This window comes from Cryptomeria japonica, chromosome 3 (assembly GCF_030272615.1).
Source record: "Cryptomeria japonica chromosome 3, Sugi_1.0, whole genome shotgun sequence".
In the NCBI taxonomy this organism is placed as follows: domain Eukaryota; kingdom Viridiplantae; phylum Streptophyta; class Pinopsida; order Cupressales; family Cupressaceae; genus Cryptomeria; species Cryptomeria japonica.
In genome coordinates this window covers 907,356,991-907,429,079 of record NC_081407.1, presented here as the reverse complement: position 1 = coordinate 907,429,079, position 72,089 = coordinate 907,356,991, and the positions used below count along the sequence as shown (strand labels likewise).

General features: G+C 37.2%; 1 protein-coding gene across 1 annotated transcript; it reads right to left on the bottom strand.

The window, feature by feature from the left end:
• Positions 1–13,316: 13,316 nt before the first annotated feature.
• Positions 13,317–59,333, bottom strand: LOC131067019 (uncharacterized). Its single transcript, XM_058001949.2, has 5 exons — positions 59,178–59,333; positions 33,207–33,320; positions 14,216–14,295; positions 13,895–14,022; positions 13,317–13,594 (listed from the first exon to the last, which is right to left on the bottom strand). Exons 1-5 carry the CDS (start codon positions 59,228–59,230, stop codon positions 13,523–13,525), a joined length of 447 nt encoding a protein of 148 aa, XP_057857932.1. The 5' UTR covers positions 59,231–59,333; the 3' UTR covers positions 13,317–13,522.
• Between the last annotated feature and the right edge of the window lie 12,756 nt (positions 59,334–72,089).

Sequence of the window (72,089 nt, the reverse complement as noted above, 5' to 3'; positions counted from 1 at the left end):
CTAAAAGATAATACAATAAATATGTTACTTAATCCCACAAACCAATGATAAACCAAGTCGGCGTAAGACCGAAATAACATATACCAAACAATAAATCCAATCAGTGATGCATCGGGAGCATCAACCAACACGTTACATAAATCGGTCCATAACCTAGCAGAATAACATTAGACCCAAAATAGGTCGCCATAAGCCAGATGAAACACCATGAATAACTAGAACACGAACATGATAACCATCAGCATCCTGATAACCTTATAGAAACCGCACCAATACCACTTATCAAATTCACCAAGAGATCCTCAACAAAGCGCTGCCGGTAAAAAACTTACCAGTAACCAAAAGGCTTACTAGAACATATGATAGCATCTAGATCATCAAATCCCAAACCAACTGAATGTGATACACATCAGGAACACATGAATAACCAATCCAAACAAATTCCAACAGCCGGAACATACCAAAAAGGATCTTCAGATCAACATCAAACACCAACCACTCTACCAGAAGCCGGTAGACAGCAAAACAACTAGTGTTGACATCAATGACAAACATCAATGCAACACATAACCAATTCCTCCAAATTGCCAACAATCTCCCCCTTTGGCATTGATGGCAACACTAGATATGAAAAACATCCAAGTGCCAAGAAATGCCAAACAAATCTCCCCCAAAGGAAGACATCGACACTAACAAATTTGGGTTCGTTTTCTGATGAACTATCATCGTAATTCCGACATATTATTTTCGTAGATCCGACAAAACTGTGAAAAGATTTTCGTCGCTCAAATTTTGTCCAGTTATTCGATGGACAGATGTTTGTCGGAATTCCAACGCCTTCTTTGTCGAAAGTTGACACATAATATGGCAGTCTAATTCGTTGGAATTCCGAGGAAGTCACAAATCTTCCGCCAAACCATACATTGGGTTTTTCGTCGGAATTTCGACAAAAAAGGGCATTATGCTCCAACGAGAATGGTGCACCTATAACGAAATTTTTTCGTCGTGGGTCCAACATTCTCATCGGAGTATAGTGTCGTTTTTTGTTAGAATTTCAACAACAAATGCAAGGAAGCTTCAATGGGAATGGTGCACCTGCAATGAAATGTTTCATCGCAGGTAAAACATTCCTATTGAAATATAGTGTCCTTTTTTGTCAGAATCTCGACAACAAATGCAAGGAAGCTCTAACAAGAGTGTTGTGTCTGCGATGAAATGTTTTGTCATAGATACAACACTCTCATCAGGGCTTGTGTTGGGCATGTTGATAAAGCATGGATATGAGAGTGATACACCTAACTTTAGTTTGATGGTGTAGTTTCCAACTCCTTTGATAGGGTGTGTAGAGTCATCTCCGATGGTTACCTCTTCACCATTATCCTCTTTCATGGAGTCTAGTACTTCTCTGAATCTTGTGATGTGTTTGGATGAGCCACTGTCGATCACCCAGGAGTTCACTTTGTTTGATGCTTGATTTGTGAGTGTTGAATAGAGTACATACTTCTCGGAGTCCTCTTCCCTTTTCAATTTTCCTGTTTTGGCAAATGTGGCTTGTTTAGCTCTTTCTGGACATTTGGCAACATGGTGCCCAAATTTGTCATATGTGTAACACTGAATTTGAGAGAGGTCCTTCTCGAAGGAGTTCTTGCTGTGACAACATTTTCTCTTCCTGAATTGCTTCTTCTTGCCCTTTCTATCTGAGTTCGTATTAAGAACTTGAAGATCTTCATCTATATTCTTTTGTTTGATCCCTTTCTTATTTTTCCTTGATTCCTCTTGGAGACAGTCAGCCTTTAGCCTATCGAATTTTGGAAAGTTATCCCTTGCACTGATGCCTTGGATGAACGTTTCCTAGATAGTAGGCAACCCATCTAAAGCAATGAGGGTTAATTCTTTGCTTTGGATCTCATATCCAAGGGTTTCTAGTTCATCCCTTAAGGTAGATATCCGCATGAAGTAGGCATTGACTGATTCTCCTTTTATCATGGTTATATGATTTATCTCTCTTTTTAGAGCCAAGGTTCTACTAGCATTGGATATCTAAAAAGTGTCTTCAAGTGCTTTGAACATGTTGAAGGTTGTTTCATGTTTCTTTATAATGGGCATAATATTGTTCCTTACCCCATCAACTATTATTTTGATAGCCTTATCATTTCCTTCTCTCCAAATTGCTTGGTCAGGTTTAGTCTCGAGTTCTTTAGTTTCAGTCTTTACAAATGATTCAACTTTGTTATCTTTTAGAATCATTTGAATTCTGAATTTCCATGCGGAGAAGTCATCACCCCCTGCGAGTCTGTCTTCAAATCTGATAGCACTAGCCATTGATAGGATTGTGATGTTGAATATATACTTGATTTGAATTTACGTAAAATTGAACAACCTCAGGTTCGATTTAACTATAGCTCTGATACCATGTAAATGATGTTCAATTTACATTCAATATGCAAGTTATATTCTACTTTATTATTTTGTTTTCTCTATTACTGAATTATTATATAAATCTGATTGTCTTCTTTTATGTGGCAGGAGAGGAGGAGCATTTATAAATTTCAATGTCCATTCTCACATATTTCATTTGACATATATAGTGGGTTGGGTACGGTCAAGCGATGCCTTGACTGACCATGTCTTTTGGACATGGCCAATCAAAACATCACTTGATCGTGCCCCCTCACTATAATGGCATTTTATTTTACCAACCGGTGCATATTCAAACACCCGATAATTATCGATGTATGCCAAACGGTACATGGTTATATTAACACTATCTTAACACCCGATATAATAGGTGTATGTCAAACGATGCATGGTTATATTATCACTATCCTTAACACCCGATATAATCGATGTGAGTTTAATATATCACCCGATATTTAATCGGTGCAAACATAGACTAATATCGATATCAGTCAATAGTCTAACTGATAATCATTAAGTCATATTTGCAAAGGTTAATTCGACTTGTCAATCAGTGAATATGAATAGATTATCAAATTTGGAATCTATGATAATGAACAGTTAATATAAAAGGAATGTTTATCAATTGAATGCTTGAGTTTATTCATTTTAATAATCGATATGATAAATGATTGAATGAGAGACTTTATTTATCTCTCATTCAATCATTTATCTTACCAAAGCTATCTATACATTAACATAGGAAACATGTGAATTGGATTGCAAGTGGATAAAAGAGATTACATCAACATTGCATCTTCATCCTAGGAGAATAGTTTGCATTTTCCTACTATTTAGACTGTAACTTATGTGCTATGCAATTGTTAAACCTTGAAATTTCAGATTCAAACCTTTATTGCCTTTTCATTATCATTATTAGAAAACAAGTGACATAAAATCACATCATAGGTAATTGTTTCTTATTAAGAAGAATTAAAATCTATTTTCAAAAACCAAGAGATGAGATTTAAAGGCGAACAAAAACGTTGTCTAAAGTAATAGTTTTTTAAAATATTTTCAAGTGTTCCTATTGTAACCTATCCATTACCAAACCAATGGGATGTCACCATAACAGAGAGAAATTTCCTAATTTCACAAATAAATTAAAATCAATCCTTTTAGCTTTCCAAACTTAATTGCAAAATCTTCTAAGTTTCATGATACATCGTAGCTATAAAGGACAATAAGCATAAAATACTCTTTTGGTACCAAAATTATTCTACAAGATCCCTAAAACATAATTATAATACTTCCAAACAGATATTTAGTGTGTACATAAAAATTGGAGCATACAAGGACAACATAAAACAATATTAACCAATCCTACTCACAACATATGCAACATTCATATTATGTATAAAGGTTTAGCAAAACACAATATAAATAAATACAAATTATCACCAATACCAACTCTTGTTGCAACAAGACATGGTGGTTGTGCTCAAAGATGGTTGATTTTATGATATGTGAGCGTTCCTACCTACACCAGAACATTGCATTGCATGGGTCTTTAAAATGACTTGGGTTGATGCCAATTTATAGATTTTTGGCTCAAAAATTGGATGGGCATGGTGGGTCCAATATCAAACAAATCAATGGTTGGGGATTCATTTGAAGAAAGTAGATGGATCGTATAGAAAGGGATACTTTGAAAACCTTGGGAGTATGGGAAGTGCTCGACTCATGTGGCATGCACCAAGGCCCATGTCACATATACGTCACATACTTCATATATAAAGGTCCATGCCTATGTGCACATTTGGAGAATGTGCGTGATTTGAACAAGATAATGAGGGTTACAAATGTGCACGTGGAGGATTAAAAAGCAAATTGGTTTCAGCCCACCTAATGAAAAGTGGATGGAAAAGGGGATTAAATAGATAGAGATATTTACTTAATTTTTGGGATGAGGATGGGCAAAAAAAATTTATCGATATGGAGGGATTATTCAGATTGGCCCCACACCAATGGAGGTCACAAGGGGGACCTCCTCCCCTTCAAAATATTCAACCTAGAATAGCTTATTCCACTTTATTCAACAAAGAAGCCGCAATGGAAGTCTGAGAGCCACCACTTGGAATTCCAACTTAAAATGTCACTATAGAAGAAAGTTGATTAATGATTTAACACTAAGAATAGGATGCAGGTGAATAGAGATGAATAGTGGATGAATGGTGAGTTTAACAATTAAATAATAATATATTATTTAGTTAACAGGGTGATGAAATCTTAGATAATCAATTGTATATATAGGGATTTATTCAATCAATTATAGAGGAAATCGTCCAATTACTAGCTAAAATGATGATGTTTCAATTTTAAGAGTTTGCATTGAGAAATATGATGATCTCAATCTTCCTTTAAGAATAATTGAAACAAGAAATAATATAAGTAAATATTGCAATGACAAGTATATCAAAACATAACAAAAAATACCCATGGCCAAATTGATGCAAGGGCATTCCACATTAACTAGCCACTAGAAATGGGGTCGATCCTTTTTTTTATTTTCATGGTTCTAGCGTTAGGGAGGAGCACACAAAAGATGTGTTTGTTAAGTCTTGACATGGAAAACGGAACATGCGCATTAGATGTGATGAAGCAAAAAGGTGGCCATGCACAAGCAAGCATCACATACATAGAAAAAGCCAAGCATGGATGAAGATCTTGTGTGTCCCAAGTTTTGTGTGGCTCAATGCTTGGGAGTTGCTTGTACGATGGTGCAAACTATTAGTGGGTTGCAAAATAGTGTGCTTGCACATATTTATACTAACTTTTAAAATTGAATTTTGGTCATTGGAGTGGATGGAATTAAATCTCATAACAAATATAAATCAAATATTGGTGATAAAGGGGTTTGGGCAAAACAAAGGAACAAAAAGCAAGATTTTTGAAATCCCTAGTAATTATAGGTAAAGAGGTATTGTGTGTGCTAGGACACATGGCACAAAGATTTTTGGGAGGGTTAAGTATCCTTGTAGATACACACAGAGAAAAATCCAAGTCTATGAACTAAACAATGTAAAATAGTCAAAATGCTCCATTGTAAAGTAAGGCAACATCTTAAGAAAATTATAATGCATCCTTTATTTTAAGAAAAAAGTGTTTTCTCATATTGGTGTGCCTTGTGTGTTTTGGCTACATTGACTAAGCATCCCTTCACTAGAACTCTAACCACAACATTGCATAAGATGGAATCAAGGCCTGCGTATAGCTTTGGGAGAAGAAAACTTAAAGAAGGTGAGCTACATAGGATTGCGAGTAAAGATGTTGTAATAATGGCTTTACAATGATTGTGCCTATGTGGGATTGTGGCAGATGGGTCGTTGCAATGGATGGTTGTGGAGGAGGTGTTGGTCATGGAAGGACCTATGTAGTGGCCAATTTGGAAGGAGAAAGCAAGAAACATTTTGAAGGATGTGGAAGCAAACCAAGTCAAGGAGTTACAAAGGAAGCATTAATAGAATTGCTAGTCAAATGCAATTTAGGCACATGGATGTAAATAATAACCAAAGGTGGTGTGACAGATCAAAGATAGTTTGAGTGTATGTGTGAGGGATAGGAAAAGAAAGGCATCAACAAAACCACCAATAAGAGATAATTTAGCATGTGGGTGAGAAATTTGAAGAGGGGCACTAACAAAATCATTGGTCAAAGACAATCAAATGCATTGGTGAAGAGTTACCAATAAAGTGTCAATAGAACCGTATAAAAAAGGCAATCTAAGAATGGATTATGCATCTTCCAATTGAAAAGCACTTGGAAGAAGAACACAAAGAAAGGCTTATTCTCCACCACAAGAAGATGGATAGAGAACAATGCAAGAAAGACATGGCTCAACAAAAAGCTAAGTGAAAGCAAGACAAAAGGCTCTAGATTGTGGCACAAATACAAAAGATCACACCAAGAACAAAAGCACTACAAAAAGACTAGCATGGGAGGAGGTGGGTGAACCCTACAAAGATCATTGTGTGGATGCACCTATGCTCTCAAGAAGAGAGGATTCTAAGGAACTCATGGAGAAGGTGCTTGATATGGAGCATTATTTTACACAAAGAGAGACCAAAGACCTCGAGAGGGTGGAGTTTGTGTTAGGGAGGCTATGTAATGGCACAACAAATGGTTGGAGAGGTCTCCAAGGGGGAGGTGATCCAAGGGCTAAGCATGGGTGCATACGTGGGACTAAATGATCTCCAAAATGTTAAGCCAAGTGGTGCACTAAACAAGGCAACCTAGTTTGTTGAAGATTAGAAATCAATAGGCACACAAGCACAAAAAAGATTGCCCTAAAGGGCAATGCATTGAGCAATACAAAAAAGTTTGTTTCTAGTTCCCAAAAGTTGAGGACCTCACTAAGGATGAGGATGACATTGAGACCAAGAAGTGTAAAGGAAAGGGCCCAAGAGACTTTTAACCTTGAAGCACTCCCATGGAGGTGTACAAAGGAGAGTCCATGATAACACTAATGTGAAGTTCCTTGACAAGAATAGATCAAAAGTCATCATGATGAATTCCTCAAAATAAGCCTATGGTCTAGAAGTGAACAAGAGATCATGGTGAAAGGAAGGAGAATCAAGATAGATCCCCAAGAATTTAGTTAATGAATTTTCTCATAAGACAACGTATGGAGAGAACAAAAATTCAAAGAAGAATTGAGATTAATAAGCTTAGGATGAGCTAGGGAAAGAGAGAAAAGGAGCACCAAAGAATGATAGCCATTAAATATTGCATCATAGTCAAGGCCTATTGTAGCAAGTTAGTGGTCAAGTTGGATGGGTTCAATTACACCTTGTTCTTTGTGAACTAAGCTTACACACTAAAACCATGACAAACAATCATTTTAAAACCCTTGACATAAATCTTAGCAAATTTTCAAGAAAAGAAAGGATGATCCACACCCATTGGGTCAACAAAGTTAGAATCATTACTAGTTGTGGGTTGGCAAGGTGATGATTAAGGAGAAGAATTTTAAGGACAACCAAACATATAGGGATCAACATGTATATTTTAAATGTTGAAGTCTCACAAATTGACCTTATATTCACCTTAAAAAGGGCAGAAATCTAAAGATCCCAAAGCATCTCTTAGCAAAGAGTGACAAGGAGGAGATGAAGATTGAGAACTAGAAGGTGGTTCAACATTTCTAGAAGAAAGTGATAAACCATTGATAAAAGGTGGCCTTATATTCACCTAAAAAAGAAGGGGTGAAATCTAATGACCCCCAAACATCTCCTAGCAAAAAGTGAGGAAGAGATGAAGATTAAAAAGTAGAAGAAGGTTTGATAGCTTTAGAAGAGAACAAATCATCTATAAAAGATGGAATAGAAGAGGAGGGAAGCCCATTATTAGAAGAGGGGAGAGATCATGAATGCCATGTCAATGGAAGGTGAAGTATATGTAGATATGACGTGTAGAAGGTGGAAGAGAAAGCAAGGGAGTCTTAGTAGAAGATAGATTAAGGAGGGGAGCCTTTTGTAAAAAAGTGTGAAAGGGAGGAGTTGGATTGATTTGGAGGTGGACGGACTAAGATTTATAGCCTAGCAATATTCAATGGGAGCTTCGTCAATATTAATTGTATAAAATTGTTAACTATAAATGAACGTTTAAACACCAATGAAGAGTGGATGGTATAGCCTAAATCTCATGTATCCAAAGTTGACAAAAGAGGGATTTTATAAGCTAAATTCTTTGACATCACATGAATTAACATGGGAAGTATAATATGGCCCATAATAATAGGAAGAGTAATTATACCTTGAGGATTCCAACCATCACTATCAAAGCCCTAAATGGCCTAGTTAGACTTTTGTGGGCAAGAAAGGTCAATATTTGAAAGGCCTAAGAAATTGCTACTACAAATATTGAGGTCAAAACCCTTATCTATATGAGCCCTATTGATCAAAACCCTTATCTATACGAGCCCTATTGATAACATATTTCTTAGAGTTTGCCACAATAATGATAGGAAGAGTTTCTTGAACAATATAAGGGTAAGGGTGTGGGGGGGGGGCCTTCAAAAGAAGCCAACAAAATATCTTGATTGGATTCTAGCATAGAAACTACTTAAGCAATCTTGTTAATAGATCATACTAGAATTTCTTGTGAGGCCTACTAAAGCACTTCCCTATAGGTAAATGAAAATTGGAGGAGATCCTGAAGAGAGATTTTGTCCTGCATGGCTTGTAGTTATTCCATGAGATCAAATTCATTGGGTTTAGTTAGTAGATGAAGTGAAGGAGGGAGATTAACGGTGATGCATGAGAGAAAAGTAGGAACAACTAATTTTTCCCTAATATGCTATCGTAGGTATGACATACAATGTGATGCATTATTAGAAAGACATACCTAAGAATATGAAGGGTGAAAGGGGTAGTAAAAGTAAGGCCTTATAACACAATTTTAAGAGAATTTGCATTGGAGGGCATAGTTTGGGGAGCTTTTGAATAACTCTGAGGAAAGGATGAATAGAATAAAAACTACCTAAATTTTGCGAAGTTGTAGGAACAAGGATCAATTTTGATAAATCAAGATCATTATCATCTATATGATTAATAAGACATTTGGGGCAAGGAAAAGAAGTACAACATAGAGTGTTACATAAGGAAGACAAAACACATAAATCTAAAAATCTTGCAACAAGCCTATTAAAAACATATGATGAACACCATTCATGTGAAACCATTTTCTATATATATATATATATATATATATATATATATATATATATATATATATATATATATATATATATATATATATATATATATATATATATATATATATATATATATATATATATATATATATATATAATGAATAGAATAAAAACTACCTAAATTTTGGGAAGTTGTAGGAACAAGGATCAATTTTGATAAATCAAGATCATTATCATCTATGTGATTAATAAGACATTTGGGGCAAGGGAAAGAAGTGCAACATAGAGTACTACATAAGGAAGAGAAAACACATAAACCTAAAAATCTTGCAACAAGCCTATTAAAAACATATGATGAACACCATTCATATGAAACCATTTCCTACAACCAGAGAGAGAGAGAGAGAGAGAGAGAGCATCTTCGTGATTACAAATACCATTCATATAACACATAAATTGTGCTATATGAGTTTTAGAATTCTATATACCATCATATCTATTCAACAAGGCATAACAATGAATTTCATTGATAAATAAATGAACAATTCAATGGTGACATTCCAAATAGCATGTTGTAGCAAATGTTGGGATATTCACAAGGCGTAGAACAAGAGGATGAATGAATGGAGATAAACATAGAGGAGAGATAGGAATAGAGGAGAGGAGGGAATGAATGGGATTGTTGAACTACTACTGATGGACTTGAACCTAGGACCTTCTGTAAGTTGTCAGAGTTGGTATAGCTAATGGCCCCTTTGCGACCAATCCACCATTGGTCCAAGTGTGGCTTATTTCTAACACCCCCCATAAGCCACACTATAGATGCTTGGGGTTACTAGCCTTCTCTGGCTCTAATACCATGCTAAATTGTTGCTCATGGACCATCTAGGAAACAAACCTAGGTCCTTCCATTTGTTGTTGGAGTTCTCTACCACTAAGCTAGTGGCTCCTTTGTGGCTAGTCTATCGTTTGTCCCAAGTGTAGCTTCTTTCCAATACCTCCACGCCACGTAAGCCACATTGTAGTGATTGGTGCTCCTTAGCCTTGCTTGGCTTTGATGTTGAAATATTGTCATTGATGTCAAGAAGATAAGAAGACAATGCTGTGGATAAATTTATCCTTGATGTCAAGAGTGGAAATATTATTACTAATGTCAATATGCAGTGATAAATTTATAAGACAAAACAGTTATGTTGATACTTCATAAAAGCTCCTTGTATTATCTTTATAAATGTAGTTGATGCAATTGGAACCAAATGGTTTGATGACAATGTTTTAAGAATGATCACGATTATTAAATGATGAGTAAGAAGCAGTTGATATAAAGAGTGCAGCAATAACTATGCAACAAGTACATATAAAAAGGATAGCGACTAAAGTGTATAAGTACAACGACTTATGTAAATAAGCAAAAACAGTATGAAGGCAGTGAATGTAATTGAATATAGCGACTAAGAAAAATGATATGAATTGATGTCAGCAATTTGATTAATAAAGAAAGCAGCGATTATGAAGAATAGTAAGGGCAATGTTGAAGATATTTGTCGATTCCCATCAAGGCAGCGATCATCGGTATGGGCAGAAAATGATTAGAAGTGGAGCGACCAAACAAGAAAAAGGTTATATGAAAAAGATATTTCTTAATTTCTTAATACAATCGACTTTGAAGGCAATGCATATACTATGATAATGTCAACTGTATGAAAAAGCTTTGACCGATTTATGAGAGAATAATATAATATGTTTAGAGATTGAATTATGACTGTTTAAAAATGCAACTGCAAACAAACATTAATACTAATCGACCAAGTAAGGATGAAGTAAATTAAGATTATAGAAGAGAGATTAAACTGATAACTGACTGAGGATTTCATTTAAGAATAAAGATGATCAAAAGTGTGAATTAATATTTATATCATTTGGGCCGAACCCCATGTTTGATGCGCAAGACAGAGACATATTAAAAAAGGCTTTTGATGATATAACAAGCGTTAATTATAATTGAGAGAAGCAGCAAATGCGAGACTAAAGAACAGCAATTCATGCATAAAGGTGCGATTTGACTTTGCAGCGGTATGATTAAAGAAGTGCGATTTATGAAAGAGAGATAAAGTTTCCAGTTCTCGTGAAAGGGTGCAGTCTATCTTCAAGTAGGTGCGATTTCTTCTAACATACCGATCTGAAGCATACTCTTGGTCAAAGCCAATTCAAAGGATACAAGTCAATGTGATTTGTTTATCAGAAAGAGAGTTTTAGACAGCAATTATGATTAAAACACCAAGTGGTTTATCTGAATGGTGTGTTTTACATCAAAACAATAAGACAAACATTTGATTCATCAAAGAGAAATATTTGTTAATGAAAAGGAGCGATTAACAAAAGCTATGTTTGTTTGTTAAATGAAGATTTAAATTCAAGAGATGCAATTAATAATTGAAAAGACATATCTCTTTTAAAAGAGATATCTATTATAAAAGCTACGTCTCTTAAAAGATAAGAAGATATATAAAGGGAATTTATTTGATAGATAAGTAGTGAATGAAGTGAGAATAGTGTGTAAGAAATAAAAAGATATATTTGATTCAGATATTACTACTGCAGAGAAGAAATAAAAATGAAAACACATTTGCGAAGGGTTGCCTCTCTTGGTGAAGAGGTATGTTAGAGTAGAGTAGAGAATGCTAAACAGATTAGTGAAGCATTTATAGCAGATTTGGTAGCAAGAATGCATGAAGATTTGTAAAGAAATATAATCAGATTTAATGAGGAAAATATGATTTCATAGCAGATTTTGAAGTGAAGATTGTGACCATTTTGTGGCAGATTAATGACCAGTTTATAGCAGATTTGAGGAGGAGATTATGACAGTTTGAAGAAGTGAGCCATAGTGAAAAGGTGAAGAATAGGATCATCCATCATCCATTAAAAGGTGGAAATTTGAATGAGGGGTTGGTGCCTCTAGTGGGTTAAGGACTCACGAATTGAATGAGGGAATGGTGCCTCTAATGAGAAAGTGTCTCAGAAACAGAATGAGGGGTTGGTGCCTCTAGTGGGTTGATATCTACAAATTTGTACAAAAAGATTTCTATATATAAGGAAGCTATTTTACCGTGGTTTTCTCCCATAAGGGTTTCCACAATATACATCCTGTGTTCTACTTGTGTTACATGGTAGTTAAATTCACATTCCACAATATACAACCTGTGTTCTACTTGTGTTACATGGTAGTTAAATTCCATGTGAATGTTTATATGAAATGAATATGCTCTGGGTTTAAGTTGTGTGCTTTTGTTTTTAAGTTGAAAAAGTAAAAGTTTGACGTTATACTGATTCACCCTCTCCACTGCCCTGCCCCCCACTCCCCCTCTCAGTATAACCATGTTCTCAACATTTGATACGACTGGCCCCTTTGTAGCTAGTCCATCATTGGTCTAGGCATGGCTTATTTCCAATGCTCCCTTGCAAAACACTAAAGTGCTTGGAGCTCCTAACCTACCCTGGATTTGAAGTCATGCTGTGTTGTTGCCCATAGACTATTGTGGATTCAAACTTAGGACCTTCTATTTGCTTTTGGAGTGCTCTTCCACTGAGCTATTGGCTCCTTTGTGGCTTATTTATCGTTGGTTTGAGTGTGACTTATTTCCAACTAGAATGAGGAGTGTTGAGAGAGAGAGAGAGAGAGAGAGAGAGAAAAAGTAGAAAAAGAAGACGTATAAGAACAAGTAGAACAAGGTGGGGAAATAGGACATAAGGAAGGATTAGTTGGAACTTATAAAACCCAACAATTTGAATCAATTAGAGGTGAATGGGGACTCCAGCATCCAAGTGTGTTTTTTTATCCTAAATATCACTCGGATGACTTTTGTGGCACTTCTGAATTTTGGCCCAAATTTGTAAGAATGTGCAAAAAAAGGTATTTATGGGGCACTACAACTCAGCCCATAGACTCCGTATAAGGGCTTATATTCAAGGAAAATGGCTCTAAGTTGTAACTACAAAGCTGGTCACTAAAGTAAGTGCAAGAGCATAAGGTGAAGATCGCAAAGTATACGATTTTGACCTCATAATAAGAAAAGGTGGGTTCCCTATTCTCTAACAGTGTAAGAACTGCTGCTAGATTAGTTCTCGATTAAATTTATAATTTTAACTGTTCAAACCTTCAGGCTTAGAAACTCTATATTATAGTACACAATATAAAGGCATAGAATGCAAAGAATACCTTTTAGATCAACACCATTTTCAAAAAACAATTTGTATGCAACTAACAGCACATTTTAGGGTAATAAAAATATGAGAAAACTACTGCCCAGTATATTCTCATCAGAACACAGTGCAGAAGTGTTCAAGAAACAAACTATAAATGCAATGAATATCACATATAACTCTGTGGTGAATATTTTCTGTGTATAATCACCCTTCAGCTAGGGGCTTCAACCTTGTGAGCCTTCTCACACGATCCTTATCCGTATTCTCGAGCATTCCCTGAAAATTCAATAGTTAGTTTTTAGTTTCAAAAACAACATAGTGATATGAGTTGTAAAGCTTTTGGGGAAAACAGTGACAAACTTTTGCATCAACATTTTGGATCACACTCATCCTGATGATGAATCATAGAGTGTGATTCTCATCCTGATGATGAATCTCAGAGTGATGAAAAAATATAGCAGTTTGTTTTTTTCAGAATCTTACGAGTCAAACTCATGGACTGTTAAAAACTTATGTTTGATACAGTGTTTTTTCAACCAACATTGAGCCACAAATGATTGGAAAAAAGCAGCTTACCATCCAAACAATTTCGTCCAGGCAGAGACAAATCTTTCCATATTTGTCAAGGAAGATACGTTCTGTAGGGGTCTTTGTGGAGCATGCATCTTTCACTGATGTTGTTATTGCAAAGATAACTTCTGCCACTGTAAAAGTGAGAAGAAACTATTCAGAATATCAACCAGTTATTAGAGAACCCAGGTTCATCCACTAATACAAATTTACATGGGAGGAAGGACTGAGGAGACTATCAAAAGCAACAGCCTTGTGAAAAGACAATAGATGACAATTTGGAGCACAAGGTTATGAATGCCTCTGAAAATGCATCAGTAAACATACAAGCTAGCTCATCGTATTCATCTTTTCCAACAACATAAATGCAGATGTTGCCAAGAACAGTGTAGACAATATAGACGGACCTGCAAAACACATCCAAGAAAAGGAAAATGAGGAAACTTACATCTGAAAAGCATGATATTTCTGTTCATTTTTCCTTGTTTCCTGCAGAACTTTACCAAGGTTTTTAGCTCTTTACAATAAAGTTACATTTAGTTTTTGAAATATGGAATCTATTTGAAAATACCCATGATCCTAGATCTATTAGGTTGGAGTTTCAGAACAAATCGATTTAAATAGTTGATTGCCCCAAGCATAAGACAAACATTGATATAGTTTACTACACAACTAAATGACCAATGCAGCAATATCAAAAGGTCGACCAAAGCATTAAGATATGAAATCAAGTGTATATTTAATATTGGCATACCCTTTGCCCAAACATGCATTCGTCAATTCTTAATGATACAAACAAGAAGCTACTACAGTTGGCTAATTTGGTGAAGGAAAAGCTTCCTGCATCCTCCTAAGCTCTATATACACTACAGCAGATGAATTAAAAGATTCTATAAAAAATCATTGAAATGAATGAATGCAGTGTTTATATACCTTAAAGTGCCTCATTCTCTGGTGAATTTAAAACTGGCAAGAAGTGATTTGCACTTTCTGTAAGACAGTTTAAAACCCTACAGATAAAAATAATGCTCATTTGCAACCACAGAAATGTTGGCAATATACACCTCGCAATAGATTTAAACTGGAAAACTATTTTCACTCGATGTAAATTTAAGTTTCAAGCACTTGTGGCAAAAAAATAGAAAAAGCCCAGTAAAACTAAAACAAAAATACAATTTCATATGTACAAATAAAGAATGGGTCCAAGGACTACTATGATTCGTCCCTCAAATGTTTTACCAAAACCTATCCCAGGACATCATCTACCTCAAACTTCTTTATTCAGTCAAAAATAAAATAAAAATTAACTTGACACTTTGTAGCATACCAAACCAATAACAAAAAAATTTAGTTGTTAACATTCTGAGTATATGCAATAGGATATATAGAAAAGTCACCCTTTTTATATTTGGGATTCCCACAGTAGCAACTAAAGATTATGTCAAAATAAATTATGTATCTAAATTGGATTCTGACAGTGCTAGAAATGACACAAGCAAGCCAAAGAACTTAAAGTGAATGGGATGCTAAGGTCACTGGACTAAGAATAATGGATGAGGATTCAGCTGAAGAATACCAGAGGCATATTCAACCTAATTTAGAGATTTATTCCAACAATACTATTAACCTTCAATTTAATATCCTACCTTATGTTGCCAATTCAGGTTCAGGTTCGGCAGTTCACTGAATTTTTTTCCCTCAGTTTGGTACACCTAGGTTTGACCATACAATATATATAAAAAATCAAAATCCAATACAACCTAGCCATATTTCTGTATTGCATTAACAACTGAAGATTACATCAAAAACATTATGTATCCAGCTCTCAGTTACCAGGTTCGGCACTCAGGTAGCCCATGCCCAGACCGGGTTCGGGTTCGAACCTCTGGGTCTGGATCGGATTCGCTGTTTGCCACTGGGATTTTTCATTCGATAATATAATGAACAAAAACTTATATATAGATTGGTTAAAGTTTTTTAATTAATTTATTGATTATTATATATTATAATCATATAATATAATATAATAGATATTATATTATAAATATATTATATAATAATACTGTATATTAATAAAATATTATTAATTCATAATATAATATAATACATTATATTATATTAAATAATGATATTGTATATTATTATATAATATTATTATAATATAATATAATAGATATTATATTAAATAATGATATTGTATATTAATATATAATATTATTATATAAAATATAATATCTATTTTATTATATAATGATATTGTATATTAAAATATATTATTATTATATTTTAATATAAAATCTATTATATTATATAATGATATTGTATATCAATATAATATATTATTAATTTATTATATAATATAAAATAGTAGATATTATATTTGATTATATATTAATATTGTATATTAATATATAATATTATTATATAATTATATAATATAATATTATATATATATCAAGGTTGCATGGGTATACATACCCAACCCCTGGGTACTCATACCGGAGACTCGGATGCGTATCCCGCACCGGAAATTTGGTTGGAAACGTCTCCATAGAGAGGAGACTTCCCGCTAACATATCCGCCCGTCTCCCACCGTCTCCAAGCCAAACAAAAAGAAAGTAAACCTTAAAATGTTAAAAAAAAAAAAAACACAAGTAACAAAATAATCAAAATTGTGCAAACGAAAAAAAAACAATGCTCAAAACAAATGCAGGTCACAAGGATTTCTTATAACGTTGCAACAGCCATTACTAAATTATTATATTATATTTAATGTTCAATGTCATTATATTTTTTGAATTTCTATAAATTATTAAATTATATTTAAAAGAAATTGGCGTCTCCAAGTACCCACGTCTCCTATTTTGAAAAAATAGTCGTACTAGTACCAGCACCAGTCTCCAAAGTCTCCAAGTACCCCCATACCCGTGCAACCTTGATATATATATATATATATATATATATATATATATATATATGTATGTGTGTGTGTGTGAAAACTATATATATGTACGGACGAACCCAACCCACAAACCCAAAAGGCAAAGAGAATTTTGCCCAAACCCACAAACTGGGTTGGCATCCCTGAACCCAAACCAGTAAGTTAGAGATTGTAACTTGGATTAGAAAGAGAAAGTGCTCTTAAAAATGGTTTTTGACGGTGGCTATAATCAGGGTATTGTGCTAGCAATGAAACAAGCAAACCAGAGATCTTTGAAAGAGAATGGGGTTGCTAAGGCCACTGGAATAAGAATAATGACAAGGCTATAGCTGAACAGAAGAAGGCAGACACAAATTCAACTTAAGCTAGAGAGTGTTATTCCAGCATTAACAAGAACAAGAATAACAGTAATTATTCTGGAATTTATGTTGTAAGATGTGAATAACCCTGCTGGTGCTCCCCTGCAAACCCTGACCAACTGCTTGATCTACAGCTCAAGCAAACCAGATCTGCCATGCCTTCCACAGCAATAGGTGACAAAATTCTTGTTGCAGGTTCAGCCATGAGTAAGGCTGCTCACATTGCTTCTCTGGATGTTTGGGATAGATCAGAACTCGCCTCTTTTGGCAGAGCAGGAGGAGCTGTTGCTGGCATTTCAACCAGAAAATTCATTTCCATCATTGTGAGTGAAGATGTGGAGGCTATGGAGTTTGAAGATGCTGCCTTGAAAAATCAGGATCTGCAAGCAAAAGCCAGTGTAGAGTTAAAGCTCTCAACTGCTCCAAGATGCCCCCAGTTTTAGATTTTGGGGAAGAGGTTTTGGAGGGTGAACAGTATGTCTAGAATGTGGTCTTCCATTTTAATTAGCTGTGGCCAAGTGTTTCCAAGGTTCAGAAATGGAATTCTAGTTGCAACCTCACATGGAAAGTCGCCTTGAAATCTACCCCTATGCAGAAGGGTTTTTCATTGTAGTATTTGAATCTCTCAAATATTGAGATTTTTTCTTCATGATCAGATTTGGGCATGGAGGAATTCTAATCTACAACAATAGTGGGATGGATATGAAAGGAAGCATAAATCACCTCAAATATCACCTTGCGTGAATTGCTTGCCAAGATGTGCCATGTATACAAGTGTCTCAAGAAAACTCTTCTCATACCTAAAGAAAGCAAAGAAAAAGAAGATGGCAAAGGCATTGGCAAGTTGAATTGTATTAGGTCAAAGAAAGATATTGGGCCATGCATATGGAGATTAGGTAGTATAGACAGCTGTAGTTCCAATTTCTTTGTTCCTCATAGCACTCTTGGTTCAAAACATTCGTAGGAAGGTACTATGTGGAACTAAAAATTGCAACACAAGACCGAGTTGCCATGTAATAAGCACCCTGCATTGTTTTTGAAATTTTTAATGAAATAAACTGCAATGCACTATCCTTATCACTTTTTGATCACCCAGTTCCCAAATGGGCAAGGTGAGAGCACACAACGTACAATCAATATACATTTCTAGGGGCTTCCAACATGTGATTGAGCTAGATAAAGGAGCAAAAACTATCATCACTACTCCTTATCAGCACCCTAGGAGATACAAGGAGATTGAGAAGGCAATTAAAGAGTTATTGGACATGGGGCACACATGACCTAGTTCCAGCCCCTTTGCTTCAATTGTGGTATTGGCTAACAAAAAATATGGGACTATGAGGATGTGCATTGATTATAGAACCCTCAACAAAAAGACAATCAGAATCACTACCCCATACCCAAGATTGATGAGTTGATAGATGAGCTTAATGCAGTGTACTCGAAGATAGACTTATGATCAAGGTATCATCAAATAAGGGTTAGAGATGAGGATGTGCACAAAACAGCCCTCAAATGTCACTATGGGCATTATGAATTCTTGGTCATACCATTTGGGTTGACCAATGCACCCACCACCTTCCAGCCATGCATGAATCAAGTATTTATTTTACAATTGATGAAATTTGTGATAGTTTTCTTTGATGACATCTTAATTTTCAGTAAGCCATGGGAGGATCACTTGAGGCACATAGATGAGGTGCTTGGCATACTTGAGTAACATTCATTCTTCACCAAGGCATCTATATGTTAGTTTAGTTTGACCGAAATATTATATTTGGGATTGCAGATTAGTGCCCAAGGGGTTAGTGTGGATAAAGAAAATATCAAGGCAATTCAAGATTGGCCTAGACCAAGGAATTTGTCACATTTGAAGGGATTTCAGATTACTGCCCAAGGGGTTAGTGTGGATAAAGAAAATATCAAGGCGATTCAAGATTGGCCTAGACCAAGGAATTTGTCACATTTGAAGGGATTTGTAGGACTTTGTAGCTACGATCAAAGGTTTGTGAAGAAGTTCTCATAGCTTATAGCCCGAATTACGGATTTGACGACGAAAGAGGCCTTCTCTTGGAGACCTTCAACATAGAGAGCTTTTGACAAGCTCGAGGAGGTAATGAGTTCTTGTTCTATTTTGGCTATTCCAAATTTCACGCTTCCTTTTGCTTTGGAATATGATGTTTTAGGAGAGGGGATTGGAGCAGTTTTGATGCAAAATAGACACCCCATAGCATTTGAGAGTAGGAAGCTCAAGGAGACTGAGAGGAGCTTCTCTATTTATGACAAGGAGATGTTGGCCATCATACATGCATTAGCTAAAATTCAAGCAATACTTGGATTGTGGGAAGTTTGTGGTGGGAACAGATCATAAAAACTTGAAATTATTTCTCAATTAGAAGAACTTGAATGATAGACAGCAAAAATAATTTGGTAAGTACGCTACAAGCCAATGGAAAGAATAATTTGGTAGTTGATGCAATCTCTAGAAAGCCTTATCTCTGCTTTATGATTGATATATTTTCTGATTGGAAGGTTTCAATAATAGTTGAATATGCTAAGAACACATTTGCTATTGATATTTTGGATGTGAAGTTACAAGATGACAAGTACAAAGTGGTTGATGAGCTCATCCTTTACAACTATCAGGTGTATCTTGTACCGGAATCAAAGATGAAGGAGGGGATTTTGAGGGCATGTCATGACACACCACTTACTAGTCACCCAAGGTACTATAATACATATAAGAAAGGGAGCGTTTTTCATGGAAAGGGCTCAAAGGTGATGTGTTGAGGCATGTTAGAGAATATTTGGCTTCTCAACAAAATAAAACAAACCACGACCACACATTTCCAGCTGACTTGTTGCAGCCCCTACCCATTCCACATCAAAAATGGGAGAACATCTCCATGGACTTCATCAAGGGCTCCCAAAGGTGCAAGGTAAGAAGAGTATCAATGTGGTTGTTGATAGGCTCACTAAATATGCTCATTTTCATGTCATACCTTCAGAGTACAAGGGTCCACAAGTGGCTGATCTATTCTTTGGAGAGATTAAATGGGCTACCAAGGAATATATTTAGTGACAAGGACATCAGATTTATCATCTTGTTTTGGTAAGAGGTCTTTCAATTAACAAGCACGAAATTCACACCAAGCACTACCTATCATCCTCAAACCAATGGGCAAACGGAAAGTGTGAACAAATGAATAAAAGGTTACTTAAAAAACTATATTATAGGACAGCAAACAGCTTGGGTCAAGTAGCTGCACCTTGAGGAGTGTTGCTACAATTCTACTCACCACAAAGTATGACTCCTTTCAAAGTATTTTATGGTTATGATGCTATTTCATTCAAGGATTTGATTCTTTCGGATAGTAGAGTGTAATATTCCCCTTTTTTTATTCCAATTATTTTCAGATTGCAAGCAATACAAACACCCGTTAGGGTTAGAAATAAAATCCCAAATCTTGCACAAAGTAACCCTTCCACCTTTTGATCACTGAGAGCCCAATCTGGGAGGGTGAGAGCATACAGTGTATAGGAGATCGTTAGATGCAAACTGAAAACTGATTTCAATATTTGGGCGGCAAGCAAGCCCCTTCCACTTTTCAGCAGGATATGGAGAATATTGAAGATCACTTGGCGGTAAACCAGCCAAGGACGATACAAGAAACTAAAGAACAATCACTCTACCGCTTATCCAGCGGGAGGACTAAAATGAAACTACAAATCAACTCTACCACTTATGTAGCGGGAGGACAATATTACAATATTCAAAGTAGGCAGCAAAGCTAGCCTCTTCCACTTATGCAGTGGGACTAAGAGCAATAATCCAATTAGATAACTATTAGTACTACTAACCAGCTTTACAGTGCACAATATGGATTACAAATTAAGAGAAAACATATCCCAAAGATAAGCAGCATAGCCAGCCTCTTCCACTTATGCAGTGGGAATAAGAAAGAACAACACCTTGTTGTTATTACTACTAACCAGCATTACAAAACATATAGAATGAAGAATCAAGTGTTGATAACAAGTCCAACAACTGTAGCAATAATAGGAAATCACTCCCCAACCAACATAAGCTACTCACACCCAAAACTCTCCTTATACACAACTATGCAATTTTGAAAATCACTAACACGCACAGAAAACACACAGACCAGCAAGCTACGGACACCCCAAATTGCTCATAACTTCTCCAAATCAACTCCGAATTACACAAAATCAAAATCAAATGAGATATATAACATAGACAACACAATTAGAACCTCAAACCTGCACCACAAACACCACAAACAATCTGCATGCAACCCGAGGCAGCCAAGGAAAGGTACGGCCCAGCTGGAAAGTTCGACTTGCTACCAAAAATCCAAATCGGCGTGGAGCCAATACCCAGAACCTCACGTGAAGCACACAGGGAGCTACGAGCAAAAAACACCTCCAACACACACGAACCAACAACATGAAAAAACTCAAAAAACACTCCACACTTCTGAAAATGAAACACAAATCTGCATCTTTGTCCTTCAATCTGCTCTCCTGAATGAAGAGAAGTCTCAAGCTCGATTAGTTGCTATCTCTCAAGCAAGAAATCCAGCAAATGCTAGGAGCTATGCTTTCCCCGAAGCTCAATGTAAATTTCGGCAACACTTTGTTATATTTTCTTCATGGATGCCAAATGAGAAGCCAAGCTCTTATATTTATAGACTCAAAAATTTAAATTCATCTTCAAATGGAGCCCAAATTCTCAAACTCTCATTTGAATTTCATTTCAAATCACCACATGAGGCACAAGTTCGCACTTTTCCCAAGGTGAACACTTTGCACATAAAAAAACATTAAAACATGAAATATTCTTCTCTTTTTTTAACGCCAACTGACTTAGGAAAATAATAAGTTTTTAAGTGAAGGTATTTTTCCTTAAGTTGACCACACCAACAATTAAATATTTAACTTTAATATAAAGTATTAATATTTAATAATTCACTTGTAAATCAATTACTGATAAAGCCAAATTGAACCATGAATTGTGGTGTTAAAAACCATCAAACTAAACTGTGCTAGGGCTCAATACTGAACTGCAAAAAATGGAACTGCCAAATATGACACTTACTAAAAATAGTAAGTCCAAAATTCTCTTCAGAACAGAAAGCATGTCATACCCCTGTGAAGCCTTCAAAAAACCCGGAAGGAATCCACGGTTAGAATCGTAAAATTCTTACTAGTCAAGCATCAAATAGGCCTCACAAACCCCCTCAAAAGTAGGAAACCCTAATTTATGCTTCCAGTTAGCCTACGGGTCTCTGGAATAGGCTAATGGCCCACTGAAATTCTCCTCACTGAGAAGGAGACATTACATAGAGTACCAAGGGCTAGAAATTTGGTTCAACAAAGCCTAGAGCACTCGTTGAAAACTTACAATAGTCCCAAAACTAGAAAAAGTTGTATGCTGATCACCGTCGAATTGAAAGGGCTTTTGAGGTGGAAGACATGGTACTCTTGAGGTTAGCCCTATAGACAATCCTACCTCAAGGAACGTATGAAGTTAAAGCTGCACCTTTTTGGACCTTATAAGGTCATAAGGAGGATTGGTGAGGTTGCATACGAACTAGAACTTCCAGAAAACAGTAGAATTCATAATATTTTCCACATATCACGCTTGAAGAAGGCCCTTGGACAGCAAGTAACACCATCACTTGAGCTGCCACCACTTGAAAACGAAGGGAAATTGCTTTTGGAACTAGAAGCTATTGCTAATATAAGAGAAAAGAAGCTGAGAAACAAAGTCATTCCAAAGTAGTTGATGAAATGAGGAATCTTCCACTTGAGCCGAAGGACTGTTATATCCCTTCTGCCAGGACATCATAGGAATAGTATTTTAAATTCCTAAAAGTGTCCTTAAAAACTAGTTAATGAATTTAATTATAATAATTAATATTAATTAATTAATAATAAAAACAAGATTAAAACCCTTTTGCTGAGGAAGGATGTCGCTCCCCTCTGCTTCGATTGCTAGGGTTTCGGCGAACGGGCATCTCCATGCTGCATTCCACCCTGGTCGTGCTGAAACTAGCTGGGCTTCTGTGGTTAGAGGTGAAGGTAACCATCAATGGAGTAGGGATGCGCCATTTAAGGGCAGGCATGGCAATGGAGGATTACAAAGCCGGCAAGGCACGGTTAGTGCTCGTGAATGTATGCCCAATTGGGGTCGAATGGGGGTTCAATCCCATTTTCGACACTCAACAATGTTTGCTCGATCGAAGGGTGGGGGAATGCGGGATGGTATGGATCGAAAATGTAGGGTTTTGACGGATTATGATGAGCGGCAGCCTCAAGGTTTGGGTATTCTGGCTTCCCCTGTCAGGGCTATGGTGTTTGCGGCTAAGCCCATGACTGTTACTTTGACTGCAGAAATGGAGAAGGAAGTCAAGCAATTGGTTTTTGCTGCTTTAGGACTTATCGGGCATTTTAGAGGGCTTTGGCCAAGCCTTGATGACCTCCATAAATGGATTTTAGATCATTCAGAACCCATTGTGGAAGGTTGTATACAGATTTACCCTCATGCTCAAGGTTTTTCCGTTGTGGTTTTTGAGGAGGCAAATAGGAATAGTGTCCTTGGGGGGGGGGGGGGTCACTGGTACTAGGAGGATAGTCATCCCTTGATGCTGAAACCTTGGCATCCGACTTTCAACCCGATGTCGGAATCTTTTGATTGTACCCCTATTTGGATCAGGCTTCCAAACCTTCCAATGCAGTTTTGGTTTGATACATGTTTCGAAGCTGTGGGGAACTCTCTAGGTAAGTTTTTAATGACTGGTGAAGGCTCTCTCAATTTGTTGCATACTATGTTTGCTCGTGTTTTGGTTGAGATGGGTATTTCCAAGGATCTTCCTTCGGAGAAATTCATTTCATCGTCTAAGGGATGTTGGCTTCAGGCAATGGACTATGAAGGATTCCTTTTAGGTGTCAACATTGTTTCATGACTGGTCACAATGCTGATTCATGTGCCAAAAATAGGGTGAAGCGACCATCATCATGGTGGAAAGAGGTCACCCCTCTTTATATGGTGGATAAGGAGGAAAATCCAACTCCCCCATAGGTGTTTGGGGATATGCCCAATGATATCATTGTATCTACACCAAAATCAGCAAGGACAGATCAAGGTTTGGTGTGTGGATCGTCTAATGTGGCAGATGGAGGTTCTCTTCTGGGTGGTAGATCCAATTTGGCCGTTAGTGGGGCTGCACAGAAGATGAAGGGTGTTTCTAGCTATATTTCTAAAGTTGTCGCTGGGTTGGGTGATAGGTTTAAGTCTGAGCAACAGTCTAAGGTTTGTCAGGGAGTGGATGTTGAGGGAGATCAATAATTTGAATTTATTGGAGAATGCTCGAGCAGAGGGTTGGGTAGAGGTGAAACGGAAGAAAGAGAAAAGGGGACAGGGGGGAAGTATTTGTAATGTCCCTATTACGGAAGGGGGAAATGTATCTAGGGAGGTGGATCCCTAATTGTAGCCCCACCTAGTTCGGGCCAGTTCAAATCCCGGTTTATAAATTAAATTATCACTATTACTGACCAAAAAAATAATAATAAAAACAAGATTTTTGCTAGGCATTGACCCCATATTCCAACATTGGGAACGACCTGCTATGCCTTTGATTTTCGAACAAGTATATATGTGAATTTCTTGCTTTAATTTTGGTATGATATGAAGAACAATTCACTACCTGTTGGTTGAAAATTTTGTACAAATGGGAGGCGTGCAAAATTGTGGTTTCAACCACAGTGTGTGAGTTAAAAACTATCATAATTTTAAGGGAAGGCTCCCCCTTTCCTACTATTACAAATTAACTATGATATATAAACACTAATCTAACTTGAGTGGGACAACATCCTTTTCTCTTTCTTCGAAAAAGATGATTTTCTTTTCTCTTTTCAGAAAAGAAACTACAATTAAGAAACAAATACAAAAACTTAAGAAACTTTAACAATTACAAAGACGCTTATACAAAAAGGAAGTGAAGTTTTCATGAAAGCCCAAAATTTTTCGTCACTTCCCTGGGACGGGAATATAGAAGCAAAGTTCAAAGTCTTTACTTATCTACTACCCTATCTACCTTTTAGAATGATTAGTATGACAGCAATGTACAACTTACAACAGCTCAAAGTCTGTCAATATAATGCACTTCTACTGATATGAATAAGAACAATCACAAGCACAAAGTCTTGTAGCTTCTTCCTATCATGAACACAACTATGCTAATTTAATCCTCAATATTTGTAGCACAAAGACTGCAAGAAATTAGATTAAAGTTCTTTTTAACAATTTCACTAGCATCTCAAGTACATGCAAACAAGTATATCGTTGTGACATAAGAACACAATGGATATATGAACAAGGTCTCAACACAAAGTCTGAAACTCAAATGCCTTCTTGATATTGCTTGATAAACCAATTTACAAGTATAAAACACAAAGTCTTTATGACTGTAAACTTCTACAAAGTTTTCTCGCTTACTAAAAAAATAAAAATTACATAGAGCACCTTCCAATATAAATAGGAGAGGGGCTAAGAGCAAAAAGTGGGAAAGTCAAACTAACTAAGACTTATTACACAACTATAAATAGGAGAGGGGCTAAGAGCAAAAAGTGGGAGAAGTCAAACTAACTAAGACTTATTACACAACTAACTATGACTTATTCCAAATTACAGTCCTATTGTCTTTCAACTTGTAATTTGTTTACATGTAATTACAAGTTGCAAGAATGCAAGTAATGTGACTACTTGCAATTACAATTTTTGGCATTACATGTAATTTGTCAAAGGGAAATTACAAATGCATAATTGAAATTAATCAAGTGTCCAAGACACGACTTTATTTGCATCATCCTCTATCTAGGAGGTCTTCATACTGCTACAAGATGTTGGCACTTGAAGTATTCAAGATTGGTGAGGATATTTGTCCAAGAACATCAACTTGCATCATTGATAGTTCTTATGTCCTTTGTCAATGAACTCTAATCTCATCTTCTTGCTTGGGGTGATACTGATTCTTCAGGAGAAGTTCTCTCTATGCTTATGACATTGTACTCTTTTCAATTTACATCACTACTGTCATCAACATATGACAGCACTAGCTTTTGTTTACTGTCCTTACATGCATTGAAACCCCTTGCAATCGGGTCTCTAGGACCCGATTACAAGTGCAAAAGTATTTAACATTCCTGCAATATTAGCTTATAGTGCCAATAGAAAGACTTGCAATTGGGTTTCTAAGACCCTACTGCAAGTAACTTGTAATCGGGTTTCTAAGACCCTACTACAAGTAGGGTTAACTTGTAATCGAGTTTCTAAGACCCTACTGCAAGTAACTTGTAATCGGGTTTCTAAGACCCTACTGCAAGTAAAGTTAACTTGCAACCAGGTTTCTAAGACCCTACTACAAGTAAAGTTAACTTGCAATTGGGTTTCTAAGACCCTACTGCAAGTAAAGTTAACTTGCAGTTTGAGCAAAAAGTTCCTACTTGCAATGACATCAAAAAGTTCCTACTTGCAGTGACAGCAAAAAGTTCCTACTTGCAGTGTCATCAAAAAGTTCCTACTTGCAATGACATCAAAAAGTTCCTCCTTGCAATGAGGATGAGGAACTCCAAACCCGAAATTGCACAAAAAGCTAGGAAAATGAAAGCAAAAACCAACCAAAAGTTGGACAATGATGACAAACACACCCATTGATGATTTGACATTGACAAATACGAGTTTCAAACCTCGTAAAAAGTGCCTTAGAGAAGAAAACTACGAATTGTGAGTAAAAATTTGTAGGGGTTGTCAATTTTTTGAAAGTTCAAAAATTGAGACAACACTGCCTAGTGCAAATTCCTGCTTCTTTGAGACGAAACCCTCAAGGAGTATTGGTCAAGTAGGATGCCACCCCTATTTGCCATTTTGAGCTGTCCATACTAAGCATTTGCAGCAATTAACAAGTCCCATCTGCCTTTCAAGTTGACATCACTTGAAGAAAAGAAAACTTTTGAGAATTGTAATCATTCAAAGAGGATTGCCAACAACCTTTGCCAAGCCATCATCTGCAGGAAATCTAACCTAGCAAATAAATTTGAAAACTAATCAACTCCTATGCCTAACATATAGTGGTCATCTACATTCCAAGAGATATATAAGCACACCACATCCAACTTGCGCCTATGCAAACCAAATTGCTATCCAAGTATCCTTAATTTCAAGTGGCAACCAACATGAGGGGAACAGATCTGCCAGATCCAAAGATGTTTGTAGCTGAAAAGGCAGGTCATGTCCTAGTGCATAAGGTCTCATAAGGTGGAAAGGTTTCATTTAAAAGTGGAACAAAAATTGCCACAGATAGAAGAGTGCACCCTAACAAGGGGTAGTAACATAATCAACAACTTAAACTCTCCACCAACATTGTGACAGCAGCTAGTTTTGGATAACCAGAACCTCATTGTTCAATTAGGCATTCAAGAGGTAGTAACATAATCAACAACTTAAACTCTCCACCAACATTGTGACAGCAGCTAGTTTTGGATAACCAGAACCTCATTGTTCAATTAGGCATTCAATGTTGACATCTATTTAGTTTTTACAAAACGATGTATTGTATATATTGAATTAAATTGCTAAATTGTCTGGGCAATCAACTCTTACAGATCAGTTTAACTCTGAAATCAAAATTATTCCAATTTGGTTCTATTTTAATTTGTCATTAAATGAATTTGAATGGAGATTTAAATTACTTCCCACTAAGGGATGTTTGGCAAATTTAACATCTGCACAGAGTTTAGAAGAATGGTTGTTGAATAGTAGAGTGAAGGAATCGATCAATTTCACTAAGGACATAGATACAGCCAACCTCCATGAATGGGTAGATATTGGGCAATTTGGAAGCAAATTTCATACAAAACAATTTGCAAAATGGATTACAAAATCTTGGTTGACATGTTCCCGTCCTTGCTTCCTACCAAGAGGTTTTTTCATTGTCAAATTTGAGAGCGAGAGGGTCCAAGATTTTGTCCTTCAACATAATCCTTGGACAATGAACAAATTGACATTATACTTGTGGATCTGTAAAATCGATCCAACAAAATGCTACTCTCCAACAAAACCTACATGGATCAGGGTATACAATTTTCCATATGAATACTATACTCCAAATAGATTGACAACGATCGGCAATAGCTTCAAAGTCACAATGGAAATTGACTAGGAAACCCTAGAAAGTAATTATTTAGTCCTCGCAACAATTCATGTAGCTATCATCAAGGCAATTCTGATTGAGATCTACATTGACACACCGGTAGGCGAATGGAGACAACCAAATGATATAGAAGAGAAAAAATTATTTTGCCTTGCATGCGGAAGTTGAAAACATTGGGAAGCAAATTGCACAAACAAATTCAAAGGCAAAGAAGAAATGTGGTGAATGGAAAACTGAAAGAACGTAACTTTTGAGTCATACATCAAAGCAGCGCTCATGCCAAAGTCTAATTTGGAAAATGTGATAACAAAAAATAATACCTTCATCCCATATTCTAACTACACTGATCCTCCAGAAAACAATATGACAATAGGAATGATGAATGGAGATCGATGGTTAGAGGAAGAAGATACAAACGCAAATGAAATTGGCAATCGATCCTAGGTGTATAAGCCAATCAGCTTCAAAGATCCTAAATTGCAACCAAGGAGTGGAAAAGAAGGGGAGGAAATCAAACAAGCAAAACAGGGAGGAATTGGTAAATGTTAAAGTACTAACAAACAGCAAAGAATATATGATGGGATATAAGAGAAGAAATCCCTCCCCTAGAGAGCCATGAAGATTGCAACATAGAATATAAGGGGCCTCAACCCCCCTAACAAAAGTTGTTTGACCAACTGTCATTTTGATACCATGTTGGTCGATATAATACTTTTATTGGAAACCAAACTGAAGGCTATTGAAACCTCCGTATTCATTTCAAATTGCAAAGGATGGATGGGTTTCTTTTCAAAAGCAATAGGTGTAGCTAGCAATTATGGAATCTTATGGAATCCCAAAAGAGTGGCAATGGACATTTGTTGTTCGGAGCCTTACCAATTAAAACCAAATGCCTTTCATTTGATCTTAACTTTTTTCTTTTTAATGTTTATGGGACAATTAAAACCAAGGAGAAATCAAGATTACAGGAAACTCTATCCACACACATTGAGGATCATAGTGAAGACAAATATATTAGGTGGGGATTTCAACACAATCCTGAGCCTAATGGAAAAAGTGGAGGACTTTCACTTGAATCACCCACCCCAAAAGACTTTAAAAACTACATGGATTCAACTACTTTAATTGATGTGGCCACTAAGAATGGAGTCTACACCTGGACAAATAGATAGTTGGGCTTTACCAACATTTCAAAGAGACTTGATGGATTTCTCCAATATGCCAAATGGTTAAATGAGTTTGTCTTACTGGAAGCTTCTATTCTCCCCTACACTAGCTCTTACCATTACCCTATCGAACTGAACTTAAGAACAAATACACCTCCAACCAAATGTTAATTTAAGTTTGAAAAAATGTAGTTTCACAAAGAGGATCTAATAGATCAGATCATGAACAGTGGAAAATGGCATCAATAAAGAATGGGACCAACAGTTTCAAGTTTATGGACAAATTGAGCTATATCAAAGGGAAATTGAAGGAATGGATACCCATTGGGCAAGAACTGAAACAAAATGTAACCTAAGACAGAAACAGGAAAAAGTGCATAGTTGGATAGATAAAACTCCTCAATACCTTTCCAACGCCACAAGAATAGTGAAAATCAGAGATTGTGGCAAAAAGTTATGAGCTCGAGAGAAAAATAATAAGATCTGACTTCAGCCAACAATTACTGTCACCAAACAACAAAATTTTGAAAAATAACCTACACTGCTAGAAAATTCACAAAAGTAGCTTTCCGCCAATATTTTGTTTTCAAAAAATTGACTCCTTCGTGAAAAGTTATGCAAGTTTGAAGAAAAGGCCCCTTTTTAGACACTAGGGGGTCAAATAGTTAGCTCCTGGGTGCTAAAATTTGATCATCAATATGACCGTAGGTGGGCACTATGCAAATTTAAAAACACTGCCCCTGCGAGTGGCGAGCAATGACGATGGTGACAGGTTCAATAGTGACTGAGCACGCACAACTAAAACCTTAAGCTCCCTCTATGAAGTGGTTTGTCAACAATATGACCTCAACCACAACACAAAACACTAGGCACCTTCTGACCAAGCTCGTACACCAGCATACCAAATGCACAGGATTCATACGTTGTGATGCAGAGACCATAGACTCGTACAAAATATGCCAAAAATAGGAAAATATTCCATCAAGAGGGGGAGGTGCATTTTTTTTCTGCCGAAGGGATTCATACAATATGGTCAAGTAACTATTCGTACAACCATACAGATTTCGCATATATACAAGAAAGAAACCTCTAATGCCCCTGGACCACAATCTCCAAATTCGACGATTTGAAAGTGATCCTTAGTTTTTTAGGCCTTTTGAACATGATGGCAGGGTTAAAATTGGACCAAAGTGCTTCAAAAATTCAGCTAGCTCCTGGATTTGGCAACTTTAGCTCTACTTGAAACCCTTGTAAATCTAACAAAATATAACAAAATTTGACAAAATGGAAGGCAGACCTGACTTTCTCTTATGCCCAGGATTCAATCCTGAGATCATTGAAACTCCAAAATGCACCCAACAGATTCTTCAAGCCTAATGATGTACCTAAAATCCAAGGAAGAGTCAGTAGCAATGGAGTTCTAATACCATGCAGGAGTTAAAGGGGAACCCTCAACACCCCAGGATCAGCTACTAGACCAAAATATCTTCTACAAGAGAGAAAATGGCAAGAATAGCTTGCTTCAACAATGCAAGATTGATTGATTGAATATAAAATATACAATGAGAGGCCTTGCTTATAAAGACATGATTGGGACGTAGAATTAGACAAGATTATGATGAGTCATAATCCTTTGTTATGAGACAACTCCCTTAGATAAATATTAAATGACCTAGATAACTAGAATTAAATAAAAGTCAAAAAGATAAGATATGATAAGATTTTATCTAGACAACTAAGACTTCTAGAAAGACACCTAGGACCTAAGCAAACTTAACATGTGAATAAGTCTCCTAGGAATTTACTAGCTACAAGACCTCTATTCACACCAACAACGAATATCAAACACATTGGATTTAATGCTCAATCTGTTTATGTTTGGAAAGTTGAATTTGTGTATAAGCCAAAGGTTATCAATGTTATCTCAATTTCTTGAATTCGTGTGTGTGAAATTGAAGCATCAAAAGATATTCCTTGAAATTGTGGCACTTGTTCTTATCAAGGTAGGTCATTTTTTATACTCAACATACTCATGGATATTAAAAACATCAGTTCTCGATAATCTTCATTGTTCGATTTATTCTTAGACATGTGACCTGCTAAGAATATGAATCAAGATAACTAAAATGCTCAACAGCTGCACCTACCACTTTGATTCTTCTAGCTGTATGCCTTGTTGCAGATTGACTTTTGACAAAGCTCAACTATGTATCATTAGTCTATAATAAAAGGTCTTCTTGGCTTAATATTACTGCTTAAAGATTAACAACTAAATGACTCAGTTGGATCAACTAGAAATGGCTAAAATAACACCAAAAATGATATATACTTTCTCACAAGATTTGTTTACACTTTTTTAAACTATTTTTAACCTTTAAAAACTTATTAAATGATTTATAATGTTTCTTTCTTGTCTTCCTCACACAACTAAATAAACAAACTGCAGCTCCTTCAAAGACAAAGCTCTTCCAAAAACCATAAAGAATAAATATATTAAACCCCCAAGAAAATATAAAGAAACTATTTCCTTCTCACTTCAGTTAGAACCTTGATTGGAAATGGAATATGCTCGAAGAAACTGATTTCTTTAATTTCTAAAGTTGTTTCTAAGGATTCATATACAACACCTACATGATGGTCGAATCTTAGCTTTAATGAAGAAAGTGTTCTTTAGTTTGAATTCCTAAATTTAAAATGTGTTAATCTAGTTGGCTTATGAAGCTGATGGAAATTGTTACAAACTGCATGACGGTTAAACTTGTTGGGTATGGATAAAGGTGTTAGAGAAGAGAATTGTTGGAGACTATTGTGAAGGTATCTCAATCTGATTCGAGATTCTCATGCTAGTAGGACTTGCCGCGTGATCTAGTGGAAGAGTCCGACAGTTAAAAAAATATTCAATAGCCACACCTCCACCCTGTAGAGGGAGTTTTTATCTTCAACCACAAGCTTCAATAATTTCAGCGAATTGCTCTAAACAGCACAAAAATAGATAACAGGGAGAAACAAGTTTTATTAGATAATAAGCAAACCCTGTGTAAGCAATTCAATGTTCTTTGATGTCAAGATGCAAAACCAATTATTTACAAAAGGAGAGGCCTCAAATAGCACTATAATTGTGAGAAAGGTATCAAATGGAATAAGGATTCTTTGTGGACTGTGCAGTTGCAAACAAGGGTAGGATTCTCTGATGTGAGGCTCAAGCCCACTGAAAAGTACAGAGATGCAAGAGATTGAATGAGGCTCTGGTAACATTGATATAGAATCAAATGGAGCAAGATTGTAACTCCTAAAAAGAAATCCATAAAATGCAAGTGGCAAACAGAGACTTGTTCAGAGGAAAGGGCTGAGTTTGGCATTCATGAAGACTGAAGATGATGCTCAAACTGAGACAACCCACTGGTCCCATCCCGTAAGCAAATGCTAGTCTTCCAGAATTTGCCGGGGGTTGAAGGACTTTGCAGATCATTACCAACCAAACAAGAGAAGTTATTATTGAAGATTAATTGTTTCTTCCTCCAGACTATTTTAAATCTTTTTCTATATCTTCTTCCAAGAAATGTAAAATTTCAACTGAATACTCAATAATGCATAAAATGGGTTGTAATGAAAACATACTTATGAGATGCTACAAGCAGCTCGTCATTCTTTGCACCTTTAAGGTTATCTGCTCCAAGTTTAACAAGGAAGGATCTCCAATGCAAGCGCTCCTCTGCTGGAACACCATGAAATCTGCATCCACAAATTAACAAAAAGGATGGTTGCAACTACGATCTGGGATATTTGACTATGCCCTATGCAGACAATATCAGTAAAGGGCCATAACAAGATTATTAACATGCATTGAAAACAACTCATAATCAATTCTAATAGAATAAAACTTCAAAATATATGCAGAATGTATCTCATCATCCCATTTCTCTTGCAAACTTCATCTATCAGCAAAAGCACAAATCTTCAAATATTAAGGGTAGTCCCAAACCATCCTTTCAATATTTTTAACTACTGAAATCTCAATTGCTTTATGAATTGCAGAAATACTAAACACAAAAAAAATGTTGTTTGCGTAATCTGAAGTTGGTGGTGTGCTAATGAAATTTATTTATTTCTTCAATCTAAGCAAATAAGACTCCAATGATAGATTTGCTAAGATCAATGTTAATTAAATTAAATGCGACCCTCACCCACAAGCCACTTGAGCTAAAATGGATAGTGACAGAACATCATGTGGAAACTCAGGTAGCTTAGGAGCAAGTGGAATTTGCCCAAATCACGATGCAAACATTATTTTCTGGTTTATTTTCAGGCTTGGGGTGAGGACAAATAACCAAGTTGAAGCAAAAGCTATTTGGCATGGATTAATATTTGCTGAGGTTGTTCTGTATGAAAATCTAATATCAAACGGAAAAACGCTGACAAAGTTAAGAGAATTGATGAAGTCAAACTGTTGTTGATCAAGATATTACAATTGTTGTTGAAGATATTTCAATTGTTGTTAATCTCCTAGAATTAAATAATGAATGCATTGAAGTTGGATTGATTTATGTTTCTGACTTTCAATATGTAGTCATGTAAGATGGTGTGAAGATTTGGAAATGGAAACCTAATATCTTTGGCCAGGTCAAAGGTTTGCCCTCCTTATTGATCGTTTAGCTCATATTTTAGCATCCCAAAGGTTTCTATAGATAGAAATTCAGATTCCTTTGGATGGGTCTAGAAAGGTTCTAGGATTTACACTATGCAAGCTAGTTATACAACTCTTCTAGAAGATGACTTGGAAGTTGAAAATTCTAAACTATGGAAAAGGAAGCATCCTAAAAGATGGCCTAAGATTAATACTTTCATGTGGCTTGCAACTTTAGATAAATTTATTCAAAAGGACAACATTCAAAAACAAGGGTTTGTCCGAACGTCTTTTACCTTGCCCCTTTGCCACTTTTCTTCATCATATATGGTATGATTTGTTAGGAATTTCATGGAATTATATTGAGTCTATTCAAGACTCTCTTGTGAGTCAGCCGTGACCTTCTTTGAAGCTAAAAGCCATTAAATCTTTTGCATGATATTGGCCTTGGTTAGATCTGCTAGAATATTTGGCGGGAGAAAAACCAAAGGATTTTTAATCGTACAATGTGGCATATAGATCAAGTTTGAGATAGAATAATGGCCAATCTAGAAGAACCCTGTCAAGTTTGTATTCAAGATTATCAACCAAGTTCTTGGTGAGAATTCAATGTTCTAATGAAACTTGGTATTCCTATAGCTTCTCCCTCTTTCACCTCTTCCAATGACAACCCTCGGGATTATCAACTTACTCGATGGGAATGCCGTCCTCCGGGTTTGGTGAAAATTAATGTTGATTGTGCTCCAAAAGGCAATCCTAGAAATGCTAGCATGGGAGGTGTTTGTCATGATGACAATGCCAGATTTAAATTCTGGTTTGCAAGTAGTCTCGATGTTGGTTTTAATGATTTTACAGAGGCTATGGCCATTTGCTAAGCTCTTTTACAAGCTAAGAAAGGTATTTTACTGATATTATTCTAGAATTTGACTCTAAAATCTTGGTTGATCATTTCAAAAGCAAGTGCAAGTCCTCCACTCACTTCAAATAATGGCAACTGAATGAATGTAAGAAAGACATCAACATCTTTATTCATGGTTTCAATGTTGTTAAGTGACACCATACTAGAAGGGAAGGAAATTGAGTTGCTCATTTTTTGGCTAAAGAAGCTTCTAATTGAAATAATGTTAAGGTTGATACTAAAAATGACCAGGATTGCCCTATCTAAGATATGAGTAGATACTTTAGTGATTTTGTGAATGTTGATTACAATGCCAATCTAGATTCATGATTCCTACTATTGTTTTTCTGGCTACTGGGTAGATTTTTCTAGTGTTCTTTCTATTTATTCCACCATGATTACCTTTAGCAATACTATTTTTTAATAGTTTTCTTATTGGTCCAATTTTTTTAACATATAGCCAAACATTATTTCTAATACTCAAAGTATGCATAATCTTCAGGGGAATGAATGCTTCTGCCCTGTCTATGAGGTTTGGAGGTTTCCTTCCCTCTTGTTGATTATCTATTTTCAATCCATCTGGATTTTCTTGATTCTCTGGAATTGATGACATGAGTCTTTTTAAGACAATAAGACCTACTTTGTAATCAGTTGTTTTTTTAATATATTTTTTGCCATTATGTTAAAAAAAAACAAAAAAAGATAAACAGTTGTCGCTGAAGATAACAAATAGCTGCTAAAAAAGATTATAGACAGTTGCTGGCAAAAGTGACATATAATTGCCACCAAAGACATTTTAGTACATACTAAAGTTTCACTAAAATTTAGGGCACAGCTGATAATAGGAAACTGTATTTTAGGCGTTACTTTTCCAGAAATCTGAGATTATTTCAAAAAAAACTTAATTTAAGGATTTATTTATTGATTAGATTTTCTTGACAATTTTTTAGCATATTTAGAAACTATTTTAGAGGCCGTGATCTGCTGATTTATTTACCCAAATTTTGGTTTTATTTTAGTTTTAAACACCCAGTTGGAGAAACTACATGTAAGGCATCTTATTTTAGGATTGTTCTGATTGCCTTTGTCAATTATTTGTCAGGAGATCAAATTCCATATGAAATGCATTGTTTCAGTCCATCTGTAAGAAGTTCTCAAAGAAGTTTTAACAGAGATTCACGCAAAAATTCAGATTGCAATTCAGACTATAGGAAGTTGATGTAACCAAATAAATAAGTGTTTTTTTAGTGTGTTAACTTCTGAGGAAAACCTGTCTCATACGAAATTTACTAATAGAGCTATCAAAGAAAGTTTTATCAGCAAAATTGTTTTACCGTGTAAGTAAGAATTTCATTGGACAAGTTCAAATTTGCAGCTCCTTCACCAGAGTTCAAAATTCTGACACCTTGAGAGAAAATCTCAACTTTTTTGATAGTTATTATGGGAGCAAATAATGGTGCAGTGTGTCATGTCCCCATCTTTTTGATGCAATTCTCACATTGCATTTGATGAATAAAGACACTTAAAAATTTCTAAGTGTCAAAAATTAATAACGAAAAAGTAACTTTTATAAAGTTACTTTATAAGCCTAAGTTTCTTTTTTTTAATAAAGGCTTATGTTTGAATAAAGTGCTATGCGTACCTTTTAATAAAGTGGCTCAAATCACTTAAATGATATGGCATGGTGGGACCCTTGTCATTCCTTAAAAACCTTTAAGCCTTTAAGCTACGTGGACCTAAAAGATGCCAAGGAAGATGCTTTTTTAGTTGGATATTCCATTTAGGGTTACACCACTCTTTGGAAAAGGTTATTAGACATTTTGGAGGAGGGAATTGGCATTATGTTATTATTTTATTTTCTGATTTTCTCAGCTCTGCATTAGTAGCAGAAATTGCAGGTGTTTGGAGGACGTAAACCCTCAGATCTGCATTGGTAGTGGAGGTGTACCCACTAATTTGCCCACGTGGGACAAGGATGTGCCTTGTCTAGACCCAATGGGGGTCAATTTAGCAACAAAACCAGCCCAGCAATCACCATTAGGTATGATACATCAGTTCTGAGCAGTTTAGCTTGAAATTGCTGCAAGTGTGGGTTCCATAATTGCAGTCGTACCATTCCAGGCAGTGCCGTACCATTCTAGAAGGTTGTGCATCAATTTTAAATTAAATGGAGGGTTCTAACTCCATTTCTTGTGCTTGATCTCATTGTTGGGATTAGAAAGGGTAGTGCGGAAGAAATCACAGTCAACTGACTAGATTTGTGATTAGGGTGAGCAAAACAGTGGGAAAAGAAGGTCAAAATTGTATAATTTTGCCTGGCAAAGGTTGGATTTCCAGCTGGTAATTGGGTTCTTGCCCAATTTGTTATTGGTAATTCATCTTATGGCAGAATAAGCAGATTGGATCCACTGATCTGCTTCTACATCATCCTTCTCAACTTGTATCCATTTTCTGGATAGCAAACCAGCCTCAAACCCTAGCACTGGATCCTTGGTATGTTTTCTGCTTGTACATGTGAATGTTATTTCACTTCTAGATGATTGTAATCTGCTGTCATATAAAAAATCAGAAGCGGATCTCTTGATTACATTTCATTTTTATGTTGTTTCTTGTCATATGTTGCAAACCCCATCACCAAAAAACAACACCAAAGAAACAAACTCTTCTACATCTTCTGTCTAGTCTCTAAGAACACCAAAAAGGCTCCAAAATATAGTTTATTAAATTAAAATTTAAACAGGGCAACAAAAGACCTATTTAGGGATCTTTTAGTGGTATCAGAGCTGATGATCCTGCCAGCCTGGGGGTCATCAAAGTAATTCTATGCAGCAGGGCAGATTTGGCACCTATAGATATTACACATGCAGGAGACCTAGAGTGGATTTAAATTGTGTCACAGAACCACCCTTTGAGACTAATATGGGTGATATACCTGAAGGACAGAGGAGCCCACCCAGACAGGAGAGACAGATTCCACTCAATCCTGATGAGATTATGAGGAGCTTGGCTGAAGCACAGCCAAGAATTGTTGAAGCAATCAACAGGTTACAGGGCACACTTGACAGAATGGATTTGGGAAATAATAGGGGAAGCCACAGGAGCCGTAGCAAGACAGTATCAGTTGCAGGAAGTAGGGGCAGCAGTAGAATTCCATCTTCCCTGAGTAATGCATCCATCTCACCACGGAGGGACAGGACCCATACCAGGACAGCGGATAGGCCTATGCTCCCACGGTTCACCCCTAGAGATGTACCACTGTTGGCTGAGCCTCATAATGGAATCACCTTCCAAGACATTGTCATGGCAGCCAGTGATGAGTGGGCACTTTTACCGCAGCATGTTAGGGAAGCCACAGGAGCCGTAGCAGGACAATATCAGCTGCAGGAAGTAGGGGCAGCAATAGAATTCCATCTTCCCTGAGTAATGCATCCATCTCACCACGGAGGGATAGGACCCATACCAGGACAGCGTGTTGTGTGTCTAGTTGATACTGGTGCTACACACAACTTCATCAATGAGGAGTTGATTGACACGTATGGTATTACCCCAGAGGAGTTTTCTAGTTTTGGAGTGAAGGTAGCGGATGGAGCTATCTTAGGTTGCACTAAGAGAGTGACACAGTTGCGGATACAGATGAAGGACTACACCTTGATTGATGACTTCCATGTCTTACGGTTGGAGGACTATGATGTAGTTTTGGGTGCACAGTGGCTGCAGGGTATTGGCAGGTACATTATTGATCATTGTAAGATGCAGCTTGAGTTCATGAAGGGTGGTAAGAACACCATTTTGAGGGCATGTTCGAATGGAGATCCTAAGGTGGTTTCTTCTCACAGAATGGAAACTATTTTTAGACACCAGGATATTATTTGGGCTACTCAATGCTTTGTATCATCTAGGAAGTCACCAGTGAAGGATGAGAGGACTTTTCACATTGATATTCAAACTATCTTAGATGAGCATGGAGTGGTGTTTGGAGACATTCCATCTGGTGTACCCCCTGATAGAGGTTTTGAGCATGTCATCGAGCTTGAGGATGCTAAACCAGTTATGACCACACCTTATAGGCATCCCAAGGCTTATAAGGATGAGATTGAGAAGACCATCAGGGAACTTCTGGATATGGGGTTTATTAGACCCAGTTCTAGTCCATTTGCTTCTTCAGTCGTTCTTGTGGAAGAAAGTTGGCACTTTGAGAATGTGGATTGACTACCGTGCATTGAACAAGAAAACCATTAAAAACAGATACCCCATTCCCTGTATTACAGAGTTGTTAGAGAGTTACATGGGGCAGTGTACTTCTCGAAGATAGATCTTTGTTCAGGGTACCATCAAATTAAGGTGAGAGAGTCAGACATTCAGAAGACTGCTTTCAGATGCCACTATGGTCATTACGAGTTCTTGGTGATGCGATTCGGCCTCACTAATGCTCCTACCACTTTTCAGTCTTGTATGAACCATTTGTTCAACGGGCAACTACGTAAGTTTGTTTTGGTGTTCTTTGATGACATCTTGATTTACAGCAGATCTTGGGAAGAACACTTGTTACATCTTGAGGAGGTCTTGAGTATCATGGAATCACAGTCATTGTATGCCAAATTGTCAAAGTGTGATTTTGGGTTATCTGAAATCTTATATCTGGGTCATGTGATTGGTGTAGATGGGGTTAAGGTGCATCAAGAGAAGATACAGGTCATTGTTGATTGGCCACCACCCAAGAACATATCTGAGTTACGTGGTTTCCTTGGTCTGTGTGCATACTACAGGAGATTTGTCAAAGGTTATTCACAGCTTGCAGCACCATTGACAGATCTTACAAGGAAAGGGGCTTTTGGTTGGTCTCCGGAAGCACAGGTGGTATTTGACAGGCTTAAGCAGGTGATGAGCTCGTCCCGTTTTAGCATTACCTGATTTCACTCAGCCCTTTGTAGTGGAATGTGATGCTTCGGGTGAAGGTGTGGGAGCTATATTGATGCAAAATCATCACCCCATTGTTTATGAGAGTAGGAAATTGAAACTCAATGAGAAACTTTATTCTACTTATGACAAGGAAATGCTTGCAATTATGCATGCATTGACTAAATTAAGACAATATCTAGTTGGCTGCAAATTTGTGGTGAGAGCTAATCACAATAGTCTAAAATATTTCTTGGAGCAAAAGGATCTCAGTGAAAGGCAGCAAAAATGGGTTTCTAAGATCCAAGCGTATGATTTTGACATATAATATGTCAAAGGGAAGAATAATGCTGCTGCTGATGCATTATCTAGGAGACCTTCATCTGCTGTCCTATGTTCCTTATGTGAAGTCTCAGCTGATTGGAAATCTCAGCTGTTGGTAGAGTATTCAAAGAATCAGTTTGCATGTGAGGTCATGAATGGGATTATTCAGGATGAAAGATATTCGGTTGTTGATGATATCATTTACTATAAAGGAAGGATTTATTTAGTACCTGAATCCACACTTAAAAATCAGATTATGCATGCATTTCATGATTCTCCAATAGCAGGACATTAGGGATATGGAAAAACTTACAGACAAATCAGGGAGAGATTCTCATGGAAGGGTCTTAAGAGTGATATTCTACAACATGTGCATGAATGTCTTACTTGCCAACAAAATAAAATTGAAAACACATACCCTGCTGGTCTGCTGCAACCACTTCCCATCCCGGATCAAAAGTGGACTGGAATATCTATGGATTTCATTACTGGACTTCCCAAGGTCCAAGGGAAAGATTGCATTTATGTTGTGGTGGACAGATTGACTAAATATGCCCATTTCTTTCCCATAGCATCAGATTACACAGCATCACAAGTTGCTGATTTGTTTTTCAGAGAGATCTTCTGATTACATGGTCTTCCAAAAACCATTGTGAGTGACCGTGACAGTAGGTTCATGAGTGCCTTTTGGCAAGAGTTGTTCAAACTCATTGGTACAGAATTGACTCCCAGTACTAGTTACCACCCTGAGACGGATGGCCAGATAGAGATTGTCAACAAATGGATAGAGGCGTATCTACGTAACTATGTTTCCAAACAGCAGCGTGCATGGGTTCGTTGTTTGTATTTGGGGGAGTTCTGCTATAATACTACATACCACATGTCCATTGAGATAACTCCATTCCATGCACTGTATGGTTATGATGCCATGACGTTCACTGACTTAGCTTTGGCTGATAATAGAGTGCCTCTGGCTCAGGATTGGTTACACGAGAATCAGGATATATTAAAATCTCTCAAGAACAATATTCAGCAAGCTCAGAATCAGCAAAAGATGTATGATGATAGGCATCGGGTTGAGAGATCTTTTGAGATTGGGGATATGGTCTTTTTACGTCTTCAACCTTATAGGCAAAGCTCATTTAAGGTTAAGGGAGCTAAGAAGCTGAAGCCCAAGTTTTATGGGCCTTATAGAGTGCTGAGGAGAATGGGTGAGGTAGCATATGAGATAGAGTTTCCTCCTGAGAGTAAGATTCACAATGTCTTTCATGTATCATGCCTCAAAAAGGCAATTGGTCAGGGTATTGTAGCATCTCCAGTACTGCCACCGTTGGATGATGAAGGCAAACTGGTTATGATTCCTGTTGAGATTCTGGAACAGCGAGAGAGGCATTTGAGGAACAGGGTGATCAAGGAATATTTGGTTAGTTGGAAAGGTTTACCCATTGAGGATGTTACGTGGGAAGGAGAAGAGATTCTTAAGCATCCAGCCCTGTCTTTGCTTGTGGGCAAGCAAATCCGGGAAGGGGAGACTGTCATGTCCCCATCTTTTTGATGCAATTCTCACATTGCATTTGATGAATAAAGACACTTAAAAATTTCCAAGTGTCAAAAGCAGAGAAACGGGACTCGCCCAGACTCGACGAGTCTGAGTACGAGTCAGGCCTGGCGAGTCCCAGGGGCTCGGACTCGGACTCGTCCGAGTTTGGCGAGTAAAATCGCCAGACTCGCCAAGTTGGCGAGTTTGGACCAAACTCGCCAAACTCGGCGAGTCCCGAGCCCTAGACTCGGCCAGCGTAAGCCAAATGAAAAACACAAAAAAAAAAAATTTGCAAAGTTTTTTGAAGTCCGTTTTTTTATGTTGATTGTCTTCTAGCCCGAAAAGTGACTTTCATTTCATTCACTTGCAAAAAAAGGAAGAGTAAAGTGAGTTGGGAAGAAAAACAAGGGTGCATAGAAAAAAAACCAGCAAGGAGGAAGCTCAAGTTTTCTTCAATTTGTCACATTGGAGCTGCATTGTGTTTCGATTTGGTGCATCAAGAGTTGGATAGGAAGACTTTGCAGCTCGTTTCAAGCTTGTTGTAAGAGGTATGGTTGTTTTTTTGAAGATTAGTTTGTTTCTTGTATGCAAAAATTCCATTTTGTATCCATTTATTTTGAAAGTTTTACATCTTCTTTCAAAATCTTTTGTATGTGTGTATGTAGCATGTAGTATGTAGTTGTAGTGTTGTACTATGTAGGGTTTGTAAATTTCTTTTTTTTTTAAGTAAGGTTTGACAAACCCTACTATAGTTTTTTTGAATGTATGTAATATGTATTAATTTGTATTTGTATTTGTAATGTTTTATTGCAGCAAACTTCACTTTATTATTTCAATTTGCCTCAACTTCAAGTTTCACAAAACTATCCTATAATGTCTACTTCAGCTTCTAGACCCCCCATTAGAAAGGACCCTGCTTGGAAATATCATGAGAATTTTCCAGGGCAAGGAAAGGGGCAAACAAAATGTATGTTTTGCAAAACAATATTCCATGGAGGTATATATAGGCTGAAATACCATATTGCTGGTGTGCGTGGACATGATGCCGAACCATGCCGAAAAGCAGTTCCTGAGGCCGTACGTGATTGTTATGTAATGGTTGAGGAGATTGAAAGGAAAAAGAAACAAAAGGAGGATCGAGCGGCCATTGGGAGAGAGACAGTTTTAGGAAGAGGGACACAGTTAGGATGTGTTGGAGGCCCTTCTTCCTTACCTCCATATCGTCCCACTCAGTTTGCTACTACTGGTGCTTCCGTTTCTGCTTCTGCTTCTATAAGTGGCGGTGCCACCGCCACTTCTCATGCTCCGAGCACTAGTAGTTGTAGTGGGAGTGCTACCATTGGACCTAGGATTCGTAAATCTAGGTTGGATTCCTTCTTTGTACCTCGCACTACTCCTGGGTCCCAACCGTCACTTGAGGGCATGGGTTGGAACAAGGAGGTCCATGATGCTGCTAAAATGGCAGTTGGCAGGTTTTGGAGCTACAGCTGTATTCCATTCTTTGTAGCCAGGTGAATGTTTTACTAACTTTTATGTTTGATAACTTTGATTGTTTTAATTTTTATACTTATCTCATTGAATTTTTATACTTAACTTATCTCATTGAGGTTCTTTGCGACAAGTCTCCTTATTGGCAACAAATGGTTGATGCCATTACCATATGCGGGGCGGGGTTCAAAGCCCCTAGTGAGAGTGATTTGAGGGGACCCATTTTGTCTCAAATGGTGGATGATGTGAAAAAGGATTTAGATAAACAACGCCAAATATGGAGCACTAAAGGTTGCACCATCATGACTGATGGTTGGACGGATAGGAGAAATAGAACTCTCCTTAATTTTCTTGTTTCTTCCGCAGGTGATTAATTAATTTTAGTTTCATATAGTCTTTAATTTTTTATTTTTTATCTAATGGTTTATTGAATGATCATTGACCTAGCTTTATTTTTTTATTTCAAGGGGCACCGTTTTCATCAAGTCCATTGATGCCTCCACCCATTGCAAAAATGCCACCTACCTATGTGAGCAGATAGAGGAGGTGATTGAAGATGTGGGTGAGGAGAACATGATATAGGTGGTGACCGACAATGCAGCAAATTATCTTGCTGCAGGTAAACTTTTGATTACAAACTAATTTTGTTTGCAAATTAATTACTATCTTGTAGTTTGTACCTCCATTAATTACAGTTTACAAAGCAACAAATTATGTTGCTGCAGGTAGACTATTGATGGAGAGGCACCCATCTATAATTTGGACTCCATGTGCTGCTCATTGCATTGACCTCATGTTGGAGGATATTGGAAAAATCCCATGGGTCAAGAGATGTGTAGAAAGGGCAAGAAATGTCTGCAAATTTGTATATAATCATTCATGGGTGTTGGCTCTTATGAGACAATACACAGAGCAAAAGGAGTTAGCTCGTCCAGGAATCTCAAGATTTGCCACAAACTTCCTCACATTGCAGTCCATGCTTAGGTCTAAGTCTGCCTTGAGACGTATGATTGTTGGTGAGGAGTGGTCTTCCTCATCCTATGCTACCACCCCTGCAGGGATAGATATGGCAGACTGCATTTTTGATGAGCAAGGCTTTTGGGTCCCTTGTGATGAGATAGTGAAGGTAATTTTTTTATAAATTCTACAATTTAACTTCATGTTTTATAACTTATTATATGTATTCTCTTATTTGCTCATTTTTCTAAATTACACAATATTTTCAATTTTGCGGTTTGTTAAGCCCTTGGTGGTTTTGTTGCGAGTTGCGGATGGAGATAAGCCCGCAATGGGCTATATATATGAGGGCATGGATAGGGCGAAGGAGGCCATCAGATTTGTCTATGGAGCAGATGAGAGCAAGTATGGTCCCATTTGGGAGATCATTGATAGGAGATGGCATCATCAGCTTCATTGGCCCATCCATGCGGCAGCCTATTATCTGAATCCGGCATTCCGTTTTATCCCTTCTTTCAAGGCTGATGTGAGGTCCTTAATGGGCTATATGCAATCATGGAGAAGATGGGACCTGCTGGTACTTCTCAGATAGACCTTTTTCGAGAGCTACAGATGTTCTCAGATGCACAAGGGGAGACCTTCTCTCGTCCTGTCGCCAAAGATGGTAGGACAGCTATGATGCCAGGTAAAAATAAATTGTAAGGCTTAATTTTAGTTTTATTCAATACTATATTGTAACTTGTTAAATGAGTTCATGACTGATTTTATTTATTTTTCTCATTTCAAACTCAGATCATTGGTGGAACTTTTTTGGCCCAAAGACACCAAATATTCAGAAGTTGGCCATTCGCATCTTGAGCCAACCATGCAGCGCATCAAGTTGTGAGCGCAATTGGAGTATGTTTGAGCACATACACTCCAAGAGGCGCAATAGATTATCTGTGGAGAAGATGAATGATCTCGTCTTTGTTCACTACAACCTCCACCTAAGAATGAGAAAGAATGCATTAGTTGACATGTCTCCTATCATTCTAGATGAGGTTGATCTTGAAGCAGAGTGGGCTAATGAGAATCAGACAGCTCCTGGGACTCCTACAGCTGTATTTAGTGATGATGACATTGATTGGATTGACCAGGTAGATATTGAGGCTGAGGCTGTAGCCATGGCAGAGGAGGAGCAGAGAGCACGAGCAGAGACAGGAAATACTGAGACTCAGAGTGACACAGTTGTTCCTGATGTTGGCGAGCATGACACAACTGTTCTTGATGTTGGTGAGCATGGCATGGTGTCACAAGGAGCGACTATGGTTGCTGAATCATCCAGGACCTACTTTAAACGCCTTCGCAGGGGGCCAGGGCGAGAGGGTGCACGGCCCTCTGAGCCATAGGCTTGTACACTTGTAGTTGTATTTAGTATTTACTATTTACCTTTGGTATTTGTATGAAACATTTGATGATGATCATATGATGACATGGATTTTTTATTCCATGAGTTTTGTAATATTGTATACATTTGACAATATTTATATATCTATGTTTGTTATTTTCTTCAGCTACAATTTGCATTTATGCTTATGTGATTGATGTATACTTGTGTATGTAATCAAATGAGCCGAGTTTGATGATGTTTTTGTGTCTTAAGGTGTATTCAATAAAGGGTGTCTGAAACAAGTTTTAAATCTTTAAAAATCTCTAAATTTCTTGAGTTTTTCACTTTCCCGAGTCCAGCCGAGTCTGACGCTGAGTCTGAGTCGGCCTTGCCGAGTCCGGGCTGAGTCCGGGTTCCGTTTCTTTGGTCAAAAGTTAAGAAGGAAAAAGTAACTTTTAAAAAGTTACTTTATAAGCTTAAGTTTCTTTTTTTTAATAAAGGCTTACGTTTGAATAAAGTGCTATGCATACCTTTTAATAAAGTGGCTCAATTCACTTAAATGACATGGCATGGTGGGACCCTTGTCATTCCTTAAAAGCCTTTAAGCCTTTAAGTTACGTGGACCTAAAAGATGCCAAGGAAGATGCTTTTTTAGTTGGATATTCCATTTGGGGTTACACCACTCTTTGGAAAAGGTTATTAGACATTTTGGAGGAGGGAATTGGCATTATGTTATTATTTTATTTTCTAATTTTCTCAGCTCTGCATTAGCAATAGAAATTGCAGGTGTTTGGAGGACGTAAACCCTCAGATCTGCATTGGTAGTGGAGGTGTACCCAATGGGGGTCAATTTAGCAACAAAACCAGCCCAGCAATCACCATTAGGTATGATACATCAGTTCTGAGCAGTTTATCTTGAAATTGTAGCAAGTGTGGGTTCCATGATTGCAGCTGTACCATTCCAGGCAGTGTCATACCATTCTAGAAGGCTGTGCATCAATTTTAAATTAAATGGAGGGTTCTAACTCCATTTCTTGTGCTTGATCTCATTGTTGGGATTAGAAAGGGTAGTGTGGAAGAAATCATAGTCAACTGACTAGATTTGTGATCAGGGTGAGCAAAACAATGGGAAAAGAAGGTCAAAATTGTATAATTTTGCCCGGCAAAGGTTGGATTTCCAGCTAGTAATTGGGTTCTTGCCCAATTTGTTATTGGTAATTCATCTTATGGCAGAATAAGCAGATTGGATCCACTGATCTGCTTCTACATCATCCTTCTCAGCTTGTATCCATTTTCTAGATAGCAAACCAGCCTCAAACCTTAGCACTGGATCCTTGGTATGTTTTTTGCTTGTACATGTGAATGTTATTTCACTTCTAGATGATTGTAATCTGCTGTCATATAAAAAATCAGAAGCTGATCTCTTGATTACATTTCATTTTTATGTTGTTTCTTGTCATATGTTGCAAACCCCATCACCAAAAAACAACACCAAAGAAACAAACTCTTCTGCATCTTCTGTCTAGTCTCTAAGAACACCAAAAAGGCTCCAAAATATAGTTTATTAAATTAAAATTTAAATAGGGCAGCAAAAGACCTATTTAGGGATCTTTCACAGTGCAAGTTCCACAATTCAAATGTGAGAATTTTGATAACTGGAAAGATTAGTTAAAGAGGGTATTGATATGGAAAGGCGTGTGAGGCATTGTAGCAGGCAGGTATGTTGAACCTCAAGACTAGAGCATATTAAATACAACAGATAGAACAAAAAAAGATCAGAAGAAAAAGGATCCTCAAGCATTCTTCTATATTCAAAGTGCAATAGATCCAAGTATCTATCCAAGAATTGTGGGTTGTAAAATAGCAAAGGAAGCATAGACAGCATTAGAAAGTTCATATCAAGGTACAAATTAGGTAAAGGTTGCAAAGCTTCATACACTGAGAATGAATTTTGAGAATAAAAGAATAAAGGATAGTAAAAAAGTTGATGAGTTTTGTGTTAGAGTGATGGATAAAATGAGTAAAATGAGAACAAATGGTGAAACAGTAAAAGTTGATGTGGTCGTGAAAATATTTAGATCTCTTACACCCAAGTGGATGCATATTGTGATTACTTTATAAGAGTTGCAAAATTAAATGATTTACAATTTGAAGGGCTGATTGGATCTTTGCTTACCCATGAAGAGAAAGTAATGTTTATGGATGGTCTAGATCAAGCATTGATGGCAAAGGTGAAAATCAATAATAATCAAGGAGCAAGTACAAGTTCCCCTCAAAGCAATAAAGGGGAGAACTCGTATCAAGAAGTTACTTCTAATTTCAAAGGAAGAGGATAAAGTAAAATCCGACATCACTCAAAAGAGGCAAATCTACTGCAAGAAACTATTGGTGCAATGTTATTATTGCAAAAAAAATGTTCATGTAGAAAGAGACTACAAATTGAAGAATTCAAATTAAGGAAGAAAATCAAACTATGTACAAGAGTACACAAGGAATCAAAATCAAAGTCTAAGACAAGATAATCATAAAGATAAAGATCCACCACACTTCTGTTTCATGCAACAAAGTTGATAACACAAATAATGAGGTATGTTTCTAGTTTCAAGTTGTTCTAATCATATAATAAGTTGTACAAAAGCATTTTCAAAGATTGATAAAAAATTAAAAGTGAAGGTTGGATGATAATAAAAAAGATGGCTATAGATACTAGACCAAAAAGGGAAAATTTGCTAATGTATACCACTCGACATAGCTAAGTCATAATCTAATGAGTATAATCTAATGAGTATAATCTAATGAGTGTCAGATAGCTCATTGAAAAGGGACTAAAACTAGTCTTTGAGGATAAAGTTTGTACTATCTATGATAAGAGACAAAAAGGAACACTAATTGCTACAGATGAGATGACAAAGAGCTGAGTGTTTCCATGGAAAATCAAAAGCAACTGACTCGAATTTTTGTTATGCTACTATTGATGATGCAAATTGGTTATGGCACCAAAGGCATGAACATCTTAATTTTCAAGGATTGCATATGTCATACCGAAAAAATGAGATACATAAATTACCAAAGATTCAAACAAGAAAAAAGGAATTGTAAGAGAGTTATGCACGTGTAAAACACAAGGACAATTTTCCCAGAAATAAATGGCAAGCAAGTCGACCATTGGAGCTTATTCATTTAGATTTGTCTGATCCCATGCCCTAGGCAAGCATAGATATGAAGCACATCACATTTACTAATGATTTTACCAGATGCATATGGTCATTTTTATAAAAATGAGAATGATGCTTTTGAAGCCTTCAAAATATTTAAGGCTATGGTAGAAAAAAAAAAGTGAAAGATAAATAAAGTGTTTAAGAACAGATAGAGGTGATTTTTTTTCAAAAAGATTTACTGAATTTTGTGCAAAGAATGAAGTCAATGGACAATTAACAGCAACTTGTATGTTGAAATTATCTAGCTAGCTCGGATTATATTAGCTCGGATTATCAAACTTTAATGTTGCTAAAAGCAATTAAAGTTTGATCATTATCTATGTGTTTAAACTCATTGGGGCTAGGCCCAAAATAATTGTAATTAAACTTTGTAATTAATCATGCCCTATATGTAACTTGCGGGGTTTTGGCACCAAGTTAAAGGATAAAATTAAGATTATATGTGCTAGCCGACTTAGGTAAATTAAGGAGGCCAAGTCTCCTATATATATGCAAGTATCATTCATTGTATCTACACATCTTTAGCGAACTTCTCCATTCAACAAGTTCAATCTTCTATCAACGAAATACTCCTAGCATCAGCGAATCTCCTTCTAGCATCAGCGAACTATTGGAGAAAGTAAACAAACCCTATCCAAAGTCAGCAGACTGTCTGTCTAGGGCAGCGAATTGATTTGCAGGTGTAGTGAAGCTCATCTACAAGACAGCAGAGGCAGCGAAATCCTTCCTAGGCACGGCGAACATATCCTCAAGTCTGCAATTTGGTGATCAATGAACTCCTTTGGCATAGCGAACCTCTTCTCACAGTCAGCAAACCATCTTGCAGGATCAGCACACATACCTTCAGGTCTACAATTTATCAGTGATCAGCAAACTCCATTTGTGGACTACAGATAAGTTACATGCTTGTTCTATTTGCTGACCTAATACTACTGTGTTAAATACTTAATGTGCTAAAGCTAATTGTAAAGAGACCTACTGATCGTTGATTAATAAGATCTAAGAAATTTGGCTGGGTTTTTCACCTCCAAGAGGGAGGTTTTCCCAAAATAATTGTTTGTATTGTATTGTGTTTCGTTTGCATTGTTTACTTCTGAGTTTTATTATTAAGTCTGATCGCTAAAACTAACATGGTATCAGAGCCAAGTTCCTTCTATAAAGCCTAACAGCTTGAAGGTAGATCTTGTATTACTTCTTTTGCAGGACTAGGGCTAGCATGAATCAGCAACAAATCTGGACAATATACCTGCTTGTCAATTTGAGGGCATCAAGGGGGCCGTAACAAGAATATGAAGGGTTCAATCTTTGTATACAGTTGTTCTTACTCCTCTACCCTCATTTGCTTACCTCTGTTAAGAAAGGTTTGGAGACTTGTATCTGCCTGCCTTGTCGTTATTGGTATTAGTTCTTTTCTACAACCCTAGTTTGGATCTTAACTAGTGCACAGGGTTCTCTTGCTTGTTAACTATTTCATCAGAGAGTGCCTTCATATGTTGGTTTGTGCACTTGTTTCCTTCTAGCTTCAGATCTTAAGTATTTCTTTTATTCCATTAAGGGCGGTATAATTGTCATCCTAAGGTTTGTAACTATCACCCTAGTTCGAGCTTTGTTCTTGCTTTAAGAATTTGTTCTAATCCTTAGTTCGGATTGTTGAAGTTGGTATTAGAACTGATGCAACATTTTCTTGGAATAGAGGTACAGCAATCTCATGATAAGTTATTTATTTGTCAAGCTATATATGTGGAATACATTTTGAAGAAGTTTAATACACTAGATTGTAAAGGAGTCGATGCACCAATTGCACATGGAGAAAATTGACGAAAGAAGATGGGGCACCATAGGTAGATGAAAGTATTATGTTTGGAATATCATTGGTTTCAAGGTATATGAGTGAACCTACTAAAGACATTTACGAGCAGCAAAGAGAATCTTAAGGTATATGAAAGGAACAAAGGATCATGAAATTCATTATATATAGTTGAGGATTCAAAGTTGTGTGGTTATTCAAATGCAAATTGGAGAGGACCATTAGATGATAGAGTACATCAAGACACTATTTTATGCTAGGGAGTGGATTGGTTACATGGAATTCAAAGAAGAAGAAACAATGGCATTATCCATTATAGACGCAGAATATGTTGCATTAACAAGAACATGTACACAAGCAGTTTGGTTAAGAAAAGTTTTAGAATATCTAGGAGAACAAAGAAATCCTATAGGGGTATTTTGTGAGGATGATGGAGCAATACAATCAAACATATACACAAGTGATTTGGTTAAGGAGAGTTTTAGAATAAGAAAAAAGAAATCCTGCAGTAATATTTTTTGACAATGGTGAAACAATACAATTATATTAAAATCCAGTATTTCATACAAAGACAAAACACATTGAATTGAAGCACAATTATGTAAGAGAGTTGGTACAAGAGAGTAAACTGAAACTCAGTTTTGTAGGTCAAAGGAACAGTTGGAAAATATCATGACACAAGGGCTAGGAAAGATAATACATTGAAATTTGAAGACAAGATACAGTGATTTGACACCAAGGGAGAGAATGTACAAAAATCTAATGTCAAACAGCAAATGTTGACAGAAAACAAGAGAAGCTAATGAAGTAAAACTACTAATGTTATTAAAGTTGAACTGTTGCTGATGAAAATATCTCAGTTTCTGTAGAAGATGATAGACAATTGTTGCCAAAGATAAGAAACAGATGCTGATGAAGACGAAGATGAAAAATAGTTGCTGATGAAGATGTTCAACACATTCTATAGTTTGCCAGAATTTTCGGGGCAACTAATAATACCAGGTTCTGTTTTAGGCTATGTTGGCAAAATTTGTTAAGGCCCCCTAGATACCCATATGAGTCCAGTTCAAGGCCGACTCTAGCATCGTTCACCCAAAGTCTACCTGAGCACCTTGGGTTCCCAAGGTGAACCATGGGTGACTCTAGGCCTGACCCAAGTGCACCCTTGGGTTGCCTGTCCAACAACATTTTTAAAAAAGATAAGATTTTTAATAACAATAAAACTCATAAATACCTAATTTTGCCATAAAATGAGGGCTCTTAACGTCTTTCGTCTCGTTTCACAAACAAAGTAATGTAGCCTTTTTTCCTCCAAATTGCCATTGTTTTTTAAAGGTTGCTGCATTTTTCTTCAAAGGTGAAGGCTACAAAAGAGAAAAACCTACACTAACAAGACAAAAGAGAAAGACCTACACTAATAAGAGAGAAAGACATGCACACAAAAGATTCATCTATAAAACGTGAGTGAATCTTGGTATTTTTTCAAGTTTTGAAAAAAAATTTAAGGTTTTCCAAATTTTTTCGTTTTTTGATGTTTTGAATATTTTTTAACCTTTTTATATGTGATGTAGGGGTTATAATGTCATTTTTTTGTGGGATTATCAATTTGTAATTTTTTTGTTTTGTTATGTTCATACAAAATGGCTGGTAGTTCGAGTTCAATTGCCCCACATGTAGAGAGCTCATTTAAATTCAATGCAATGTCACCTCTTCGGCAACATACAACCATGATTGAACAACTCTCTATGGTAGGCATTATTGTTGGCATTGTAGTCAATGTGGGAATGAGTATAAGAGCTCATGAAGTCAAATAAAAACTCACCCATACACTATTATTGACTTAGGAATAAGAATTTATGTAGGGCCAAATAAAAACAATATTGCCAAAGCAAACATTGGGATATATCAAAAAACAAGAGAACACCAACATAGTAAGTAATAGATCAAAAGAAAGAATACATCCTCTTTCTAAGAAAGGATCCTAGAAACCTCCTACTAGCTTAACACAACCAACTAGCCCACATCCTTCATGCCATTACCATCTTTCCAAAAATAGAATACCCCCTTTTCTTTCCTTAATAGGCCCATTGAAAAAAACCTTCAAGAATGAAGCAAGGAAGGTTGCAAATGAGAACATTGCTCATTGCATTGATGGCAATGGGCTTCCTTTCACCCTTGTTTGATCACCACATTGGTGAGACATCAAAACAGCAATTGCCAAAGCACCTGCTACTTATATTAGTCCCAAGCATGAAAGAGCGTGCACCACCTTATTAGCCAAGATGAAAACTGTAGAGGCATCATTGAGAGTGATCAAGGATACATGGCTCGAACAAGAGTGTCCGTCATTTTTATGGATGGAAATATTTCAAAAACAAACCACTAAAAAACATCATTGCGATGTCCCATAAAGGGTGATGTTTTTGAAGGCGATAGATTGTGATGAAAGGCAAGTGAAGGATACAACTTTTATTGCCAATGTCCTCAGACAACCCATTGTGATGGTGATCCCAAATAATGTTGTCCAAGTCATAAGGGACAACATTAGAATTGTAGGGCAGCTAGTTCAATAGTGGAGGTACATATGGGCATATTTTTTGGACATCATATGCTATCTACTCAGCTTGATATTGCAATAGATTGACACAAAGATCGAGTAGATCAAACAAATCTACATGCAAGTCGAAGTGATTCAAATATTTGTGACAAATTATCATATGTCACAAGCCATCTTCAAGACATTCTCCAACAAGGAGTTGTTGAAGGTATTTTTTTTTTAGTGTATTTTTTTTATTTTTGATATGTCATCTACTTTTTAATATTTTTAAAAGCGTATGACAAAACTGTTGAGACTTGATTTGCATCACACACAATTGTTAGATTTTTGAGACTTAATTTGCATCACACACACTTGTCTTGAGATGAATTGTGAAAGTGTGAGGGGCATTGAGCACTATGGTCATCAACACACTTTGGAGTGTATGGAGGTAATCAAATACAAAGAGAGCCCAAAAAGTCAAAACGTTGATCCTAGATGATTATTGGTAGGCTCATATGGAATATATTTTGAGTTTTACTAAGTCCATCATCAACATGATTAGGTATGCTAATATAGATCGCCCATGTTTGAGTCAAATTTATAATGGCATAGCCTCCATGGTTGTAAAAATAAGGACCATAACAGAAACCAAGGATCATGACCACACAAAAGCATTTTTCAAAAGGTGGAAAGGATCATTGTTGACAGTTGGAACAAGATGACCATGTCCTTGCATCTCTTAACATTTGCTTTCTCTCCAAAATATCATAGCTAAGAGATACTTTATTTGCAAAGGAAGGTGACATCATATAGAGATGGTGTGGTTGTTGTTGGGTACAAGACTACATTCATAAGAATATTCCTAAATGTAGATATACAAAGTATTGTTTTGAGTGAGTTTGGTCACTTCATATCTTCAAAGAATCACGATGCTTGCACCCTTTTGAGACAAGTACAGGAAAGACACTCACGAATGGTGGTATATAAATGATCAAGGCTCTATTTACTTGTAGTCTCTTGCAATAAAAATTCTCTCAAGCCTGCATCTTTTTATTTTTTACTTTCTCATTTTTTTGACTACTATATATTATAATTTATGTTTTAAAATTGTAAATGTTGTATGCATATTCAACAAGTTGAAAGTTGTTCTTCAGCTGAGTGAAATTTAAGTACATACTCATCTATCTAGTAGATTAAGCACAATTGATTGGGTGCAAAAAGCGCTGAGGATTTGATCTTTGTGCACTCTAAGTTGCATCTTTTGTCACATAAGAGACCTTATTACACTAGTGTGTGACAAAAAATTGTGATCTGACTTCTAAGTGTGCTGACTTAGATCCTAGTTGCATAGCTTGTTGAAGTCTATATAAATATGTCAACTTCTACATATGACATAGCTTGTGCGAGTGGCATTGCAACTGATTGTAGTTCAATGAAACTGAACTAAATGCTAAATTTGATGCTCTCAATGAAGAGCAATATGAAAATTATTGAATATTGATTGTAAATTTCATTTTGTATTGAGAGTTAAAAAATCACTAAATTATCATATTATAAATTTATAAGTATTTTCTATTTTGCAAATTATGAGGTATTTTATATTCCATTTAATGGAAACTATGAGTATTTACTAGTTTTATATCAAGTAAAAAAATGTTGTACTGGTAGTGTACTCGAACCCATACCAAGACAAGCAACTTAGGTTTTAGGTGTTACTTTTCCAATAGTCCAAAAACTGTGTGTCTAACATGGATTTTCAGATTTCAGCAAATAATATCAACTCAACAAGGGATATGAATGACTGGAAACTAAAAAGACTGATCAAGCATATCCACAGAATTCTAAACTCTTTTGAGTGCTTTAAGGCTTATTACATACCAAGATATCAAAGCATGCCTGACCCCTTGCTAAGTACACCTCTTCCTTATCAAGGTACCAAATCAGGGACAAAATGGCCTTTTATCCTTAAACGGCCTTCAAAAAGGCATTGACCTGATCACTAATAGTAAGAATGTTACTATATAAGGGGATAATGCCCCTGCTAAGGGGGGATCCCAAGACCTTCCTTTTTATCATAAATTGGGGGATATCATGGGAGGAGGCACAAAATATAAAAAGAAAGTATAAGGTGGTGTCATTCCTAAACATTGAGACCATCATTATGCAGCAAGCTCGCAATCACTGAATAATCGGAGGATTTGTCAAGTTTTTGAAATTGTTCTTTGGCCTTTTTGTTTTCATTTTTCCCATACTTACTCTTGCTTGGCATTTTTGGCTCTGTAAATGCTGTGTGCTGAAACTACATAGCTTCTCTGCTTTAGCAAAGGAGCTTTAAGAAGGTGGAGATTCTACATTTAGCCTGAGAGCTTAATGTGCGTGTGGGGAATTGACATTGGTAGACTAGCGGTGATACTCTCCTAGCTAGTACTTGGAAAGATTTTCTCTTAGCTTCCCACAGGCCTTTTTTTTGCTGGAATGAATTTAATGAATTTTCCAACTCGCTGGGATTTGTGATTTCTGTTGCTGCTATTACTTTGGGGTGGTTTCTCCCGGAGTTATTTTGGTTCCTTCTCTCCTCTCTCAAGTGGTTATGTCTGCTTTTGCACCATGTCCAGCAAAAACATTGCAATAAAGCTGCTTGAATTCCCCTGACTCGTTCAGATAAATAACCCTGTTTGGATAGAGTGAAATTGAATGAATTGGTCTGCAAAACTTCCTCTACCCCTTCAGACACTGCCTTTCTTTAGCTGGTGGAATATTTGGGCTACTCCCCCCAAGTGCTAGAGCCGCCAATGGACTCAATCCTCCAGGATCACCTGCAAAACCAAAAGATATCTTCCACAAGCGAACGGCAAGAGCAAAACATTGCTTGATTATGGTGCCGTAAGATTACAAGGATGTAAAAGGTATATATGATGTCTTTCTTATAAAGGCAAGGTTGAGAGGTAGGATAGACTAGGATTGTGACAAAATGTCTTAATCCTATGCAATGAGACAACAAGTGATAAGATACAATAAGATCACATAACACCTAGAGACTTCTAAAGATTCTTAGCTCCCTAAGTAAACTTAACATGAGAACATATGTGAAAAGGTCCTAACTAGGAACGAGATAGATAATGTACCTTGTTAACACTACAAAGGAGTAAATCGGATAGGAAAAAACCCTGTTCACACCAACACCAAGCCAGTTTAAAAGACACTTTGCTCACTCTCAAAGATACCAGTTTTGAGGAGTTAAAACTCATCTGATGACGTGTTGCGCACTAAACACATTCATATCCATCCCCTATTCATAAGTTTAACCCAATCATTTCCATACATCTTCAGCATAGCCTCAAGTCACCCATATGAGGAGGCCATTGCAATTCACACCACAAGGGCTATGACAGAATCCACAAGGAACACTTGGACATGAAACAAATCGATGCTGTATTAAGAACCCATCTATTGATAAGCCTGCTGTAGTGACCTTACTTTGTTGCCATGACTTTAAAACTATCTTTGACATTACAGCCATTAAGTATCTCAAGGCTTCTCAGCGGGAAATATTAATAATATTATTGCTTTGCATAACTAGAATGTGAGGAAGGGCAGGGAAGCATGAAAAATATTTCACGCTCCACTAAAACTTGTTCAAGACTGATATTTGCATGGAATAAAAGATTGTCTTTCTATCTCAATGGCACTGTTCTCTCGTTGCTTCTCTGACATGCTGAGCAGGGATGTGCATGCTGGGGAGACTACTGACAATTTCCATCAACATCTTTTCTCCAGCCCTTTGATGGCAAATTTGTTTAACGAGTTAGGCCCTTCATTAGGTCCAGCACCAGGCTACCATCCTACTGGTATAATTAATAATTAAAATTCTTAGTCATTCTCTTATGATTTGGATTTTGTTTGGCAGTTTTGGAGGGGTATGCCCATGATGACTATTGTTGTGATACTGTTTTTATTGTTATCTTCCTGCTGACTGAGAACTTGAGACTCCTACTCCTTGAGAGGTCTTTAAGTTTTTAGAGTTTTACAGTTAATTGCACTGTTACTTTAAGATAGGTCGGTAATGCTGGTATGGATTGGAGTAGGATGGATAGCGCCTTGTTGTGGGCTACCTGTTATTTTTAGATTATTTAACTTAGATGTGCTACTGTTAGCTGGAAAACTGATTAATTTATGTAATTTCATTCGGCTTTATAATAAATTTCTTATTGCTTGTTCTAGAAAAAAATTAGCCAAGATAGGGAAAAACAACAGAAAAGATTTGGAGTTTGGTATCATATTATTTGTGCAAGAAAGAAGATGGCATAAATTTTAAAGAGAAATAAACCATAACAAAAGGCACAAATCATATATTGGTCACTTTATCAAGCTACTACCTCAAACACGCTTAAAAGTTGTTTCACAAACATATTTAATATTGACAAGAATGGTAACTCAGATGCTTGATTGTGAAGATCTTCTATAACACACGATGTCATTGAGCCAACTTCAAAATCTTATTGTGGTAAGCTGGTTTTTAATTTTCCTGAAATACACAGAAATGTTTAAAAACTTCAAGCTTGATTACAAAAAGTATTACAAAAAGTATATTTGTTGTCACATGCTAGTTCAGAATTTTAAAGAAGAAAGCACACACTACAGTTATCCTCTTAATGGAAGTTGGAATGCATGACAAATTCTAATTCAGGGCAGCCACCAACTACCTTATATCTATTATTTATTAAAAATTCTGTGCTTGAAACCCTGCTAGCAGCGAAGTTCAAATTGAAATCATATTATTGCAAACTTAATTTTAGATATCCAAAATGTCTGCACAACTTGATGGCACCTGATATGACTTGCAATCTAAGGGCTACTTGGCATAGCCAGTAAAACAAAAATGAAATAAATTTTGAAGAATATAGGAAAGTTCTTAATCTGAGAAAATTGATATTGCTTTGGGAAAGCTCCGAATAATCGTAACAACTTTCAAATAAAAATTCACTTGTTAGAGTGATTGTCATTAAACTTATTTGAAATCTTCTGTATAACATTGTCCAAAGTCTCGAAAAGTGATTCAAATTTCATTTTTATGTCAACTTAATGTGCAAAATGGCCTTAATTCGGCCTTAGAGCGTAAAGAACCACAGAAACTTCCTAGAGTCGTCCAAAGAAGACCATAGTAATTAATAGATCCCCTATGTGAAATAAACACATTTGATATAAACTTTAAAGGGTGTGTGGCAAGTAAAACGATCATATGAGGAGACTGGCATTAATGTTACTGACAGAGAATCGCTGTATTCTAAGCACAACGCCCAATTCTTGTCTTCTTTCATTATTAATTGGATTGACATTGCCAGATCACATGAATATTTTGCTAATGTAGAGATTTCCTGTAGTAGTTATACACTAGATTCAAGTAAGGATCCAAGTAAAAGAGTGATTTGAGTGCCTATTATTTATTCTAGTTTTAATTCTAAAGCAGGAGTAAATATGCAAGCTTATCGGTCATTTCACACTGACTGTGAAACCAAGATCTAGATTTTCATTTAATTCCCCTCTAAGTTATTAAAGAAAGGTGAAACAGGGCAAGACTGCTCGGATTTAGTGACTCTTCCTTTTTAAACAATCGGTGCATCCAATTCGAATTAAGTAAACTGTAAGGGGCAGAAAATAAAATACGCTAAATTATTTGGGAAGAAAAAAATGTTAACCTAAGAAATAATTATAACGGGACGATTCGGAAGATCCAGAGAAAAAATTTCAAATTAGATCATGAAACGGATATGGATAAACCAAGACCTGTTATCTATATGGGAATAGGAAACAGATCATAATTCTTATTGTAACCCACAGAGCAGGTTAACTGTCCCATAAATTCACAAGAAAAACAATTTAAGAAAAATACTGAAGATTACTGGTAGCAAGGCTGAAACATAAATCTTACCGTTCGAGAAGGATATTGCCTTCCGCGTTGGAAAAGAGTACCGCCAGCAACATTTTCAGTTTTACTTTTGCGCCGAGTACATTTCACCGGAGTATTTATTAAAAAAGCTTGGGAATAAGGAATTGGCATATATTCGTAAGAGAACTCAATTACTTAAAATGCTCGAGACCATTAAATATCAATTGCAACTATCAACGAAGGTAGTTTAGTTATCTAATTAAAATTTATATGGTCCTGTTTTTTATTAAAAAAGTAGCATTATATAGGGCATTGATCCTTAACAAAAAGTAATATCAAGAGAGATGATGTTGGAAGAGAACCACAGTCCAAAGGTAGAAAGGAACAAACAAAGGAACAAACACAGGAACCTAATCAACTAGGGATCAAACCCCACTCAAGGGGGGGACGGGCCACCCAAACCCCAATGAGGGGGGGTATGGGGCAGGGGAGAAGATTTCCCCTTACGCCTTCGAGCAACCACAGACCGGGCAATGCTAAGATCCACCGGAAGGGCCCCCGCAGGGTCAACAACACCGGTGACAACAGAAGGCTGGAAGAGGATCGTATGGGGCTACAGAACAGCAACAGCAGCAGGTTGTGACAGAACAGCAGTGGCAGAAGCAGATCCAACAGCAGGGGAGGGCTGCAGGACAGGAGAAGCGGAAGTGGGGGCCTTCGGAGATGAGGCCACAAAAACATCAGTAAGAGTAACAGGAGTCATGGGGGGCACGACATCATCCTCATGGGAGGAGCCAACAGACGCAGAATCCGTAGCATTAAATGTTAAGTGGTTAGCAGTAGCATTCTTCCACCAGGTAGAAACCCTTTTGTGTTGTGGAGAAGAGCAACCCGAAGCAAGATGGCCAGTAGAGAAGCATCTTCTGCAACGAAAGGGGAGGCCTTCAAAATCCAGCAGTTGTGACCAAGGCCTATCCCCCACCATAAGAACCACATAACCCAGGAGAGGAGCAAAGATGTCAATATCAACAAGAATGTGGGCAAAGGTAGTGTGTTCCATTGAGGACGTAGCATCATCGACCTTCAGGAAACAGCCAATAGAGTTACCGATTGCCTCATAGCAAGAGTGCTCCCAAAAATGAAGAGGGAGATTGATGAGTCGAACCCAAACTGGATGCACATTAAGTGGTTCAGTAAGAGGGTTGAAAGAGGTTGTCCAAGGCTTAGTGGAGAGGGAGTGCACTCCCCAAGCCCATAGCTTGCTCAAAATCAAATCCCTGTCAGGAGAAGAAGTGAAGGAAGCAACAAAAAATCCTTTAGCACAGGGAAAAAGCTCAATATTGAGAGCAACCAAAGGTCGCCAGGAGTCACTTACCCAGCGATGAAGGTCCGGTAGGGAAGGCCAGAGCCCAGAGAATCTGCACACCAAAGCACAGCGTTGGTAAAACCCAATGTTGTCCACAACATCCTGTCTGCAAACCACCACAGGAGAGGATTTCGCACAAGGGAGAGGACGGACCCCCTTAGAGGCTTGGGCGGAAGATTTGGTCACATGAGCAAAGCTATGCTTACCAGCAGGTTTGGGCAAAGGACCAACAGCATCAACGGCAGACGGCAAGGTCATTTCCTCAAAAGCCAGAGAGTCAATAATAGCAGGATCCATAGTCAAGGAACTGGGGGGGGGGGGGGGGGGGGGGGCGGATGCAGCACCAGGCACATCAACAATTGCCAAAGGGGTCGTCGACCAAACAATAGTAGCATGGATCATAGGAGCTGAGGACCCCACGCAAGGAAGGGGAGGGGAAGCAGAGCCCCAGACATCCACTGCGGAACTAGGGGCATTCAAAAAGAGGGAGACGGGAGAGCCGTTGGAGGGAAGTGAGATAGCCATTCTATAATTTATATGGTTGTGTTATTTTTTATTTACTTTTACATTTATGTATTATATTTTTTTAAATACAATTTTTTTCTTATTTGTATTCTTGTATGAGGTTTAATCTTTAGATATTCATATTCAATTTAATATTATTAATTTATATATTATTTGTTTATTTGTCATTTGTTCATTATCATTTGCACTTATCTATATATATACATTTTAGCCTCAAAATTACCATTTTATTCTTAAAGTTCATTTCCACATAGTATAAGATTGACCCAATTCAATCTTGACCTGTGTAGGAATAAAGCCAAAATTTAAATGATTAAATTCAAATTCAAACATTTTCACCTTTTTTACTATCTATTGTAAGCCAATTTGTTACACATTTGTGCCACTTGTTGCTAAGTTTTGATATTTAAAGGCATTCAATGTGTAATTAATTCATAAGGTGAAAACAAAGAATCGTTGTCAAACACCTCGATTTCTATAAGATAAATGGTCATGCTTGCATCAAGCCATCTACATGTTGGTGAATGATATATTTTCATTATCACATATCATTGTTAATTTCACCCACCAGGGGGTTTACATAGGAGAACACATCACTTGTTAATAATCTCCTCAATAATGTCCCTAAACACCACCTTAACAATTCAATACCAAGTGAGCAAAGGTGAGCAAACTTTTTTAAGCACTACCTAACAAATCAAACCCAAGAGTCAAATTAATTATGTGCATCAAAATGAATCCACACGAATTGGGATTGAACCCATGACACTCAAATTTGAAACACAAATAAGCGATTTCATATTTTGAGATGATTAGCATACCAAGGGCATAATTTTTTTGATAGTAGTGAATCAACTTATACACAATATCATTGGTTCTAGAGATAATATTTCGACCGTATTCAATTTTTTTGTGAATATTTATTATAATTTATTGACCCAATTATTTAATGTAGATTAAGTATGTACTTACTAATTGTATATATTTCAATCAGCCTAGATAACTCATGTAAAGCAATTTTGTTTCTCTACATAATTTGGTGAACCTAACATGACCTACACCCCCTTGGGTATTACCTTCTAAATTAGGGAATTTATGTTGGCATTGCACACTCTAATGAGAAATTGTAGGTGATTGAAGGTATTGTCATTGATGGCAACCTTGCAATCCTATGGCACCGGCAGATAGTTTACCGGTAGCGACAAAGATGATTACCGGCACCCTGGCCGACAGGATTTTGTTTATTGTATATTGTATTTATTTGTAATATCTTTTTGTAAGCCGATATGACGTATTGTAATAAGACTCATGTAAGTATGAGATCTTGTAGATCATTTTGATATAGGACATACATGATAGATGGACATAATGAGCGAATATTAAGGCAGATTTTGGAGTAAGGTTTATGGTCGTTATAAGAGCTTAAACTGGTACTGAACCTGGCATAGCAAATGTTGAACTAAAGCAGTACATCATATTGGATTTGCATAATCCATTTTGTAAGTCAGTGAGACTTCCTTTTGTAATTAAGCAGTGAGCTTTAGGCAGTTGGCCTTCCTGCATGTGCAAGCCCCTATTGTAAGTGTAGACACCTAAAATTGTCATGTCTAATTAAATAAATATTTTATTTATTTAATTACCTAAGCCTAATTCTTCTATTAATTAAATAAATCTTTATTTATTTAATTAATTCATTTATCCTCTTCTAGCCTTATTTCTCATTTAAATAAATACATTTATTTATTTAAATTATCATTTTCCTAAATTAAATAAATATTTTATTTAATTATCCTACTTCTTCTATTAATTAAATAAATATTTATTTATTTAATTAATTCATTAGCTTTTTCTACACATGACACATGTCATTTATCTCTTAATTCCTACACTACCTACCTCTTTCATTATTTTGGTATTTCTTTTACCTACCCTCTAATCCTATCTGACCTCTCTTTTTACACCTCTCAATCTTAACCCTCCATTTCATATTGTGTCTTCTATTTAAGAAGATGCTTTCTTCATTATCAAACCCTAATCACTCATGCTAATGACCTAATCTTGAAGACTTGGCTACACTACGATCCTACTTGCAACCACATTCCGTTCTTTGTTGAGCTCTTGTGCATATAAAATCTGAGAGCAAATATATCAAGCAAGATCAATGGAGATAGGAAGAATGGAGATCAAAACCCTATTGGGCATGTGATGGTATAATCTTTGTGATTTCATTTGATTTGCATTGTCTTAGGTAATCTTCATATGTTATGGTGGATCTTTGTTGATTGTTAGGCTAGGATTTTGTGGTTGAATTCATTTAGCCTTTCAATATTGTTATTATTGTTATCCATTTTCACCATACACATTTTGGCACGCCCGGTGGGACTCTTGTCCCTTTGCATTTAACCCTTTTGTTGCAGATTTTGTGTTTTTGAGGTTGCAGATCGGACAATTTTTCGACGACATTTTAGGTATTTCCGCGTCTGCGAGTGGTCGGATCGCGTCTCTAAGTTTCAGGAGCGTCTGCGGATGCGGGAATTGCGTCTGTGTTTTCAACAAATTTTGTTTTGCAGGTCTCAGACAAGGGCGTCTGTGTTACATAATCGCGTCTGCGTTACTTCTGATCGCGTCTGTGTCCGAGAAGGGCGTCTGTGTGTTTTGGCCGCGTTTGTGAATCACAGAACCGCGTCTGTGTCATAAAGACGCGTCTGTGTCTGGTATAACAGCGTCTGTGTTTTTACTATTTCGAAATTTCAAACTTTCTTTGATTTGGTTTTCGGATTTCATACTTAGGGTTTCAGATCTGGTTTATTTTTGGACTAACCCTTGCAGATCTAGCTAACCAAGTTTGTGCAGCTTGTTTTGGAAGCAAAAACGTTTTTGTTGAAGGCCCCTTTTTCACAAAGTCTTTTTGGGTTTTTCTAAAATTTACCTAACTTCTGTGCTTGCAGGAAGGGGTGATCATTTGAAACAACCCAAACTACTAACAAATTTTGTTGCAGGTCCTTGACTAGGGTTTTTGAGATTTTGTTGTGTGCCTTGTTTTCATAGATTAGCAAACACTTCCATTGGTGCACTAAAATTGAATCATTGTCTTTTGTGTCTTGAGCAATAGGCTCTTTTTGTTTAATCTTTAGAGGGCCTGTCTTCCCGTGTGGTCATTAGGACTACTAGTGAGAAGAGAACGACCCAAGTGGTAGCGAGGAAAACCCACCTCATCCGAACCACTATAATCAAATGTATTCATGGTGAAAACTATGAATAACGTGTGCTGATTAGTTCATACCGACACTATGTCTCCCCATAAACCCGTTTGATCAAATTTATTTGATCATTTGTAGGGCGTAACCCCTACCGGCTGGGAGCCTTCTGTATTTACAGAGCTGAAAGTGCCGCATGTATGGCCACACGAGTGGATGCCCTTACTAGCACCATTTTGTTTTAGAGGCCCAAATCCTTCTAGTTGTTGGGGCAGGAGGTCGGACCTCTGGTAGCAGCCCACACACATACGGTTCTTAGTAGAGATACAAAGTTCGCCATGGGGAGTTTTCATGGGGACTGATGCTTGGCTGACCTGAGAAGTGAGTGCCGAGGGTGGAGCCAGTGAGGTCAAGCATCTAAGTATCCTTTCTGAATAGCGTAGCCTCGGGGGTAAAACCCTATGTGGGATCAACAACTATTGTCTTGGCCAGCCATAAGAATTGTGCTTAACTTATGTTAAACATTCAAAACAATCAAGACCAAACAACAAAACATTGTGTCTTTTGTGTCTTCAAGTGTATGCAAAACAACTTTACATCATACAACACACTTTTCTTGGAGTCACTTTTGGAGTCTAAAACACTTGCAAACATTGAATCCTCATCAACATTGTGTCCTCTTGTCACGAAAAACAGTCAAACAGTTGGATTTGGTCACAACAAAACAACTTCACAGATTGGAAAAATTGCACGAAATTTACAGAAACGCGTCTGTGTCTGTTTTAACCGCGTCTGGGTCATCTAAGCGCGTCTGTGAAGAGCAGAATAGTGTCTGTGTTTTTAGAAGCGTCTGTGTCGAACAGAGAAGCGTCTGTGTCTAGGAATCGCGTCTGTGAAGTATACAGAAGCGTCTGTGTCCATAATTGAAAACTTTTACAGTCCAGCAAACAAAGAGAAATCAGTTTCGGCATACTTGAGCTTCCTAGGTTGTCTCTTCAGGTTTCATCTAGCATTCAACCTGTCCTTAGGTCTCATACAGTCTATCATTGCTTCACATCTCATTTTACATTCATACTTGTCTAAACTTGGGTCAAAAAGGTCACTTGCTTGTCCTCATCATACTTTTCCAACACACTACATACAATTACACTTTGCTAAGTGGTCCCTCATCAAGGTTTCTTACCTTTGGGTCTCATTTGGTCTTACTTAGAGTCAAGGTCAGCTTACCTCATCAAGAGAAACAATCATCTCTTTGGAAGTCACACCTACTCTACTACTTACATACTTGGTCTTACACTTTGGACATTGCAAGTACACCTCAAGATTCATTTGCACTCCATACAACTCTTGGTCTTCCGTACTCTTTTCATTTTTCATCTAGTCTCTCACATCTTGGTCAAACACCTAGTTCATGGTTGAAACCCGCCTTCAAAAATCTAGGAGAAAAGCTAAAGAAGCTCAAGAATCCGCAAACATGAGTTCTTATGAGTATGACAATGATTTATTTTTCAATCCTGAGCACACTACATTACCTGACATGGAGGTTTATAGAAACAATCCAAATGTGGAAAACGCAGACACTACAAACAACAAGGCTACACACAATGACAATGTGGACAACCTTTCAATACAATCAGCAGACATAGAAGAATCCATAATGAATCCTCATTTCAATAGATTGGTTGAAGAGATAATGAGGAGAGATCGACAATACTTCTTACACATGATGGCACAAAGTGGAGCTAAAATACCTCATGACTTTGACATGTCTCAACTTATGGAAAATCGACCCTCGCAACAAACTCAATCCAACATGGACCAAAGGAGACCCAATAGTGGGGGAAATAGAGGACCGAATATGATGCCTGAGTCACCATCAGTTTTGCTTCAAAAACCAGAAATCCCACATACATAAGCTCAAACATATGATACTTACCTTCGAAGACCATTATGGAAGCCTTATGCAGATAGATATGCTCAATCACATGCTCCGGCTATGGATCAATCAAAACAAGTGGATACTCAAAGGCATCCTCAAAATTTGGACATAAGGAAACCTCATGTCAAATTTGGGGGCAACACAATAGAAAATGAAATGCCTATTGAATATGGTATATATGCACAAAATAGATATGGGGTTCCTCAACATGAAGCTATGCCAAGTGCTCCCTATATGCCGCATCAATATAGACCTCCATATGGACATGTCTACGATCAGTATCATCCATACATGCAACAAGCTCCTCCTCAAATTGGTGTCTCAAACATGGGGTATGCTACAAGAAATCGATCGCCACCTAAGAATAATTTGGAGCAACAAATCAGAGATTTACAAAAGAAAATGGAGGACATGAGTACACCAAAACCAACATACACTATGAGAGACATATGTCCTTATCCATTTGATAAGAGCATCCCAATGCCTCCATTTCCTGCACACTTTGTGACGCCTAAATTTGACAAGTATAGAGGAAAAGGAGACCCCAAGGCACACATAAGACAATTTTTCACAGCTTGCATTGAGATAGCGGCAGAAGAAACATATTTGATGAGGTTGTTCCCGCAAAGCTTAGGTGATCAAGCTATGGAATGGTTCTCCCAACTTCCACTTGGTATTAAGTCATGGGGTGACTTAGTAGAGGCATTTATTCAACATTTCTCCTACAATATTGAGACAGATATCTCAGTCACTACTTTGTGCAACACCAAGCAAAAAGAGGGAGAATCTTTTGCATCATTTTTACAAAGATGGAGAAATCTAGCTAGCAGATGCTCTTGTGAAATCCCATAGAAACAAATGGTAGAAATGTTCACTCAAAACGTTAACAAGGATATTGGCTATGATCTCAGGAAAGCTTGTTTGTCCACATTCAAGGATGTTATTGAAAAGGGCCTAGCAACAGAAAAGGTCTTAATTGAACAAGGAGTCATTAAGATATTCAAAGAAAACAAAGAGGACTTTAAAGGAAAAGACAAGCCAAGATTTTGGAATAAGAACAAGAATACAGTTAATGATGGTGTTGTTGATGCCAATACGGTGAGACCCAAATTCATCTTTTATGGATTGAGTTCTACAAACAATCAAGTGAATACTCAAACAACTTCTAGACCACGAAGGAAGTACACTCCATTGGGAGAACCACTTGAATCAGTCTTCAAAAAGCTTGTGGCAAACAAAGTGATCGCAGTTCCAGATTTTCCTCCATATGAACCAAAGGTCAAACCAAATTGGTGGAATGATGATGAGTATTGTGAATTTCATAAGAGCAAGGGTCATAAGACAGGAAATTGCCATCGATTGAAGAACATTGTGCAAGATCTCATTGATAGAGGTGACATTGAGATTGAGGGACATTCATCTAATCAAGAACATGAGATGTTTAAGGAACCATTCCCAAAGCATGACAAGGGAAAAGGTAAAGCCACAGATGATCAAGCCAACTATACTAGAGCACCTTACAACTATGACTCAACTATCAACCACATCTCAATGGACAATCATATCTCTACTATTACTATCAAGAACAAAAATCCTGAGAATCCTCCTCAGAGACCCAAGATTGTTCTAAGAGGTGTGGGATCTTCATCCGAGTCTATCTCTGAATGTCATGTTACAACCCGTCGAGGCAAGATTACGTTACCAGGTGCCTCCACTAAAAACACCGCTTCTTCATCAACCAAACTTGAGTATGACCTTGTAGAACAATTAGGAAAGACACCCGCGCTCATCTCCATCCTTGAGCTCTTACGCATATCCCCTGCTCATAAGGCTATTCTTGACAAAATCTTGAGAGACACTACCGTCCCTACTGATCTGAACGTGGACCAGTTTCAAGCCATGGTGGGATACCTTTCCATTCCACATTCCCTTACGTTCACAGAAGCCGACGACGCCTCCGTAAGTCATCCAATGACGCCTCCGTAAGTCAGCCACATAATGCACCTTTACACGTTGAAGCCTTTATACACAAACATCGAATAAAGCGAGTCCTGATAGATGGAGGAGCAGACCTAAACATTTGTACATTGAGCACCATTAAACAATTGGGATATTCTGACAAAGCTGTGAATTCTACAAATCAAATCACCATCAAGGCCTATGATGATGAAGAGCGCTCGTCCAAAGGCACGGTCACCTTACCTCTAAGAATTGGGCCAGTCACAAAGGATGTGGTTTGTCAAGTCCTAGATCTAGATCTCACATACAACATATTGCTAGGACATCCTTGGATTCATGAAATGAGGGCAGTCCCATCAACATATCATCAATGCATTAAGTTTCCTCATAATGGAGTCGAGGTAACAGTCAACGGTGATCCAAATCTGTTCATATATTGCAATAACTTGAGATCACATACTGAGACTATCATTCCCAGTAATCGTGAGGCTACTCCTTCTTCGGCACACATTGATCCTGAGTCATTGAAACCTTCGACATCAAAACAAGGTGAACTTAAAGGCAAATTTCAAGACAAAGGCATGGGAGAATACACTTTGAATCAGACCATGTTTTTACGACAAGTCGTGAGCTCTCCAAAAGAATATGGAAGGCCACATCCTAACAAACAAATCTCCATCATGATACTCAAATGGGATCCTACTACCTTTCAAAGATGGGGCGAACTAGAAGAGGAAAATTTATACAAAATGCTTTACAAAGACATTGAAGAGGACACACAAGATCAGATCAATATACCCTGTGAGAAATATGGTAAAGGCTTCAAGATTCTACAAAAATTTGGGTATGATGGAAAAAGCCCTCTTGGGTTACGCAAAGAAGGCGTCATGGAACCCTTACAACCTGAATTGACTGTAAAAAGGGAACGCTCAAAGGGACTTGGTTTCCTGACTTCCAAGATCAACACTAAAAGGACAGAAGAGGCATCACAAATCAAAGTTGCCAAAATTCAACAAGAGGATTGCTATTCCACAGATTCCAACGAATGGGAATGGGGTTCAGACAAATCCTCCAGTGACTATGAGCTCACCGAGACATTCAGAGAGCCAGATGAACCCACAGAAGAAGAGGAATTTTATAAAAAGTTCAGAGTTGGTCAAGAAACAACCCATAAGGATTCCGCACAGTCTTCATCTCAAGGTCTTAGGTCGAAATCACATAGGATGAGGACACTTGTCTCGGAAGGCGCTACTAGTGACGACAATTTGGATTCGCTCACGATCGAAACTGATGAGGAGAGTGCCATCGATGACCTCGACGATTGCCTCGATATACCCGAATATAACCACATCTTCACTCTTAGCCCTGCAAACTCTGAAAACATTAAAGGCCTTCCCCTTGTTCACCACCAACTCATTGACTGGGATTATGAAGGACCAGCACAATTTGACACATTCCAAAATGACGAAGCTATTATCGACTATCTTGGCATACGGGATGATCTTCCCCCTGGAGACCACAAAGCAGGATACATCATAGAACTCAACAACATGGCATATTTCGGTGAGGGTGTCGGACCTTCCAGTCGCAAAAATGTGAAAATAAGAACAAAACAAGGGTCTTATGGCGAAAACCACACTGTGGCGCTATCTAACTCCAAAAAAGTAAAAAGAAAGGACGTATCTGAGGGCGAAAACCTCTCTGAGGCACCCGAAGATGGAAGGCTCGACATTCTCCCAGCATCATATGAGGAAAAATCATCCATGTTGGTAGAGGAGACTATCAAGACAAACATTGGTACAGAAGAGATTCCACACAACATATTCCTGGCTCAATCCTTGACAGAGTCCGAAAGGGGAAAGTTCATAAGCTTCTTCAAAGAACGACAAATCAACTTTGCATGGTCATACGCTGATATGCCTGGACTAGATCCGGATTTGGTAATGCATCATTTGACAGTCAAACCGGGGGCAAAGCCAGTGAAACAAAAATTAAGAAAAATGCATCCGCAAGTAGCATTACTAGTCAAAGCAGAGCTGGAGAAATTATTGGATGTCGGATTCATACGCCCAATTGATTATCCTGAATGGATCTCCAATTTAGTACCTGTCAGTAAACCAGATCGCAGCATCAGAATATGTACAGATTTCAGAGACATCAACAAAGCTTGTCCAAAAGATGACTTCCCATTACCAAATATCGACTTGATCGTTGATCTCACAGCAGGTCATGAAATGTTATCTTTAATGGATGGGTTTTCTAGTTATAATCAAATCAGGATTGCACCCGAAGATCAACACAAAACATCATTCACTTGTCCATGGGGAACTTTCTGTTGGAATGTCATGCCCTTTGGGCTAAAAAATGCAGGTGCTACATATCAAAGAGCAATGACCACTATCTTTCATGATCTCATGCACATAACTGTGGAAGATTATGTTGATGATCTCTTGGGTAAATCAATAGATAGAGATACACATTTGGACATACTTTCAGTCGTCTTTGATCGGTTGGAAAAATACAAGGTAAGATTAAACCCCAAGAAATGTGTCTTTGGAGTAACCTCCGGGAAGCTCCTAGGATTCATTGTGTCCAAAAGAGGAATCGAAGCCGATCCAGCAAAAGTCAAGGCTATCTTGGACATGCCGCCACCCAGAAATATCAGTCAACTTCGATCCTTACAAGGGAGACTCCAGTCTATACGAAGATTCATAGCGCAATTGGCAGATAAGTGTAATCCTTTTCAGCACCTGCTACATAAAAATATCAAATTCAAATGGGATGAGAACTATCAACAAGCCTTTCAGATGCTCAAAGATTATCTTTTGAATCCGCCAGTTTTGATGCCACCAATTCCAAATCAGCCTTTGTTACTATACATATCAGCTACTCCAACAGTACTGGGGGCACTCCTAGCACAACAAATAGTTGACGGCAAGGAAAAAGCAGTATACTATATCAGTCGCACATTGGTGGGATATGAGCTAAACTACACACCAATCGAGTGTGCATGTCTTGTTGTGGTCTTTGCTTCACAGAAATTACGCCATTATATGCTCACTCACAAGACTAAGTTGATTGCAAGAATTGATCCACTAAAATATCTTTTCAACAAAGCTACACTTACTGGGCAACTAGCCAAATGGGTAATGATCCTGAGTGAGTTCGACATCGAGTATGTGGATAGAAAAGCAATAAAAGGACAAGCAATCGCGGATCAATTAGCAGATGCTCCCATGATAGATGATGCTCCTCTAAATTCAGAATTTCCAGATGAATCCATTCTAACAATATCACATGCAAAGCCATGACAATTATACTTTGACGACTCATACACACAACATGGGGCAGGAGCTGGTATTCTCTTTATAACTCCTCAAGGCGATTCTATACCAAAATCATACCGCTTATCATTTCCTTGCACTAACAATATAGCGGAATATGAGGCATTAACAACTGGATTACGAATTGCAGTTCAGTGGAAGATCCAAGAACTTCGTGTTTTTGGGGATTCTCAACTTGTCATCCGTCAAGCAACTGATGATTACCAAACAAAAGATGAAAAATTAATGTCTTACAAGCAAATGGTGGATGATTTGAAACAGCACTTCACAAAGATAGATTTTGAGCAGATACCAAGAGAGCAGAATCGTGCTGCAGATGCCATGGCTACAATCGCTTCACTAATTGACCTGCCTCAAAATGAAACTTGCTATGAGTTCTTAGTGGACAATATGTTGGTTCCTTCATATGAGATCACTCCTATTGAAATGATATGCGTTGTTGGTCCCGAATCCCAGTTATATGGGTCCATATTCACATACCTTCGCGACAATATCTTACCTCCTGATCTATCAAACAACCAATGCCGCATTTTCATTCACCAATCCTCTCGATATGTCATTTTAGCTGATATCCTATACCGACGAGGTCTAGATGGTACTCTTCTTAGATGTTTAGAAAGCGAC

What these genes read in the sequence shown, in the direction of transcription:
- LOC131067019 (XM_058001949.2), bottom strand. Translation starts at nt 59,230, where the DNA reads ATGTTGCTGGCGGTACTCTTTTCCAACGCGGAAGGCAATATCCTTCTC. An exon ending in GGCAATATCCTTCTCGAACG is followed by an intron (nt 33,321 to 59,177) that starts GTAAGATTTATG and finishes TTGTGGATGCAG; the next exon opens with ATTTCATGGTGTTCCAGCAG. An exon ending in TGAATACGATGAGCTAGCTT is followed by an intron (nt 14,023 to 14,215) that starts GTATGTTTACTG and finishes TCACTTTTACAG; the next exon opens with TGGCAGAAGTTATCTTTGCA.